The sequence below is a fragment of the Ziziphus jujuba genome, chromosome 7 (genome assembly GCF_031755915.1).
Source record: "Ziziphus jujuba cultivar Dongzao chromosome 7, ASM3175591v1".
In the NCBI taxonomy this organism is placed as follows: domain Eukaryota; kingdom Viridiplantae; phylum Streptophyta; class Magnoliopsida; order Rosales; family Rhamnaceae; genus Ziziphus; species Ziziphus jujuba.
Genome location: NC_083385.1, coordinates 24,398,787 through 24,470,875, shown reverse-complemented (window position 1 = coordinate 24,470,875; position 72,089 = coordinate 24,398,787). Strand labels below are relative to the sequence as shown.

At 31.1% G+C, this 72,089-nt stretch overlaps 4 protein-coding genes and 1 long non-coding RNA gene across 5 annotated transcripts; 3 read left to right on the top strand and 2 right to left on the bottom strand.

The window, feature by feature from the left end:
- The first annotated feature begins 10,223 nt into the window (after positions 1-10,223).
- LOC107425591 (cell wall / vacuolar inhibitor of fructosidase 2) lies at positions 10,224-11,052 on the top strand. Its single transcript, XM_016035600.4, has one exon. It carries the CDS (start codon positions 10,378-10,380, stop codon positions 10,927-10,929), a length of 552 nt encoding a protein of 183 aa, XP_015891086.2. The 5' UTR covers positions 10,224-10,377; the 3' UTR covers positions 10,930-11,052.
- Positions 11,053-30,514: 19,462 nt separating this feature from the next.
- LOC112492498 (uncharacterized) lies at positions 30,515-32,923 on the top strand. Its single transcript, XR_003056866.3, has 2 exons — positions 30,515-32,262; positions 32,413-32,923. It is a non-coding gene; the product is annotated as an uncharacterized LOC112492498 (long non-coding RNA).
- An 801-nt stretch (positions 32,924-33,724) lies between these two features.
- Positions 33,725-37,002, bottom strand: LOC107425581 (disease resistance-like protein DSC1). Its single transcript, XM_060818904.1, has 6 exons — positions 36,574-37,002; positions 36,369-36,419; positions 36,121-36,267; positions 35,754-35,882; positions 34,735-35,478; positions 33,725-34,486 (listed from the first exon to the last, which is right to left on the bottom strand). The coding sequence occupies exons 1-6, from the start codon at positions 37,000-37,002 to the stop codon at positions 33,725-33,727; spliced, it is 2,262 nt and encodes a 753-aa protein (XP_060674887.1).
- A 102-nt stretch (positions 37,003-37,104) lies between these two features.
- LOC132804490 (TMV resistance protein N-like) lies at positions 37,105-39,509 on the bottom strand. The gene is made up of 3 exons (XM_060818903.1): positions 39,395-39,509; positions 37,921-38,140; positions 37,105-37,651 (listed from the first exon to the last, which is right to left on the bottom strand). Exons 1-3 carry the CDS (start codon positions 39,507-39,509, stop codon positions 37,105-37,107), a joined length of 882 nt encoding a protein of 293 aa, XP_060674886.1.
- A 9,216-nt stretch (positions 39,510-48,725) lies between these two features.
- LOC107425602 (probable pectinesterase/pectinesterase inhibitor 51) lies at positions 48,726-51,973 on the top strand. The gene is made up of 2 exons (XM_016035612.4): positions 48,726-50,286; positions 51,143-51,973. The coding sequence occupies exons 1-2, from the start codon at positions 49,242-49,244 to the stop codon at positions 51,826-51,828; spliced, it is 1,731 nt and encodes a 576-aa protein (XP_015891098.3). The 5' UTR covers positions 48,726-49,241; the 3' UTR covers positions 51,829-51,973.
- The last annotated feature ends 20,116 nt before the right edge of the window (positions 51,974-72,089 follow it).

Here is a 72,089-nt window from a genome sequence, read left to right as displayed (position 1 = left end):
ATATCAATATTGGACACATGAGTGGAAGACAAAAAAAATCTTAAATTAAATTTGTCTAAAATCTTAAATTAAATTTGTCTTCGTCCAAATGCTTACCAGTTTTCAATTCCATGAAGATTTGTGTTTAACATCTCAATCTTTTTTGAATTCATTTTCTGCCTTGAGGCAAAAAGAAAGTGGCCACCAAACTGATTGCGCTATTGGCACATCTTTCTGAGTGGGTATTTGCACCCATCGTTTCCAAACATATATCAGCAGGTGTTACTGGGACGTCATGTACACGCCAATATAGAATATTTCAGTATAATTGACCTTTGACTCTTTTTTTTTTTTTTTTTTTAAAAAAAAAATGAGATTCTATAACTAAAAAGTTTAATAGATTACAATCAATTAAAACTAGAGTGCCAATATGAAAACTGGAAAGTTTACCAAATTTTATTTTAATAATGACTAAGTAGGACTTGCTAAACACGGTTAGCCAAATATTCCAGTTGAAGGAAACTGGGACAAGTTGAAAACTGAAGAACTTACACAGTTTTAAACTTGAGGGACATTGAAAAGGTACCCATAGTAAATTTGACATTGGTTTTGGTTAAAAACTATATATATATATATATACATACACATGTATATATAAAATATTATGTGCCAAAAGAGTTGAACATGTCCCTCCTTTTTCTTTAGAATGTGATCTTGACTATGACAACAAAAACAACAACAAAAACAATTTCCGATTGTCAGATCTTTTACTAAAACTGTTGTCTTTGCTGAGAAGTCACACGCCACGGGATTTGAACCTAAGAACCTTTTTTTTTTCGTTTTTTCTGGGAGTGGGCCTTCCATTAACCACATCTAAATGTTTCTATAAAACCACTGTTGTCTTTGCTGAGAAATCACAAGCCACGGGATTTGAACCTTAGAACCTTTTTTTTTTTGGTTTTTTCTGGGAGTGGTCCTTCCATTAACCTCATCTAGATGTTTCTATAAAACCAAGGTCCAACAAAGTGAATGGTTTACCATTAATTAGTGTGTAATATATAACAAAACAAGGAATAAAACAAATGTGCCAATAGAATTGAATATGTGCCTCTTTTTTTTTCTTTAGAAGGTGATCATGACTATGATAAGAAAAACAACTTCAGATTGTCAAATCTTTTATTAAAACTGGAGAGTTTTATGACATATATAATAGGGTGCTAGAATACCTCAGGGAGACCTTGAACTTAAGAAGGAATTAATATTTTTAATTCTGTTTACTGGAATTAGTGTATTTTTTCACAAGGAAAAAAAAAAATCAGTGTATTTATTTCTTTATTTTTCATGTGCAAAAGTAATTATGCTTTTCTATTATAAGAAATTTTATTTACCTTATGTCTTTTCAAGGGATGATCGATGCTGTCATAAGATGTTTTGAAATTTTTAAAATAAGATTGTAAGTAGGCCCAAACGGTTAGAGATAGGCTGCTGACCAATTTTAATTTATCTCGCTCCAACTATATTTGCAAAAATAATGTAAGCAAATTTTAAATCAAAAAATGAAGCTAGAATAAAATGCAAATTGATTTTGAATAGCTTATGAGTAGTTTGTGACTAGAAATTTATATATTTATAAATTATATTATTAATTTAATTATGTAAATTATTTATAATATTAATTTAATAATGTAAAATATTTAAAATAAATAAGTAATATAATAAATATTTAATTTTATCAAATAAATTTAATAAAATAAATGGAATATATTAATAATGACCAAAAAAATTAATAAATTAAATTTTTATATTTTTTTTTATTACAACAAATTAAGTTGAACTAAACTCGAATTTTTTAAAATGAACTGAGTCAATTTTGAGAAAGGACTTTTAAATTTTGACAAATTTAGACCGAACTTGATTATTCCAAAAACTATATGAGTCAAGCTTAAAAATCGTAATATTTGGCTTAGGCTTAGGTCAGCTTATTTATACCCCTAGTTAGAAGGGCTTCTCCTTTACAAGAAGTGTCTATATATAATGCCATGGCAAAGAGAAAATATTCTTTACATTGGTAGTATCAACACAACTATTACCATTTCAAGTAGCTTAATGCCATATGTTAAAAATTTACTTTGTCATTTAAAATTGACTACCCCACTTGTCTAGTTTAAAATTACCAATATCAACTTTGACTTTTATAAAAAATTAAGTGTTTTATGTTAATGTCTTGAGTTTTTGATTATTTATTTATTTATTGCATATAGTTTATTTACTTTAATTATTCGTTAGTGCTTAAGGTAGTAGTTACAGTTTATTTGACATATTAATTAATTACAAATGTGAAGGAAAAAAAAAATTAAAAACCAATCTAACTTTAAATTGTGTTTCATTTTCTATTTATGTTTGTTTTTTCCTCTTATATTTATAGTTAATAAAAATATTTAAGTATCATCAATTAACATTAATAAACCATTAAAGTAAACAAACTACAAACAAATTAGATAAAAAAATAATTCAAAAACTAAACATGTTAACAAATTATATATATATATATATATTCCTTGGATGTTCTAACTTCTGGATGGGGTTCTCCGATAGCCCTTTCTTTCAATTTTTTATTTTTTTTTCCATGACAAAAGCTTGAGACTTAGCTTTTCAAAATAAATAAATAAATAAAAATAGATATATATATATATATATTTATAAAATTAAATAGTGTCTCTGTACATGGCTTGTCATATCTCCATATTTTATTAGCAAATATGATCGTTGTCGCTTCTCTTCACAAAAATATATCCTTCACCGCAAGTAAAGGTCTGTATACGTGGGTTTCTTTGACAACCTTTTCTCTTGTTTAAAGATCAATTAAAAAAAAAAAAAAAAAGGAAAAATTTCATTTACACTCTTTTAATTTTGTCATTATTTTACATATAAACATCAGGATGAGGTTGTCCAATAACCCTTTTTTCGTTCTTATCCATGGCAAACAAAAGCTTGAGGCTTAAAGGTTATATTCCCTTTCGGTAAGCTAAATATATATACTAGAAAACCATAATTTAGCTTTAAGCTAACAATTATATCTCTTCAGGTTTGCAATATCTATGTTTTATCTGCAAATATGGTTGTTGTAGCTTCTCTTCACAAACTTATATCCTTAACCACAAGAAAAGGTTGGCATATATGTAGGAGGATTTCTCCGACAGCCCTTTCTTCCCTTTAAAGATTGATTTAAAGAAAAATGGAAAATTTTCGTTAACACTCTTTCAGTTTTGTCATTATTCCATTTAAACTCTATACTTTTAAAAAAATCATTATTTACATATTTCAATTTTATAAAATTGCCGAAAGAAACTAATCTATTTGTTTTTGTCAATTTTACCAATTAATTTTGATAGTCAAATGTCAAAATCGTATTTTTAAAATGCTATTTAATTATAAAATACAAATGACATGTTAAATTTTTTTTAGTTTTTGAATTAATAAAAACAGATAAAAAACTGATAAATTAATCTGTTTTAATATATATTGAAAACTAAAAAAAAAACTAATGATATTTTTTAAAAAATGTGATATCTAAATTAAATAATAACAAAACCAAAGTAGTATAAATGAATTTTGCCAAGAAAAGGTCTTCTCCATTGATATGACTACAATGGATAATGGACCAACGATTGAGAGAATGTGTGACAAAAAAAAATAATAATAAAATAATAAAAAAAATCATTTTAAAGAAGGGGTTGATATTCAAATATGTTTTGTTTAAAAAAAACTAAAAAAAAAAACGGTGAGATGAATACAAAATGAAAGATCTAGGTAGAAAAAGATAAAACCTTGTTCATTTGCTCTGTTTTGAACTGGATGCAAGTAATTTCTAGTTTTAATATTTATTTAAAAAAAGTCAAAGATTGTCTGGATAATTTCAAATGACTAGAAAGCTGGTGAATTTCAAATAACCAAATTTTTAATTCATGACATCAAGCAACTTGAAGTGCTACTAGCTCACTAATGCATAAAAAAATTTCTCCACCGGATCAAAGTTTCCAGCCACCGGCATTTAACTTTTTGTTAATGATCAATTTTATTCTTCTGATATGAGAAAAAGTGATGGGTTCTTTAATTTCCTGTATTGCCCCTTTTTATAACTTCTTCACCCACCCATTTTTTTTTATTAAAAATAAAATAAAACTTTTTTTATTTATTTAACTGACTTGTGGATTAAACTCATGCCACAAAACAATAGATGGTTTTATATTGGCAAAAAACCATATTTATTCTAAAAAAAACATTTTTTAATTTTTTTTCCTAATTAGTGAACTCTTCATTTTAATGAGTACTAACATAAAATTAATGAGATTAATTGATATATAAAACCAAAATAAGTGATAAAAATCAATCTAACACAATTTAATTACAAATATTAAAGAATAATGTAGCAAAAATATAATCTTTAATTCATAAAAGAAATGCTAACTATGATTATGACTTTATAAAAAGAATTTAGAAATATTTTTCATTCCAAGGAAGAAATATTTTTCATTCCAAGGAAAAAAAAAATAAAAAAAAGGGAAATAACAAATTTACAAGTATCTTGCTATTCCATCAAAATAAAAAGATAAAAGAGTATTTCCAAGATAGTAAAGTATTGCCTAAAAATAGTCACATAAAAAAAAGTAATTATTTAATTAAAATAAAAAAATCGTAGATCCCATACAAATCTAACCATTGTCACTTTTGCATTTAGGCTTTATATAGAATAAAATATTAATAAATGAATTTTCAATAAATGAATAATCTCTTTAAATAAGTAAAATTATTTGATTTCAACTCAATCTAGTTTACTAAATAAATAAATTATTCACGAAATACATAAGATAATAACTTTTTAAAAAAATATCTTTTATGACCTATTAAATATATATATTAATAATTAATCAATCTTATACAAAATAATATATACATATATATATATATAAACATTTACCGTACATATAAAAATAAAATTTTACTAACAGCTTTTGTTTTTTTTTTTTTGTTTTTTTTTTTCAATTTAGGGTAATTTCTCTTTCTACGATACACATAAAAACATCAACAATCCACTTAATCACTATAAATTGCTCTGTCAACTTCTGTATTATTTTTAGCCTTAGTTATTGAATTATCTTGTACACATTAGATCCTGTAATATTCCATATCAACTAAATGATATATGAAATATATATATATATATATATATATAATTAGTAAAATTATTTTTCAAAAATATAAATTCTTTTTATATTTAATAAATATTTTTTTATCAATAAAACAATAAATTATTTATTTATTAATAAACAAACAATCTTTTTAAATTAATAATTTTTTATAATTTCACGGATATTGGTTTTACGGTATATAAGAAAATCAATATATATTTACATGATTTGAAATTATTTAATTTATTAAATTTGCCACATAGACTGTCATAATTATTAGAACATATCCAATAATGCTATCAATTACCAGATTTATTTTACTATACCAGAAAAATAGAAAAGCCACAGAAAAAGAAAATTATCGTCAATTGGTCTGTTTAAACATCTTGTCAAACTAATGTGGAATGAAAAAAAAGAGAAAAAAAAAAAGATAAAAACATTGTCAAGGCGATTCTCTAATCTGTTAAACATTTTAGAATTTTCTCAAAACAAAATTTTTCCTTAAAAAATTAGTTTCAAAAAAGAAAATAAAATAATAAAATATTCAATTAATTAATAGTTATAAATAGTTTTTATGCACATCATCATTAAGAAATAAATTTACAAGTAATTATGCATTTATGCCACATAGATTTAGATAATGTTAATTTTTATACCATATGTATTTTTGCTGTTGAAGATGTTTTTCTTTCTAATAAAAATGTTTATTATAAAAATAAACATGTCAAATAAGTAATATGGACAATATTTTACAAATATTACTTTCCAGTAAATAATTTCTAGAATGAATGTCAAACTAATGTAGCCTAGACATTGTCAATGCAAACGTCAAACTAATGTAGCCTAGACATTGTCAATGCAAACGTTACTTTAAAACATCTCTAACAGTAAATGTGAATTTTTGTTTATATGATATGAAAATTGGTATTATATAAATTTAAGTGGATAAATGTACATTCAACTTTAAAATTGTTCTTGAATTATGATGTATATAAAAACTATATATGACTATTAATTAATTAAATATTTTAATAGTCTTTTTTTTTTTTGGGAAAAGAATTGAAGTCCTAAGAAAAATTTTTATATTTAAAAAATTTTAGAATATCTGACAAACCCTTCAGCATAAAAAGTCATGTTGACAATGACTATTTTTTTTTTAACATATCCACTTGATAAGGTGTTTAAATTGATCATTTGGAGAATTTTTTAAGAGCTGTCAATTTTTTTGATATGACAAAAAAATATAATAATAGCAGAGTCATTAAATATGTTTTTAATTAAAAAATTTTTGAAAACAAAATTTTTCTTAGAGGTTAATTAAATCAGTTAATAGTTATAAATATTTTTTTATACAAATAATAATAAAATAATAATTTTATAATTATACCATCTAAATTTAGATAATATTAATTTTATCGCTATATATAAAACAATTCATATTCATTATCAAAAATATTTTAATATATTTATCATATCTTTGCTATATCAAAATTATATATGTATATTATATACTTAGATTTGACCACATGCATTAGATTTATTAATGTTCTATATATTTTTTAATTTATATTTAATCTAAATATCTAACAAAAATAACTATATAAATTTTTTTTTTGTTACAAATAACAATATAAAATTTTAGTTCTAAGGTGGTTTATCAAACATATATTAGACATATTCATCAAACATGTATAATTATATATAAATGATAGTATAAAAATTTTAAATGAATTTTAAATAAATACGGATAATAAATAATTATTATAAAATTCAATCTTCACAGATTTTTCATCATTAATATTAAATAATATCAATTGATGAAAGTTGTTATATCACAAGTTACATAGTGGTACAGAAAAGCCATACCATGCTATACGAAAATTTTAGATCGGATTTGTGTACGTTAAAATGTAAAATTTCTATTTTATACTTGTTATAATTGCACTGTACAACTGGAAAACTGAAAAAAAAAAAAAAAGTAAAAAAAAAAAAAAAAGGTTCTAATTACATTCATTTGGACACCCACTCATACACTCATCTTTTCCTACATCTACCACGTGTCTTTTACTTTATACAAAACCAAAGCATATTTTAATTAAAACAAAAGCCATGCAATTTAGTTTATATTACGAAACTGTCATTCCTTTCTTTTAAAAAATGCAAATTTAGTTCTAAAATTTTTTAACTAGGTAATGGTGATTTGTTTTATATTTAAAACAAAAAAATTGATAATATTTTATAATTGTTCATTTACTTCTAACTAAAATAAAAAATATAAATTATTAATAGATTTATCAAAGTAATATGATTTAATAACAAAAAATAATGAAGAAAAGTATTGTAGGAATAGAAAAATAAGGAAAACTTAATAAAAAAAATTGAAAGATTCTAATTTAAAAAGAAATAAAATACATAATTGAGATATTTAATTAATTTATGATACATATTTATTATTTTAGTTTTTGAATAGTATTAGTTTTGTAATTATATTATATAAATTTATTATAGTTTTAGTTAGTTAAATAAACAAAACTGACTCGGTTGAACAAAAAAGTGAAATATAAAATTTTCATTGTATTAAAACATTTATTTTGCTTTAGTTAAAGATATATAAATATCAATTTTATAATCAAATTAGATATATTATATAAAACTTAAAAAATATATGTGAAAAAAAAGAAAAAAAAAAAAGAAAAGTGAAAAAAGTTATATAAATGGTATCCTGATTTTGGAAAAAGTTGAAAGCCATGTGTTAGATGAAGAAAGGGAGTTTTACGTTTTCAAACTATAAAACGATGTAGTTTTATGGTTTAATTAAAAAAAAAAAAAAAAAGTTTGAAACCAAAGCCTAAACGCAAAGAAAACAGCCGTTTTTTACCATTTTGAGCAGTAAAAATGGACAAAACACCATACAATGTCTCGCTTATAGTATAGACTAAGGATATAATTTTTACTAAGTGACATTCAGTAATTTATGTTTTTCAATATGAATTATACGCAGTTTGGAATAAAATATTCCATATGTTACATGTAATTAAGGGTTTGGTGGACACATAAGATATCTGATGTTGTTCATTACAATCAAGGAAGAAAATATTGCCGAAATCATCGAAATGTCGTCGAAAGTTTCGGGTATCGCCAAGCATTGACACCGATAGAGGGGAGAAGAAATTTCTGTCAGTGATGTCGTGGAAACATCACCGATTCCGTGTAATATCGTCATTGTTGGAAGAAATCGGTTGAAATTTCGAAAAATTTATGGAAATCCAATGGAAAACTAATGGAAATCGACGAAATCTTGGCTACCTTTGTTTCTCATCTCTTTCGATCTTTCCCAAAACCAAAAAGGTCCAAAAACCGACCTCAGCCAAAATTTCACCGATTCAATTGAGAAAAAGATGAAAAAAATTCTAGAAAAATGACCAAAAAATGGAAAATATGAGATAAAGAAAATAAAAAACAAAACCAAGAGGGGGAAACTATAAAGGGAGAGAAAGATGATACCAATGAATCTAAAGATGGATAGATTTGATGAAAACCCTCGTCAAGGGGCTGCGCAAGATGTTAGGACCCATCCATTCGACTTGGTACTCACCGAAAACGGCGATCGAAAAATATAATCCCCATCAGTTTTCATGATTTTCCGGCGAACCTAAACCATTTTACAGCCGAATAAAGGTGGCTATAAGTTCCTGGGAATGTGGATATCAATTTAGTATAAGTATTTTTTGGTGGGTGTCCAAAAATGAAAAGAAATTGTTTATGGGAGTTGCTGCCGTAAGGTTGCTGGTTTCTTTCTATTTTCTTTTGAGTGATCGGGAAGAAGATTGAAGAGGAGAGTGGAAGAATGAAAAATATCCCCAGTAAAAGGAATAAAAAAATTAAAAATTAAAATAATTAAAAATAATAAAATATTAATAATTTAGAAAAAATATATATACACAAAAATAGTTAACGGATTGACGGATTTTAATTACCCAGAGAAATAATATTTTAATAATAAATTGTACAATACATAAAAATGGTAAATGGTAAATGGCAAATGAATTGTAAATGGTAAGTGCTTTGCTTACATATTTCTACTATTTGCCCATTTGTTGTTGTCTTTGGTTAACAAAATAACCATCATAATATTATATTCTATTTTTTTTGTCAAAAATAAACTGATTTTGAAAAAAAAAAATGGATTCTTTTTTTTTTTTTTTATCTTTTTTAAATTTAGTTTTTCAAAATAGTTTAAAATCAGTTAATTATAGTAAAGATATTAATAAATAATTTTTTGCTACTATAATATGAAATTGCAGATTATATAGAATTAACAAATCAATTTAAAACATCAAGGAGTTTTTTTTAGTATTGATGATGTATTATAAATTATATTTGATAATTTTATATATCTTAATATTATTTATTAAATTTTTTATATTTTGGTGATAACAAATATTGTATTTTCTTTACTCACAATAATTTTTAATATTTATGAACTATATTGTATTTTCTTTACTCACAATAATTTTTAATATTTATGAACTATGTTAATATCTTTGCATTCTAATTATTGTATTTTTTTATATTATTTTATTATATTAATTATTTTATATGTGAAAATATATATTCTAAAATTAATATTTATAATTTTCATAATTTTATCGATATTTCCATCTATATCAATATTTTTATCGATATTTGCATAAAATTTTATCTTCGATATTAAATACCGATATTTTTATCATTGATTACAATATTACAGAATATATACATATATAATCTGGACCCATGTCGAGGTGTCATGGTTTCCTTTCCATGTTAAAACAAAACATCCCAGAAATCGAAAGGCATTGGATTGAGGGTCTAGACTGCTGTTGGTAGTGATCCGTGACCCGAGTTTTGCCAGCTGCCAAACTTGGCCAGATAAATGCCATTGCACCTGCCAAAATAATGCCTTACTATCAATAATAGCAATTAAAAACTATTCAATTTCTAAATAAAAAGTAATGATTTGTGACAACGCAAGTCAAAAAGACCGATATTGCAGCAACAAAAAAAGTCAAAGAGACCGATAGATCTCAAGAAAGTAGAGCCATAAAAGAGACCGTGTCTTGATTCTTGTCTTCACATTTTCACACCTATCCCGATCTTCATCTTTTTACTTTCTTTTTGTTCCTTTAAAAGCACCAAAGTTTTCCAAATTTTTGATCATTTCTCTCAAATGGGTTCCACAATTTTCTTCATCTTTCTTCTCTACCTTTCATTTCCTCACCATCTGTTTGAAAACCAATATGTTCTGGTTTCCGGCGATGCAAATTTGATTCAGAAAACTTGCAAAACCACCAAGTACTACAACTTTTGCTTGCAAGCTCTCAAATCTGATCCAACAAGCTTAAATGCTGATACCAAAGGCTTGGCATTGATAATGGTTGGGATTGGTTTGTCCAATTCCACATCTACTTCTTCCTACTTATCCTCTCAACTGCTTAGCACTAAAAACGATGAAATTACAAAGAAGGTTCTCAAGGATTGTGCTAACAAGTATACTTATGCTGGTGATGCCCTTCAAGCTTCTGTTCAAGATTTGGCTGCTGAGTCCTATGATTATGCTTCAATGCATATTTCGGCAGCTGCAGATTACCCAAATGCCTGCCATAATGCATTCAAAAGGTATCCAGGCTTGGTTTACCCACTAGAACTTGCACATAGAGAGGATAGTCTCAAGCACATCTGTGATGTTGTTTTGGGAATTATTGACAATCTAATTAGTTGATTGGTAATTGCTTCCCCTTCTTCTTATTATATGGATCTTGGGTGTTATTTTTTTTCATTTGGACGTATGTACGTTTAGTCATGCTTCTTTAGAAGTTTTATACGATTGTTATTGTTATCAGCATTGGTGATTTTTCAGCGATGTAATTGTTCATGTAGTTGTTATTGAACGACTTTCATTTGAAATTGTTTTAACTTTTCTATATTAGATTTACCCACCATATAAATGAACACATATGTTACATCACTTATATTCTAATTATCAGCGGTCGTAAATTACATTTTTCGTACATTGTTTGTGTCTAATGACTTTATACCATTCCAGTCTGCCAATGGCAGTTTTCAATGGCTTTTTTTATGTTTCGTTCTAAACCAAAATAGCGTTATTTAATCTCTATGATACCCACGCTCCGCTAGCAATAAGGCCAAAATATATGACTTGCTAGGAGACAAAAAAGTAGGTCAGGATATCATGAGTCAACAAATCCTCCACTAACAAAAATGGTTGTATCTTTGAATTTTATTGACAGTAAAGTGGACCATGTTAGATAAATTAGAAAGAAAAAGACAAAGAAGAGAAATTTATATTTGGATATCTTATTGCGAAATTATATAGACAATATGTACATAATTAAGATTGAATCACGAGAGTCATTAGTATTCGTGCGAGCTATTATTTAGAATGGTACCATATTGCATAGGAAAATGCTAAAGATTTCAAATTAAAATTGGGTTCTCAAATGATAGAGCAAATGCTATAAATTGTCATTTCATTATGTAACTTCTTAATTTTTAATCCCCTATTGAGGTGACAGCCTACAATTTATTCGAAAAATATATGGAAAGCAAAAGTTTGAGATCCCTACATCTTTTAACTTGATAATCTAATGATGGTGTGTTTACCGGTTATGGTCTTTCATTCATAAATCTTTCTTTTATTTATTTATTTATTTTTTAAAAGAAACCTCAATTTCATTAAGAATCAGGTAAATTTCATTTACACTTCTTAGGTTTTCCAATGTCATTTAGATCCACGATTTTGAAAATTCATCTCCGTTTGGTTTTTCTTATTTATCAAAATCCACCAAACTGTTAAATTTCAAGTGGCAAAATTAACAGTCAAAGTCTTTGGCAAATAAAATATCGATTTTGCCCTTTATGAATCTAATGGACTTGCTTTTTAGTACAAAGTTTTAAGCTATTATTTACCTCCCTCCAAGTTTAAAATAATTCTCAACTTCTTTTTGTTTAATTTTTTAAGGGTAACTTTTAATTCCAAATTATATGAATTAAATAAAGAAAATTAATAATTAATATTTTTTTTATAAATAAGTATTTATTTTGAAAAATATTATTACCTATTATTTTATCAAAATATTTTAATTTAAAGCATTGTGCAATTACATATTTATCCTTCGACTGGTAATTTTGCCATTTGAGTTTTAAGAGTTTGGTAGATTTTGATAAAATATTTAAAAAAAAATAAAAAAACTGAAGGATGGTAATCCCCATGTCATAGGCATGCCATTGGTATATAATTTTGGAATTTTAGAAGCCGTTTGATTAATTTTCTATTTTGTATTAGTTAGTTAATTATGTATAAATTGAACTATGTTTGGGAAACCTAGGATAAAATTGAAATTGGATTTGTCTTTTTAGGCATTACTAGAACTCAATAAAAAGGTTTATTTTCATAAAATTGGCCTTAGGTGAGAATTCTTAATTTTGGATATAGGATCATAAAAGTTCGTGGTATAACAAGATTCTTTGGTGTCCAATTTTGGTAATTTTTGAGTTGTACAAATTATTTTAAAACATTTAGTATACATCAATATCTTTGGTGTAATTTATGGAAGTCTAAAAAATGTTTATATTATATTTAAAGCACTAGTACTGATACTGTAGGTGATTTAGTGAAGGATTAAGTTTGAGCTATGATTTGTGAGTAAACCTTTATTCTTAAAAATAGTTTTTGGGTGCTAAATGCATGCATGTATGATTCTATATAATATGATTTATATTATGTTTTAATGGATTTATCTTGTTTATGAATTTTTGTTATTTTTACAAGAATATTTTGGTGGAATTATGTTTTTAGTAATGATAACATGTATGCATATATATATATATATATATATATCTATATATATGCTGTACTTGAGGAAAATTGATTAGTTTTGATAAGTGAGGCAAATGAAAATTTATATAAAGGTTAATGGGTTTGGTTTGGGTTGTCAATATTGGTGTATGTACCATTTCTATATTATGGATTTAGATATGATAGATATATGGTTATGCACGCTTATTCTTATGTACAACAGTTTCTCCCTCCCCTGGTAGTCTACAACGCACTATGAAATTAAATGTGAACGTATAGTGGATGTATAATAGGTTATAGTAATGGATGATACACAAGGATATTATATGGTATACTGAGATGTATGTATGATGATTAATGTTATATAAACTATGAATTATGGAATTGCTATTTTTACTAATGAGTTTATGAAAATTTTTGATATTATTTTCTTCATCCTATGAATTATGAGAACTGTTATGTTTTTGGAACAATTTTGGGCTTCGTGAAGATTGTTTTTTTTTTGAAAAAAGGAACTTTCAAAGAATAATTTTTTTTTGAAAAAAGGAACTTTCAAAGAATAAAAGTTATATATTGAATGAAAGGATTTTAAAGGATGATGATTATTTTCTTCATATACTATTTATCCACTCGCTAAGCTCATCTCATAGTTTTGTTCTAAATTGTTTCCTCAAAGCCTTAGCTGACTGGTTGTGCACTTCATATTTGGGCATTCTCTGCATTAGTTTGCAACTTTTCCACTTCTGCTTCAGTATGTTGTGCTACTTTGATGTACTCTTCCTTGTGAGTACTTTTTGGACTTATATTTATATTATTTTCTAGTCTTTAACCTTTATATGTTTCTGTTAGATAACTCTGATAGATTAATCTCCTTTATATGTTTCTCCTAGATAACTCTGATATATTAATCTACTATGTATAACTTTATATTTTATTTATGTTTCCTTAGGACTAAGACTTTAGAACACTTAATGTGGACTTATGGAGGTCGATAGAGAAACTATCATAGTGTGGTTTTTTGTTGTTATGGTTGTTGTTGATTCTAGGTAGGAAATCCATTAGTAGTATTTTAATTGAATTGTTAGGTTATTTACAAGGAGGTCCCCTTGGATTTTCAGTACTAGTTTGATGGGGTTTCTTTACGCGGGACCACTTTATGTGTCCAAGAAAGATACATGGGTAGTCCTATTAACTTGGTATGAGAGTATTAAATTTTAAGATTCTTGTGGACCAACACTATTACATGCATCGTTTGCTTTTCGACATTGTTTCTACTTTCTAGGCATTGTCTCTTTCCTCTACTTCACCTGGTTGAATATCATATTAAGCTGAATTTATCTTTTATATTTAGATTTGAAGATGCATTGCAAATGTGGTAGACTTAGAGGTTAGTGGAAAGTGGTATGCAAAACAACCTTTTAAGCCCAACAGTTAAGTAGGTTAGAGAGTTGGGTGTGGTGATATTTACGGGAACCATAAATTCCTTAGTAGTATTGGCTTAATTATTACGATTGAGAAGATTCTAAAGGAGGGCATACAGAATTTCGATGAGCGCAAAGTTAGAATCATTGGTTTTCTTTTAGAGGGTAATGCTCACACTTGACATGTTGGTGAGCTAGCAATACAAAACCATAATTGGAAGCAATTCGGGGAAGCTTTTGATGTAGAGTTTTATTCTCCAACCTAGAGGGAGTTCAAGTGATTACTTAGGGAACAAAGTTTGTTGCTGATTATGAGAAGAAGTTTAGGGAGCTATTTTAATTTGGCCTTTTTATGATTCCTAATGATGCCTAAAAAAACCAGAGTTTCTTGAATGGGTTGAGTGAGCACATCGCTGTAAGTGTTTCAAGAGCTCATCATCCTACCTATCAAGCTTTATGGATTGTAGCTTTACAGTTTGAGGCACAAATAGAGATGCGTAGACCCCAACATTGATCTTTTAAGGATTCAAATTTAGGCGCTCATAGCTAGGAGATGCCTAAAAAAGCCATTTTCAACTCTAAGATGCTGGTGGGGGTGGATTTAGAAGAGTTTAACTTGGCCCCAGTGGTAGTGGATCTTTTAGGGGTGCCATAGTCATGGTATCAATCAATAATCAATTCATAGTAGCAATGGTTTTCACCATTCTGAGCAATATAGTGGTTGTCAAGAAGGCCGATCTTTTGGGCAACCTCGTTCTCCATGTAGTACTTGTGGTAGAGTCCTGTCAAAGGTGTTATTAAAGAAGTAAGGAGTATTTTTACTATGAGTATGGTCATTTCAAAAGGGAGGGCCTTCTTCTGTTTAGTGGTGAAATGAGAGCTTCTGGGTCCAACTATCCTTTTAAGACCAGTCCTTACTAGCAAACTAGATCCTATCAGCGGATTGGTTTTAGCTTTTCACAGCAACAGGCAATAGTGTTGGTTGGCAATGTGCTCAAGTAGGATAATTTAATGTACTTCTTTTGGTAATAAAACACTAAAAGCACATAGAATTTTAGGTAGGGTTTAGTAGGAACGAGCATCGACTAGAGGTAGGATCTTTATGATGATGCGACAAGAAGTTTTATCCAAGAATGATGTTGTTACAAGTATGATATCAATTTTTGGGGTTGACACATGTAGTCTTATTAATCTTGTGGCTACACATTCTTTTACATCACATAGTTTAGTAAAACAAATGGAAAAGCCTATTCCTTTAAATTCGACCATAGAGATCTCGACGCCCATAGAAGAGTCCTTATGGTTGATGTAGATGTGGAAGGATTTTGTGATCACCATTGGTGACCAAAAGATGGAGGCATATTTGATTTTGTTCAAGCTACATAGGTTTGATATTTTTTTGGGGATGGATTAGCTTGTAGCCATCATGCTTTTATGGATTATTTCAATAAGAGGTCATCCTTAAGCAGTCAATGTTACCTAAGGTTACATTTTGTAGGGAGCATAGGACTCCTACTTCAAGCTTGATTTCTACATTTGTTGTGCGTTGTTTACTTCGGTGTAAGGGGTACCTGACACATATCAATCAATACTCAAGCTAGTGAGGTTACACTCAAAAGACATTCTAGAGGTACATGACTTTCTAGATGTATTCTTGACGATCTTCTAAGGTTTTCTTTGGAAAGAGAGATTGAGTGTAACAGCCCAGACCACCCGCATGCGATATTGTCCGCTTTGGGCCTAGCCCGTATGGTTTTGTTAAAACGCATCGTAATGAAATCCCACATCGGTTGGAAAGGGGAACGAAACATGGCTTATAAGCGTGTGAATACTTTTCCCTTGCAGACGCATTTTGACAAAACCATGTGGGCTAGGCCCAAAGCGGACAATATCTGCATGAGGGTGGTCTGGGCTGGGCTGTTACAGAATAGAGGCCTTCCTATGAGGAAGCAAAACAGTGAGGGGCAAGATTGGGCTCACCACCTAGCTGCCAAAGCGGACAATATCTCAATTGGGCCTGGGAGATCCGAGCCAGTGGGACTGGCAGGTGAAGGGGTGAGACCTCTAACCACGGAAAGGCCTTTTAAAACCTTGATGGTTGGGTTGTAAGATGATTCCCCAGGCCCAAAGAGGACAATATCTCATGCGGGTGGTCTGGGCTGTTACATTGAGTTTATTGATATGGTTCCTGATGTAGGTCTTATCTCATTAATGCCATATCGATGGTCTCAACTGAGTTGAAAGGGTCAAAAGCTTAATTGCATAAGTTAATGGATAAGGGGTTTGCACGACCAAGAGTTTATCGTTAGGACACACTAGTTCTATTTGAGAAAAAATAAAAATTGATGGTACAATGTAGTTGTGCATTGATTATAAGCAGCTCAATAATGTTACCACATGGAACTATATCCTTTATTGTGTATTGATTGTTTATTTGACTAGTTACAGGATGCTTAGATATTTTTGAGGTATTTTCTAAGATTGACTTGAGACTAGGATATCATTAGTTGAGGATTAAGAAATTTGATAATCTTAAGGTTGCTTTCAGGACTCGCTATGGACACCACGAGTTCTTCATGATGTCATTTGGTTTGAATAACACTCCTATAGCATTTATGGATCTCATGAATATTTTGGCCCATTTTTAAATCATTTTGTTTATTCATTGATGATATTTCGGTTTATGTTCAGAATGATGAGAAACATGAGAATCATTTAAGGTTGGTATTGTAGATCTTGAGGGAGCATTTATCGTACCCTAAGTTCAACAAGTGCGAGTTTTGGTTGGATAGTATGGGATTCCTTGGAATCTAGTTTATGCTAACAACATTTGTATGGATCCTCAAAAGGTGGAAGCGGTGTTTAATTGGGATACAGTGGTTGAGGTGTGAAGTTTCCTTTAGTATGGATTGACAAGTGTGAGTAAAGTTTTGAAGAGCTGAAGAAGAAGTTGACTTTGGCCTATTTTGACTTTACTAAAAGACAGTGAAAGATTTAAAGTTTACAATGATGCTTTTCATAAGGGTTTGGAATGTGTTTTAATGTAGCATAAGAGGATAGTTTTTTATTCGTTAAGGCAATTGAAAAAGTACAAGTTGAACTATCCTACTCATAACTTAGCACTTGTAGTAGTGACTTTTGCATTAAAGATTTTAAGTCATTACTTGTATAGATCTACTTGTTAGATTTACCATAAAAGTGTTAAGTATTTATTCATACAGATGTAGTTGAACTTAAAGCAAAGAAGATTGATAGAGCTACTTAAGGAGTATGATTACTCTGTTGATTACCATCTTAGTAGGGCAAGTGTGGTAATTAATGCTTTCAGTATAAAGGCTCTAGGTTTTTCAGAATATGTGCAAATGGTATAAAGTTGTGGAAGTTAGGAGTTGTGATGAGTATAGATCCATAGGGGGCTTTTTTGGTTTGTTTTTGGGTTCAATCCATACTTACTAATCATATTCGCGATGCTCAACTTTATTATCCTTTGTTAATGAAGTTTAGAGGTAAAGTTGGTGAGGGTTTGACTATAGCTTTCATATTTAGAGATGATGGAGCGTTGGTTATCGATACCAAGCTTTATGTTCCTGCATATAAGGGACTTAAAAAGGCAATTCTTCATGTAGCTTATCGCCTAATTGTGAATTAGGAATAACCAATTATTTGATACGTTAACAAGCAAAGGTAGAAATGCAATAACCATTAGGACTTTAAAACCTTTGCCTATTCCAATGTGTAAATGGGAGTATATTGGTATGAATTTCTTGTTCAAGCCTCCTCGTACACAGGCATATCACAATGGTTTTTAGGTGATTGTTGACCAACTCATGAAGTTTGCATCTATTTTACTAATTTGTAAGGCTTATTCCTTATAGGATTTGGTCAAACTCTATGTGAAGGAGATTTTAAATTTGCATAGAGTTCCTGTCTTTGTTGTTTCAAATAGAGACACATGATATGTGTCCAAGTTTTGGCAAAGCTTATAACAACTTTAGGTACCAAGTTACACATTATTATTGGTTTCCATCCTCAAATATATGGGCAGTCGAAGAGGACTATAAGACTTTGGAGGATACGTTAAGATCTTATGTACTGTAGTTCAAAGGAAATTATGAGTTTTGCTTACCTTTGGTAGAGTTCACTTACAACAACAACTATCATTTAAGTATTGGTAAGACACCTTATAAAGCCTTGTACGGGAGGTAGTATAGAACTAATATATGTTAGGATAAGGTTGGCGATAGGCACAGTATAGGTCTTGATTATGTTTGGTAGACAACCCGTTCAGATCATCCGTGAAAGGTTGAAGGGGCTCATGATAGACAAAAGAGTTATGCAAATATTAGAAGAAAGAATCTTGAGTTTGAGATTGGATATAGAGTTTTCTTGAAGCTGTAACCTTAAAAAAACATGGTGCATTTTGCAAAATGAATTATGGGATCATATGAGATTACTGAGAGAGTTGGGTTAGTTGCTTATAAACTTGCATTACCGATTGAACTCTCTTAGATTCATAATGTTTTTCATGTGTCTCAGACATATAGACCCTCAAATGTGTTGAAGACTCATTAGATTCAATTGTGAGAGGATTTGTCTTAGGGGATGTAGCCTATTTACATTCTTGACCGTAGAGATTTGAAGCTTTGTACGAAGACCATACTCTTATGAAAGTCTTATGGAGAAATCATGCAATTGAGGAAGCTACATAGGAGCCTAAGGATCATATAAAAGCCTAGTATCCACATCTTTTTTCTTAACTAAGATACAAGTCGGGGATGAAATTTCTTTAAGATGGGCAGATTGTGATGATCCACTTTAAGAAATAAATTAAAATTTAACTTTTTAAGTTGTTTGACTTTGATTAACTACTTGGACCTTACGTGAGTCCTAGGGTTGAATTTTTTTATGGTCAAGTTCTTGGATTCAACTGCTCTACCGTAGCATAAAGCTCATCAATATAGGTTCATAGACTAGTGGCACACCTAATTTTGAGTTATGATTGAAAAGTTATAGTTTTGGGAAGTTTTAGACATCAGTATTTTTATCTATGTCAAAATAAGTTCAAGTTTTTATCTAGTTGTGACCTAAAGGTCTATAAATAATATAGAATTAAACAAATTCATTAACTCTCTAAAAACATTTTATGCACACAGCCAGACTCAAAAGACCGAACTGGATCAATGCTTACCCGATTTATGGTAGTTTGGATTTCCCTAGAATTGATCATTTTCTAACCATAATAAAGCCACACATGCCTGACTTCCATGATGCTCATAGAATTGTTAACCAGCAGTTAAAATTTCATGGCCAATGGTGAAGCAATGCATTCGGATCAAAACTTTTCTTGTGACAGCTTGAATTTTCCAATCATCTTGGGTTTCGCAGGATTTCTCCTTTTTCGGGTCAACCCAACTTGACCTATACACCTCTTGAATCCATTTCCAGTCTCCATTTATCAAGTTTCTCACTATTTGAGAGATTCATTAAAATCCAATTTGGCCAAAATTTTGAGGAGATTTTTGGGTCACCAGTTTTGTTTTTGAACCAAGGTGAGTATATCGATGTGACCCCCATCTTATCGAGTTTCCATTGATATATAGTTTGTGAATTTTGGACATTGTATGATTAATTTTCCATTTTGCGATCAATTAGTTAAATACTGCATAAAGTTGAACTTTGACTAGACAACCTAAAACTAAATTGAAGTTCAATTTATGTTTCTGCATATTATTAGGACCTAATGAAATGTTTAGTTTCATAAAATTGAGCTTAAGGTAAAAGCATTAATTTTAGGTACTTAATCCTAAAGGTTCATGGTATAATTGAATCCCTTGGTATCTACTTTTTGTAATCTACGAGCTGTAAAAAATATTTAAGACATTTGTTATGCACTAATGTCTTTAGTTTAATTTTTACAAGCCTTGGAAATGTTCATATTATATTTTAAACCTTAGGACTTGTATTGGAGGTGATCGGATGGAGGATCTGGCTTAAGCATTGATCTTAAAATGTACTTTTACTTTTTAAAATGGTTTTTGGTTACTAAATGTTTGATTACATTATTCTATATTATCTTTAGGAATTATTAAAACCATATGGTTTGTTATGTTATAGCATATTTATCAATTTTTTATATTTTTACTAGAATGTTTTGGTAAAATTATGTTTTCAGTATATGATAGAAAATATGCATATATATACCGGTACTTGTGAAGAGTTATTTAATTTTTTTCTAATTAAGGGAACTAGAAACTTATATAATGGCTAATGAGTTTGCATTAGATTGTCCATATTTATATGTGTACCATTTTTTTATCATGCATTTGGATATATGATGGATAAATGGCTATATGTGCTTATTATCGTTTCCTACTATGATTATATGTCTTACATGGCAAGATGATGAAGTCCCAGTCTATGACATCTTTAGGCACCAAAGGTCGTATGATAGTTTCCCTTTCCCTCGATAGTTTGCAACACAATGAGATGTTAAATGTGGTCGTATGACAGGTAATGGTAATGGATAATGTATACAAGGCTATTATATAATACATTGGGATATAATACATATGATTATTGATATTATATGAAATATAAATTATAAAAATGTTATTTTACTTATGTGTTTATAGAAATTTTTTATATTATTATTACTTTTTATCTTATAAATTGTGAGAATTGTTATGTTTTGGGAACAATTATGGGTTTTATGAAGACTGGTTTTCAAAATAGGAGAACTTTCAAATAATGAATGTGAAGTTTTGAGAGAAAGAATTTTAAAGGATAATGATTATTTTTCTTAACATACTATTTATTTACTTATTGAGCTCATCTCATAGTTTTGTTTTAAATTGTTTTCCTTAAACCATAATTGGCTGGTTGTATACTTCATAGTTGAGAATTTTATTCGTTAGTCTGCAGGTTCTCCACTTCTACTTTAATATCTTATTCAACTACTTTGATGTACTTTACTTTTGAGTATTTTTTGGACTTTTATTTATGTTGTTTTCTAATCTTGAACCTTTATACATTTCTCCTAGATTGCTCTGGTGGATTATTGTAATATTGTAACTCTATATTTTATATTTGTCTTTTCAAGACTTTAGTTTTGGAATCATTGATGTGGCTTTGTGGAGGTTGATAAAGAAACTATTGTAGTGTGGTTTATTGTTATTATGGTTGTTGATTTTGGGTCGAAAATCCATTAGTAGTGTTTAATTATTTTAATTATCCTACTAAGGTTACATCTAGTTTACGTGGAAGTCCCACTTGATTTATGATATCGGTTCGATAGGGTTTATCTTGGCGAGATCAATTTGGGTACTTAGGAAAGACCTTAGGGGCAGTCTTATCAACATACAACACCATGCATTATTTATAACTGAGTTGACATGTTAACTTTTGACACTTAATAAAATGCAATATTTATGGGAATAAAAAAAAAATGAAATTCAAATCTAACTATAACAAAATGAAATTCTAATGAACTTAAATGAACTTAGCTAAATTTCACATAATCCCTAAATCTACTTCATCATTCCATCCCTTTGTATGAAAGCTTAATCACTAGCGAAGAAAAAGTGACAGCAACAGGAGCATCTGGTGGGTGATATTCATATATATCAGCTAATATTGAATGTGTTAAAGAACTTAAAATTTAATGGCATTTCAAATTAAAAAGCGTTATCATTAATTTTCTTTCAGATGTAAAAAGGACAAAGTTTTTTAGCATAAATTCCGACTAAAAATTATTCTTTCCATACGTAAACCATCACCAAATCTCCTTTGTTAAAAACGTTTAACCAACAATGAGTATCAACTATAGTTTTGTAACACTTGTGGAGCTTTATAAATTATTTATGACTATGTTGTGAGTGCTGACATTTTGTTAAGCCAGAGCGTTTGTGATTTTGTTGGCTTTAAAGGGTATGGTTGCTAGTTTTATAGTATGATTAGGAGGTTTAATATATACTATGGAAAAAAAGCTAAAGTTAGTTTATATATTAACCTTACTTTTATAAGCAAACTATGCTTGTGTAAGGGAAGAATCCCATTGCTTTGGTTTATCCCTAGTTAGTATCCAAAGTAGTTGTTAAGGGTTAAGTTAACCATTTAAATTTGGTTATCGGTTTGAGGATGGTAGGCACTACTATAAATAGAAGGACAATGATGAATTTGTGCAATAAAATCTTCTAATAATTATTGAGAAATTTAATGTACCTACCTAATGTGATTAACTTTGGAATTCCATTAAGAGAGACTATTTTCCAAAAGAATAAATTGGCAACGTAGATTGCATCCATGGCTTTTTTTGAAGGGAGAAAGTGCACAATTTTGGAGAAGCAATCAATGACAACCAAAATAGAGTCAGATTTTTGTAAAGTTATGGGGAGGTCGTGAAAGAAATCAATGGAGATGTCTTCTCAAATAGAGGCAAAAAAGATTGGAAGAGGTAAGCAAATGCTAGTATTTCAATCATGCCATTTGAACGTTTGCAAATAGAATAATGTTGAGTAAATTTGGAGATATCATGCTTCAAATATGACTAATAGTAATGATTTATGATGCACTTTTTGAGGTTCAAATAGTGGTTGTTTTTATTTAATATGGTAAGCACTTACTTCACATGAACAAGATGGTTGTAAATCGGAATGTTGTCAAAATGCACCACTATGTAGATGCTAATTAAAGGTTGTAGAACTTGGTTCCTTAATCACATAAAGGTGCTTGGTGCATGCGAAGATCAAATTTCCATTCATACAGACTTGTTGGGATTTTAAATACAGTTTTCGACTTATTCCATGGTCAGATTCGAATTTGATAGTATCCACTTTGAAGGTCAAGTTTAGATAATATTTAAGCTTCACCTAGCTTATCAAGCATATCTTTAAACCAAATGATTGAGAAGTGATACTTGGTTGTAATCTTGTTGATAGTGTGAATACTTACATACATCACCACTCACCTTTTTTCTTGGGGATGGTGAGAGCTAGGACAACGAATAAGTAAAACTTACATGGATCAATTTCTTTTTCAATAGGTCTTCTGCCATTTGTTGAAGAATAATTGCTTCCTTAGGGTGAATTCAATAATTTAGCAAGTTGTAATGTGGCTTCATATGCAAGACCAGTGGATATTAAATGTTTTTTTATAGGTGATAATGAACCGAATAGTTCATTTGGGGAAATGTGTGGAAATTGATCAAATAGTTGTGGCTTTTATGATGGAATGTCAAATGTAGGAATTGCTTGGGCCATAGCCATAATAGGAATGATGCTTTGGGGATGTTTAGTTTCATATTGAAATCATTTCCCAAAGATGTTCAATGGCTTATTTGGTTGTGAAAATGTCTATAGATTGTTTTGGGGTAATGATAAAGGAAATGGAAGGTTCAAATTGGTGTTTTGAGGGAATTAGAATGGTTATATTTCCTTTCTAATGAAAAGAATAAGTATTTCGCTTTTTATCACGTATCACAACATTATCAATCTACCCAACAATACATGGTATGCATCCATGTCTAATATATCATAAACTAACTCGTTGCCATAGTGCTTTTCGATGTTAAGAGGAACCTTATAAAGTTTATGACTTAGCTTCAGCTCCTTTCTTAATTCATCCTATCTTTTAAGGAGTAAGATATTTCATGGTAGGGAGTTTCATTACTCTGACTAAGGATTTAAATACAATGTTCTTACTACTCCTGCTATTAACAGTCGCTTCATATATATATTTTTTTTCTTAATTATGCAATTGGGGGAAAATGGAAGATTTAAATTGGTGTTTCAAAAGAAGAAGAATGATTTTATTTTTTTTTTTCCAACGGAAAGAATAATTAATTTGTTTGCCATCATGTATCATAGCATTATTAAACTACCAAAGTATACCCAACAATACATGATATGCATCCATGTTTAATACATCATAAACTAACTCATCAACATAGTGTTTTCGATGTTGAAAGTAACCTTATAGAGCTCATGACCCTAACCTTAGCTTCTTATTCCATCCTACTTTATTCATGGTAGGGAGTTTCATTACTTTGACTATGGACTTAAATACAATGTTCTCACTACTCTAGCTATCAATAATCAATTCACAAATCTTTTTGTTAATTATGAGTTTGGTTTCGAAGATAGTATATCGTTTGACTCTTTATGATGCTTGGGTGTAAATAGTAGTTTTTTAGCAATACAAACTGAGGGTTTACCTTAATATCCATCAACAAGCTTTGTTTCTTCTTCTTCATCCTAACCATTTATCAGAAACTCCTCATCAAAATTCTCATATTTCCACCATGTTTAATTGTTTCTAGAGTGGAAAACCATTGGATTTTTGTCCTGGTTATCTACATTTGAAGCATTTAAGGGGATAGTTACTACCATAAGGATAACATTGATTTGTAGGTGGTTAAGGTCTTGCCACAAGCTTGGTAACATTTTATCATTGATTTGGTTTGTGTTGTATGATTTATGTAGAGATTGGTTTGTGTTTAGTTGAGTAGAAATTATTTAAGGGTTTCCATTTAACTATGGTCACTACCCTCTGGATTTTGCTTCTCTACTTTATATGCTAGGTTAACAGCACCATTCAAGTTATAGACTTAACTCAGTCCTATTTGTTCCTAAATTGGAGCTGAAAACCTAGCAACTTCACAAGCTACAAGTTGACCCTCATTCTGATTCATATTATTGTATGCCTCCAATTTATAGAATTATTCTATGTATTCAATAATGCTCCTATTCTCCTATTGGCCATCAAGACATCATTGATATAAAATATGTTTAAATTTAGTAGATAAAAATCTAGCCCTATTTATCTCACTCTAGGTTAGGATTGCACAAGACATTTCCTTGCCTTCTTTTATTGTTTTACACCTATTCCCATAAGCTAAGACACCACTCTAAAGTTTATAAGCCACTAATTATGTAGTTAAAGAAAAACTAATCAAGAAAATCATTTATATTTAAATGCCTATCAAAATTTGATATATTCACCTTAATCTGGTAATTAAAATAATTGTGGTCACAGTTGTAACTATACAGTTTATCCAAAGTTAGTCAACTAAGGGCAGGTGTCTCAATTTCATCTTTTGAATTGGAGTTGGCCAATAAATTGGGTTGATTTCATTAATTTGGGTGTGTATTATGGCAGATTGGAGGATCACTGAATTCTAGATTTGGAGGTGATGTATGATAAATTATAAGTCTTGTATTCAGAGTAATTGGTGGATAATTACTAGGAAGCTCAGGTGGTTATATTCCATTCGTATACGAGTTCAAAGCAAAATCATCATTGATGATAGTACAAGGCTCACAAATTCCTTTAGAAGACTGTCATCCACCATAATGATGGCTGCTAGTATGGCTTTCACATTTTGGTCATTGCCAAGAACAATTGAAACTCTAACACCAATTTAACTTAGGAAGTTGCTGTTGGGTTTAATCACCAAGGAGAAATTTAGGCGAGCAGTATGAAAACATCCAATCTGATTCATTGATAATAAGATTAGGAAAAACTTCACAGATCTACCATGATATATATCAAAATTGCTCCCAAAATGAAGAAAATGAGGCCATTTGTAAGGCATCTAAAACACATAATACCTCATAGAGTGTAATTGACTTAACACATCGGCTACTAACAAATAAACTAAACAAAATGTATCATTTAGGGGAAGCAATAAAAAAAAAAATCAAATATAACAGTAACAAAATGAAATTCAAATGAACTTAAATGAACTTGGCTAAATTTCACATAATCCCCAAAACCAGCTCATCATCTTTCCTCCAAGACTCAAAAGATCCTAAAGAAATGGAATTTTAGGCTAACATATGAGTCACCATATTAACATAAGTATATTTGAAATCAACATAACAAACTAGCTATTGCTTAATGTCTTAAAATATTAAAAAATTATTATTCACATATATATATATATATATAATAAAGTAAAAAAGACGGGACAAATTTTATGAGGAAACACAAATAGATTTTGAGGAAAACAATTTTGGTATTTGTGTTTCCTCAATAGATTTTACATAATGTATCTAGAATTTTGGATATACCACTAGGGAAAGGAAAAAAAGTAAAATAAAATCTTAGATGTAAAATAACAATGCAAGTTCTTATTTTTCTACTTTATTCAATTTTTTTCTTCATAATTTTATTTAATTAGAGAAAAAAATACATATCTATATATATATATATATATTTTATATATATATATATTCGTATTCCTTCATAAATGACAAATTCCAAAGGTAGCCTCAATAGTATCCAAAAAAATAAAGCCTCAATAATGAAAAAAATGATGAATTTATATTCTTTTGCTTTCCTTTTTTTTCCCTTTACCTCTTGCTGAAAATCAATAATAGCCTTAGTTTTTAATAACAAGATTATTAAATTATTTCAAAAGTAAGTGAAAACATTATAAACAATTCCTACAATATAATTAACTTAAATAAGATGGATATGTATAAGATTCCTAATTATGAGATAAGCTAGAACTAGTAAGATATGATATAATGGTCCTTAATTAGAGCACACCTAATTAGTGAGTTGTAATCCATGGGGAACATAGAAAAATGCTCTTGAGAAATTTTTTTCAAAGATCAAGTTCATCAAATGCCCATCCTTTGTAAGATAATTTTTGCTTTAGATGATGAAGTCACTTAAAAGATGATAATGCAAGTGCAACATTCCAAGATATCGAATCATGTCTCGAATCCATAAGAAAAACCAAAAGTTAGAGTTCCTTTTTTTTTTTTTTTTCCTCTTTTATTTGGAGTAGTTTTGATTCTTCTTGTTAAAATTGATAAAGATATTAGTTTTTCAAAGTTGATAACTCTATATTAAGATCTTTCTATCATACTATAAAAAGATAAATTTTAGTGGTTAATGTAAGCATCACAAGATGTTTTTGATTATTTTTTCTATTTGAAGTATATAATTCTCAACACTTACACATTTAGATTTACCTAGATCTTTGATTTTTTTTAAAAAAAAAAAGAGCTCTATTAAGATTTTAGAGGAAAAACAAAAGGGGAAGGAAAAAAAAGGGACAAAATCTTATTGCATATCCAATATACTGACAAAATATCTATTACCATGGGAGTTTTACCTTTATCTTGAGTTAAAACTTTGATAGTAGAATATGCTAGAACACAAAGAGAGGAATCATTAGTTGCCCTTTCATAAATACTATCTTTAGTCTTGCCTTCTAGAAGTTATTCCCTCGTACAAAGATCTTTTAGAACAATAGAAAAATGTAAGAATTGAATGAGATGATGTTAGAAGAACATAATTGAGAAACAAACAGTAAGTTCTTTTTCATAGTAAAAACATAAAGGACATTGGAAAGTAAATTTTTTTTACAAAAAGAAGAAATATGGAAGGTGGCCCATAAGTGGTATCTTATGAGTTGTACCATCTTCGACCATTATATCATCAGACTCATTATAGTCAATGTGAAGAAATAAATTGGATAGACTAAAAGGTTAGAGCAAGGTTAAACTAAAGAGAACAAGGTTTACAAAATGTTGGAAATTGATTTTTGGAAGTGACGTATTCGGCTTTGGTCGAATAAGCTGTTGGAAAATTTTCCAGCAATACTGGTTTGGTGTTTCTCTTGTTTTCAAAGGGAAAACTAAGGTGTTTTTTTTCTGAAAACCAAGTCTTTTTTTATTCATTGAAATATTGTACATATTTATAGCATACAAAAGTGGTGTGAAAGCACACCATGGCCAGTCCTATACTCCAATGTTTTACAAGTCCTTCATAGTGAAGCAAAATACTATAAAGTAACTTTATCACATGCTTCTGAGGTTACTGACATGTGTTGCTACCTCATTGATTGCTTCATGTTGAAGTAGTCCTCATGCATGATGACACATGTCCTTATATGCATTGGATGAGAAAGAGGTTGAATGGTTAAGCTCCATGTCTGCAAGTAGGTCTCCATGTCATCATCCTTATCACCAAGGCGCTTCCATGTCATTAAGGTGCTTAGGTTTTCTAAAACTCTAATTTAGTTAACACACATTAATTAAAGTATTTTGGTGTCTTTGTGCACCAACTTAACCAGCCTAGTTTACACAAAAATTGGCTTTAAATAAAAATTACAAAACAAAGTACAAAACAAGCTAAGGAAGTAACCTCTCGGCCAAGCATTTACTTTCCCGGGTTTGCCTTGTTTTGGTCTCGGGTTTATTTTTTCATGACTAACAACTACCATGATTTTCTAACACTTCTCCTTGGCAATGTTAGGTATGATAAGTAGAAGACTCATAAGCATTTGAAGTCTTTCTTTTGGCAATGGTTTTGTAAGAATGTCGGCTAGGTGATCTTGAGTAGAACAATGCACAAAATTGGTTTCTTTGTTTCTTTCAACCTCTCGGATGCTATGGTACTTCAAAGGGATGTGCTTGGTTCTTCTGTGCTGTACTAAATTTTTAGTGATTGCAATGGCTGAAGTGTTGTCACAATAGATGGCGATTGCATTTGTTTGCTTGCAACCTAAGTCATCAAGAACTTTCCTTAGCCAACTTGCTTGGTTTGATGTTACTGCCGTCAAGATGCATTCAGCTTCTGCTGTTGATCGTGCCGTGGTTCCTTGCTTGTGCGAACTCCATGAAAATGGACCTGAATCAAACATGAACAAGTAGCCAGAGGTACTCTTCATGTCTTTCAAGCTACCTGCCTAATCACTATCACAATAGCCAACTAACTCACATATTTGGTCATGCTTGTGTAGAATTCCATAATTGGCCATGCCTTTCACATACCTAAAGACTCTCTTTGCAGCTTGCTCATGCTAGACGGATTGAATACATTAAAAAATTTTGTTGTGTCTTCAAGCATAAATTTGGGGTGACAAATAAAGTAGAATATGCATTAAGTAGATAAGTGACTTTGCTCACTACTTTGCAAGCAAAAGTCACTAGTTTTGACTCCATAAAGGATCTCTATCCTGAAGATGTAGATTTTGGAAAGTTTTGGTGCAAATTGGGCATCCATGAGCCAATTGGTGATTTCCACATCTACCATGGTTATCTATTCAAAGGAGTTCAACTTCGTATGCCTAAAGGATCACTGAGGACTTATTTATACAAGAATTACCTTTGCGGGGTTAGTTGCTCATACAAGTAGAGACAAAACCATTTCACTATTTAAGACTCGATTTTATTGGCCACACCTCAAAAGAGATGTCACTCATTTTGTCCAAGGACATGGTGTCTACCAAACTGCTAAGAAAACCTCTTAGAATACCGGATTATACACTTCCCTACCAATCCTAACAACCATCTGCGAGGACTTGTCAATGACTCAAAATAGGTCTGATTCCATTTTGGGTAGTTGTCGATAGATTCTTAGATGGCATATTTATTACTTTGCAAAAAAACAATTGATGCTTTCTATGTTACTAATTTTATCTTTTGAGAAATTATGAAGCTACATTGGGTTCCTAAATCTAAAATCAATGATAGGGATGTGAAGTTTATTAGTCACTTTTGAAGAACTCTATAGAAAAGATTGACACTGTTCTAAACTTTAGCAGTGCCTACCATCCATAGACTAGAAGCCAACTAGAGGTGATCAACAGGACATTGAGGAATATGCTAAGAAGCTTGGCTAGTGACAAGCTTAAGCAAGGGATTCAACTCTGGCACAAGATGAATTTGCCTACAACTCTATGACCTACCATCCATAGACTAGAGGCCAACTAAAGATGATCAATAGAACATTGAGGAATATGGTTAGAAGCTTGGCTAGTGACAAGCTTAAGCAAGGGATTCAACTCTGGCACAAGATGAATTTGCCTACAACTCTATGACCAATCTTTCCACTCGCTTCTGTCCCTTTTTTATTATTTATACTAAAATTCCTAACTTAATCCTAGACATTGCAGCCAATCTTAAGAGGGTTGACAAGCCAACAATTGATTCGGCTAACATTAGCTTTATTCACAGCCAAGCCATTTACGCTTTAGAGACAACCAATCAGAGATACAAAGCTCAAGCTGATGTCCATTGAAAGTTTAAGACTTTTAGTGCTGGAGACTTGGTCACGGTGCATCACTGAAAGGAAAGAATTTTAGTTGGTACTCGCAACAAACTGAAGAGCAAGAAGATAGGTCCTTTTCGAATTCTTAAGCGCTGTGGTGATAACGCTACCAGCTTGATCTACCAGCAGATTTGCAAAATTCCTCTACCTCCAACATCGCTGATCTCCACAAATATAATACTTTAGATGCTTTTCTAACTTCTTCCTCTTTCCTCATGGTCAAGTTTTCTCAAGGTGAGAGAGAATAATGTGGAACTTGAGACCAGAAGCTTTGTGGTCTGTGATTTAATTGCTACAACTTGAGCTTCATAATTTGGAACTAGGGATTGTAATGTTACCATTGGTTTACTTTCAAATTCAGTGGCACGGGTGTAGTTTTGTTTGTTAGTTCGTAGTTTTGTTTTTAATCAAAATGATTTGTTTTGTATTAGCTTGGTTATCAAGCAGAGAAGGCCACGAGGCTATGTTAGTTATGGTGTTCTTGAGCTCAATCAAGCACCCGTGTCATTTAAAAGATTTACCGTTGGTTGTAGGCAGCCACATCAATAATTGAGGTAGTAACCATGATTGTACTGAACCATTACAGAATTCAACCAGGTCAGTAATCAAAATCTCCAATAAAAATACATTCTTGAGTTGAGAGTAGACCTGGCCTTTGAATGGAATGGAAGCAAGAATTCTGTCAAAAGCACGTTGTCAATCAGTCATGACCAAAACCAAATAATCCCTGTCATAAGCATCTCTAACCCGGAAGAGAGGTGGGCAAATGTAAATTTAATTTTTCCGTCTATAACAAAATCTAGTGGTTGGTTACTTAGAAATTTTAGTTAAACAAAACGTCAAAATTATCAAACTTTTTTTTCTTTACATTTTATCTTAGTAATAATTCCAGTTAAACAAAACGTCAAAGTTATCAAACTTTCTTTTCTTTACATTTTATACCATTATTGCTTTGTTGAGACAGGAAACAGAAGCAACCCACTCCAATTGAGGCCAAAATAGTTGAACTAATAGGGAAAATACATCCATAACTTGGAAAAGAAAAATAAAAAGATCCAAAACAGACTCTAATTAGCCGAACACTGAAGTTGAACAGAGTGATCCACAAACAAACAGAGAAAAAAATTATTAATTTATGAAAATTATGGTTTTGATTAGTTTTTACCTTGCCTCTGCTTTGGGATTTGAGACCAGGAACCGCAAGGTGCAAATTGGTTTCCGAAATATCAAAATAAACAAAATAAATAAAAATGGGAAATAAGCGATTTGTTTGGTTCTCAAAATTTGAGCCAAAAAAAGAGGAAAAAAAAAAAAAAAGTGTGTGAAAAAGTAGAAAGCAGCCAACTTTTAGTCCGTGATAGCTTATTATAAACCATCTATTGCCGAGCCCCCATGGTGCGAACAGAGAGGGCTAATGGTTGACCATTAAACGGTGGTTCAGTCGCCGCCGATGTGCCATTTGAAAGAGAAAGCAAAAAAGCGTAGAGGGAGAGAAGAAACGTAGAGAGCGATAGAGTGAGAGACGATGAGTTCGCTTATAAATTAGGAAAAAATAAATTAGAATCCCTGCTCCTTGATAATTTTCCCGCGGAAGTGTGAGAAAAAAATTGGACAGTATTTTTGTAATATATTTTCTTTCTAAGGGTTCTACGCTGTTGTTCTTGTTTCACAGCTTCTCCAAACCCAGAACTGATGAAAAAGGACAAGCTGTCCATCTCATCCGCTTTCCAATTTGTATGCACTCCAAGAGGTTAGTCTATCATTTTTTTTTTTTAATTTTCTTTTTTTCTTTTTTGAGTTTTGATATTTCTATTAATTGAATTTTTATTTTTATTTTTATTTTTATTTTTTTTTTATGTGGGTTTGTGCTGAATGAGTGAATCTTTTGCAATTTGATAAGTGTGGAATTGGGGATGGCTTAGAAGGACATTGCAAGATTGAAGATTGCAGATTTGAAAAGCAGACATGGCTTTATTAAATATTTAATTTAGGAATAAAAATTGTTCTTACCAAATAAAGAGGATTGATTATAAATACTGGGTGGTTACAAAATGTTTGTGGTTCTGATTTGTAAAGTTTAAATATTCATATGGTGGCCCTTTGGAGTTTGGAGGTTGTGTTAAGGATTGGATTCCAGAAGAAGGACCTTTAATCCAAATATTACATAGATATGTTTAAATTTTGATGGATGGAGTGCTATTACTACTTGCTAGTACTATGATTAGCATGGTTTATGAAATTTTTCTTTAGAATATTTTTAGTGGTAAAGGTATTGAAGGGCTAATATAGGGGCCAACTGTGTCTGCACTCCTACAGGGTTGCATATTATTTTGTACTCTTTTCTCTTGCAGCAAACTCAAACTTTAGGTTTGTATTTGTGATGAATGAGTGTATCTTTGCATTTTTCACGATATTTTTTTTTTATTTTTGTTTATAAATGTGGAGTTTGGGAAGGTTAGAACTGGCTTAATTCGGCGAGTATAACTGTTTAGATGTACTTTAGCTTCTAGCTGAAATAAGTTGAATCAAGAAAGGACCAAATTGATAACTTTCTGCTTAATTTTTTAAAAATGAAATGGAATTAATGCATGCACACATTTTCTTCATTTAATTTGTATTCTTTAGTTTAAGTTTACAATCAATCCTAATATGAAGCTTTTGGTATTGATGGTAACTTATCAAATATTTAATCAAAATGTCACTTATTCATGTCTTCTAAGGGAAGAGTAGGAATTTGAAAATGTTTATCACACTGCATTAGTAAACATAGTTTTGGTTTACAGCAAAGATATTTTAGTTTGACTTATCATGTACGTATCCTCCAAATTCTTTGTTCTACGTCCACCAAAGTTGGTGGCATGTATGTCACCCACCACATGGTGATGTACTTTGCCCACTGTTGCAGGACTAATATATACATATATATATATATATATATGTATTTTCGAATTTTTATATGATAAAATAAAAGCATGTTCTCAGGGCAAGAACTGTTGAAATTGCCTTTTTAAAATGGTGTCACTTCAATTAGTGATCTAAGACTGAAAGGGTTTGTCTTGTTAATATGTAACCATCACAATTTAGGAAGTTACTGCATATTAAGATTATCTATATATATATATATATATATGTGATCTTAGTCCTAGTTTTTATTTATGCCAAGTACTATACATAAAGTTGTGCTATTGCAATGTATTAGCCTATATCTGTTGTCAAGAATTTAATTGCTTCATTCTCTTAGGACATGGTTCATCCATATAGTCGTCTTTTTCTTCTTCTTTCTCAATTATGCTTCCATTGAATTCAATCTCCTCATCCTCTTTGTCATCTGCAAAGCTAACACTTGAACTTCCACTGCGTTCAGACTCGTCTCCTTTTTCTGCCTCAAACGAGCTACCAATCATGCTCCCACTGAATTCAGACTTATCCCCATCATCTGGTTCTTTGTCCTCCCTATCTTGATTATTAAAAATGGTGTTCTCTGTGTCTTTGACATATAGCAGGTACATCCCGCAGTTTTTAACGGTGCCATGGTACGGACAGTTATGTTTAAAATATTCACGAGGATAGAAGTAAAGCTCAACTCCCGTGCCACTGGACCAACTAGATATATCATGGCGACACAGTGAATAGTCATACCACTGGAACACATGATCTGAATAGAAAACTTGGGCTTTGTGCCAAACCAAGAGAGGGCAATTAAATTTGTAATGGCTTTCTGATGTATCATAGCTAGTTTTGAAATGAGTTTCACACTCTAAATAGCAATCGCTATTAGAATCGTAGTAGTCCTCATTATTATCATCAAAAGTAACCACAATGCTGAGAGCAAAGCCCAAGAAATTGTTGGTATCAAACCAATGTGGAGGAAGCTTGATATCTAATAAAGGTCCTGCCGTTTGGTACATGAACCACTTGGGAATTTCATGCCCCAGATAACAAACACCAAACCAAGGTCTTTCATATGATGTTTCCTGCATCAACATCTGAATTTATTAAGATAAAAATGATATTGATCACCGGTGGTGAGTCATACCAGTGGACCTGACAGCTGACATGATGATTATTAATTGCTACAATGCTATGTGTTTAGTTAAAATGTAAGCGATCTAAGAGATTTCAAATAAAGTCGATTAATTATTTTCATGTCAGCTTTGCAGGAAGACATTTTTTTTTAAGAGGGCATGATTTGTTCAAAAGAGAGGGAGAGAAATGAACGTACATCAGTTCCAAAGAACTCTTTTGCTAGGGTTGTCATATGCCAAATTTTAAGTTGTGCATCAACCATTATGCTGCTGCTTGCTGTCTGGTATAACTTTAGGCAATCTGAAAATATAAGACCCTCATCTTTTACTCCAAAGTTTCGATAGTACTTCCAATCAGGTGTGAGTTCTGTTCTTGAAATTGTCTCTGTGTTTGGTAATGTGCAGTCATGTTCATATAAAACTTTTAGCAGATAGGGAAGCTTTGATAAGGACTTAAGGCGCTTGCTCTTATTCAAGTCAAGGGTAGGCAAAAATGGTAGTTCTTCAATGCTTACGTGTGGTAGGGATACTCTCTTAATAGTGATTTCACTAATATGTGCAAATATCCAACTTCCACGGATATCTAATGTATCACCATGTTGTTTTACCAGCCAGGAGCACCATAAACCGGCAATGGGAGGCAACTTTTGAAGCTTTGAGCAGCAAGAAAAGGAAAGATATTCAAGATTGTGTAAATTACAAATGCTGGACGGAATGAAGTCAAGGAATTTGCAAGAAGAAAGAATCAAGTGCTCAAGTCCATGTAGATTGGCAATTGATGTGTGTAACCTTTTAATGGCTGTTCCATTTAAACTGAGAGTCCTTAAACTCTCCATAGGTTCCAAGATCTTGGGGAAGTTTTCCAATTGTGAACACCTGTGAGCCAAATACTCATAAGAGATTTGAACTTGCAAATGATGGTTGGGAGACTCTTGAGCCTTCTGCAATTCTCAAGACACAATTCCAAGAATAGACACTGAATTGGTGAAGGGATTGCTTTTGTTGCTGTACTCCTCAAGTTTAAAATCCTTATATTCCTTGGAAGCTCATGAAACTTGGAAAAAGATGTGCAATTAGAGAGAGAAAGAGAATGCAGGGAGTTCATTATCATAGAAGCCTTGCTTGGAATATGCTTAATGTACATGAATCCATCAAGGTTCAAGGTACGAAGTTTGTCCAGATGCCAAAGTGATGAAGGCAGTTTTTCTATTCCAACCTCGCTTAAATCTAAGAACTCGATACTCCATGGTAACTCTGGAAGACTTTTAACATTACTGCAAGTTCTCAGACTCAGGAAAGTAAGCTTGTCAAGAGATTGAAAATGTGAAGGAACTTCATGTGTAAGCTTGGCAAGAGATTGAAAATGTGAAGGAACTTCATGTAGACCTATACATCCGTTTAAGTATTATTCTTTTGATGTTTGTAGCCAGAGAAAGATTTGGGATTTGAGTTAGTTGAGCAGACCAACCAAGGTCAATCTGTTTTAAGTTCTGAAGATTCTGCAGCTTCAAAGAAAAAGAAAATGATGACGAATAACAACTTTTTAGTCACTTCAATGTGTTAAGATCCAATAAAAGGCATACCTGAACTCCATTCCAAAGTAGCTCAACCTGACTATAGGGCATATTGAGTTCAACAAGATTTTCTGGGGTGAATGTTGCTGGCAAAGATTTCAAAGGGTATCCATCCCAGTGGAAATATCTTAGTGCATCAGGAAGAGATAGAAGACCCTTTGGAAGGGAAATTTTGCACCTCTCAGGATAAGATGAATCATAGTTGTTGTGAACTTTTAGCAATCTTAGATTTCAAAGGATGAACCTATCAACTCTACCTCTCTGATCTTAGACATGTCCAGGAATATGCCTTCAATTGCTTTAGTTCCCTGAAAAATGAAGATAAAAATTCATAAATTGCTCAACGTATACATAAAGTGGACATCTCATATGTTTCTGAACAATTATGCAATGGAAACAATTTTTAAAAAAAAAAAAAAAAATTAAATGCATTTAGGCTCTTACTGTTCCATTTCTTAGTACTTGATAGCTTTCTTCAGGAATGAATAATCTACTAGGCTTTCCAGCATCTTTAACCGACTCTTGGCGGACAATTTCACGACCCATCTCTTGTAGCAGATTGTGCATTTGTATTTTTTTGTCTCTGATAGTTATCAGAGACTCGTCGACAAGAACTGGTATTCCTATTTCAGCACAGTAACGGCAGCCATCCAGTTTCCTTTCTACATGATCTTTTTCCTCGCCTATAAAAAAACATGAAATGTCAAGAAATATCTCTTTCTGATTTTCATTGAGTCCATCATAACTTGTTTTCAACACATTATGAATTTCTTTGTTGAAAACTTTTTTCAATTCAGATGATGCACATTTCCATTCTTCTTCTCTTCTGCAATAAATGTAAGAGCCCAAAGCTTTGAGAGCCACTGGATTACCATTAGCATAGTTTACCATCTCTTTTGAAAGCTCTATATAATTTGTACTTGTGGCAGAGTTTTTCTAAAAGCACATTGGCAAAAGAGCTTAAAACCTTCATCCCGGTTTAATTCCTTAACCTCATATATCTATCTGATCAGCTCTGATGTTTCTAAGCACATGCACATTTCTAGTTGTCACAATGATTCTACTTCCATGGCCAAATAAATCACGTGCTCGTGACAAAATTTCTATTTGGTTGTCCTTCATGTTATCAAAAACAATGAGAACATTTTTACGACGAAGCCTTTCTTGAAAAAAAATTGATCTTATAGATGGTAAGCCCTCGTTGAAATTTTCTTCCTCTAACAGTGCAGAAAGAAGTTTCTCTTGGAAATAATCAGGGACAGATGTCTTCATTTTTTCTTCGACATCTCCAAGAAAGTAACAACTCTCGAATTGAGAAGACAACCGGTTAAATACAACATCAGCTAGGGTAGTCTTTCCAATTCCTCCCATACCCCAAATACCTATAATGCGAACATTTTCTGGGCCAATGCATGGTAATGACTCAATTTCCTTGACACATTCTTCGACTCCAACTAAACCCTTTAAATCACCTAATGATACATAATTCAGTTTCTTCAAAATGCCTTTAGTAATTGCCTCTACTAATTCAGACTCAGGCCTAGCATATTGGACAGAAAAATAGAGGTTATAATATAATATACAAAAAAACACTATGAAATGTACAAGTTATTATAGAACTAATGTCATTCGTATTATGTATTATTATTATTTTTTTCTCTCTTTGCTAGAAATTCATGTTTCACCTTGACAGTCCAAGAAGCAGAGTCCATTATTTCTTAGGCAGAATGGCCAAAAAATGAATGAATAAATAAATATACATCGTTTTTTTAATGGAAATTAGAAAGTAATACAAGTTGGATTTATTACCTAATTTTCTGTGAATCAAAGCCAGATAGATTGGCTGCTTCTTTCAAAGAAACCCTCCATAAGCTGATTTTATCTTCATCAAAACGTTCTCCAAGTTTACCTAATCCAGATGCATAGCTTCCCTTCTGTTTCCTTACATGTGATGGTTTTATGTGGTAAAATACAGGTATAACAATCTGTCCATTTCTTTTCTTGCAGTCCAGTATCTGCACCAGTTCATCTAAGCACCCAGAAGAAGAAGCATAGTTTGTTAGAGTTGGGCCTAGGCCCACTAGTGTGAATGATTTGAGTTTTTAGGTTGTTGAGTTTTGTTATAATAATTTTAAATCAAATCAAATAATTTTTTGATAATAGTGGGAGAGAGTTTTACGGGAGAATAACTCCTTATGAGAGTTTGAAGGTTGCACGAACTGTAACGTTCTTTTCAATTTTAATTTTTGGAAGGAAATATAGAGAAAAAAAAAATAGTGGTAAAGTGAAGGTACACAGAGAGTTCGAAGAGAAAAGCTTCAGAGGTATTGAATCTGAAAGCTTTTGTAGCTGTTGTATCCTGGGAGACGTTCGCTACAAAACTCCTACATCGGTGGGCGTAAAACGTCTTAAAGACACTGTGGTATCACACAGGCCTCGGTCAACCTTTCTAGAGAGTAGATCAATTTCAAAGACCTACAGGTTCTAAAATGCTTTATTTATTTTGTATTTATTTTTATTTATTTTGTATTAAATTGTCCACATGTATTTACATATATTCATCTATGATATTTTCCCAACAATCTTAAGACGTTTTATTAATTTTTATATATGTAAATATAATGTGAAAATTTAAGTTGTTTATTATGTTATTGTTTACTGTGTATATATTGCATTTTTATGCTTATATATATATATTGATTAAATATTTCCATGTGTGTTTCACCGTTGAAACAAGAGAAGAAAAAAAAAATTTATTAAACCCGTGGGTATAAAAATTTATGGGTAATTATTAATTTTTTGTTTTTGATCAAAAATCTTCCAAAATTGAATTGCCCATAAATTTTTAAACATTTTGGTGTATTTTTGGTAATTTTTGGCCACTGGGAGAGTGGAAAAGAGATGGAAAATTGTTGCTGGGTCGTATGACTCGTTTACCAGAGAAACCGGGTCAAAATGACCCTGTTGAAGGTTGAAGAAGAAAAGAAATAGGGTTTGGGCTGTATCTAAAAGGCTGGGCCGGTTTTTCTAATGTTATTGGGTCAGGCCCAGTTCTAAAGCCCAGACCAGGTTAGAACAGCTTACTGTTCAACCCAGGACCCAGGTCCGATTGAGATCAAGGCCCAAGAGAACCGGTCCAATGGCAAATGGGCTTACCACGTGTCGCCAAAACAATGAGCCACATGTCGCCCAACGGATGGAACACGTGTCGACCTGATAAAGATGACACGTGTCTCATTCTCGGACGGCCACGTTTTATGCTCTGGACAGTCCACGTGTCGACCTGCTACAGGTGACTTGTGTCTGTCTCTAGTAGCGACACGTGTCGTAAATAGTGCCAACAGGATCGCCACGTGGCATATCCACGTCATCAATGTGATGACATGGCCTGGTTCCATGTCAGCATGGTTATGACGTGGAGGTGACACGTCACCAGGATGATCACGTGGCGGGGCACCACGTCAGCGATATGATGATGTGGCATAGTGCCCAGTGTGCCGAGCGATGACGTGGCGTGGTGCCATGTCAGCACTGTGATTATGTGGCGGGGGCCACATCAGCGGTATGATGACATGGCAGGGGTGCCACATCAGCCCTATGGCCAGGCCACATCAGCATGATGACACGTGGCATGAACAGCACTGATGAATAGTGACTATGAATAGTGTTTTGGGGTGTATACAGTAATTTTTTGTGGTGTATTCAGAAACCCTAAAAATAACTTTTTGTGTGTTTTCCTTATGGAAATTGCATATAATTAGTTTGTTAATATAGAAAATAACAACTAATTGATTTCTGTTTTGTGATGTTACAGAAATGGCAAGTGGAGACAACAGGACTGTGCCCACTCAGACTTCTGGAATTCAGATGCCTCCTTCTGCTAGTCATGCAGAGAAACCTGAGAAGTTTAATGGAGCAAACTTCAAAAGATGGCAGCAGAAGATGCTATTTTATTTGACCACCCTGGGACTTGCGCAGTACTTGACTGAAGATGTGCCACCCAGTAATGAAGAGAGTGATAAGGAGACTCTCATGGTCGTGGATGCATGGAATAATTTCGATTACTTATGTCAGAATTATATCCTGAATGGCCTGTCTGATGCCCTGTATGGTGTATACTGTGGCACGAAATCAGCAAAGGAGCTGTGGGAAACACTGGACCGAAAGTACAAGACCGAAAATGCAGGTTCAGGAAAGTTTATTACAGGCTGATTCTTGGATTACATGATGGTGGATGCAAAGCCAATAATGAATCAAGTACATGAGTTGCAAGTGTTGATTCAGGAAATGCTTGCTGAAGGGATGATAATGAATGAAGCATTGCAAGTGGCCTGCATGATTGAGAAACTACCTCCGAGTTGGAGTGACTTCAGGAATTATCTGAATCATAAGAGAAAGGAGATGGATATGGAGGCTCTTATTAGCAAGCTTTGCATAGAAGATGACAACAGAAAGTCTGATAAGAGAACTTCGAACACTGTGTTGAAGGCTAATGTTGTGGAGCATGGTCAGGGCTCTAAGAATAAGAAGCAAATTGGAAAAGCTTCTAAGCTAGGGCTAAAAGGAGGAATCTCCAAGAAGGCCAAATTTCAAGGCAGGTGCTTCAACTGTGACAAGATGGGTCACAGAGCTACTAAATGTAGGCTACCAAAAAGAAAGAGGAACCAGGCACAAGTGATGGAGGACATCACTAAAGAGGTTGACGATATTAACCTAAGTGCTGTGATATCTGAGGTGAACTTGGTGGGATCTAATCCTAGAGAGTGGTGGATAGATACTGGTGCGACCCGCCACGTGTGTTCGGATAGGAGTATGTTCACTTCCTTCGAACCAAAGAAGAATGGGGAGAAGCTATTTATGGGTAACTCCGCTACCTTAGAAATCCAAGGTGAGGGCAAAGTAATCCTGAAGATGACCTCAGGGAAAGAGCTGACTCTGAATAATGTATTGTATGTTCCAGACATTCGCAAGAATCTGGTATCTAGATCGCTGCTGAGCAAACATGGTTTTCGCTTAGTGTTTGAATCAGACAAGGTTATTTTGTCTAAATTTGGGATGTTTGTGGGAAAGGGCTATGTAGTCAATGGTTTATTTAAGTTGAATGTAATGACTGTAAAGCCTAAAGAAATGAATAAAGCTAGTAGTTCTTCTGTTTACTTGCTTGAGTCTTCCATTTTATGGCATGGTAGACTAGGACATGTTAATTTTAATTCTCTGCGGAGATTAATTAACTTAAATCATATTCCCACATTTGAAATTGATTCCAATCATAAGTGTGAAACTTGTGTGGAAGCAAAATTAACGAGGTCATCATATCAAACAATTGATAGAAATAAGGAACCTTTGGATTTAATACATAGTGATATATGTGATTTAAAATTCATACCGACTAAAGGTGGTAATAAGTATTTTATTACCTTTACTGATGATAGCACAAAATACTGCTATGTATACTTGCTTAAAAGGAAGGATGAGGCTATAGAGAAATTTATTCTCTATAAAATGGAAGTTAAGAATCAACTCAACAGGAAAGTTAAAGTGATCAGAAGTGATCGTGGTGGAGAGTATGTAACTCCTTTCGGAGAGTATTGTGCTCAACATGGCATAATACATGAAGTTACTCCACCATATTCGCCACAATCAAATGGTGTGGCTGAACGGAAAAATAGAACCTTGAAAGAAATGATGAATGCAATGTTGATAAGTTCTGGAGTACCTCAGAACTTGTGGGAGGAAGCCATTTTGTCAGCAAATGACCTTTTAAATAAGGTGCCCCGAAAAGATAAGGTAAAGACACCTTATGAGGTATGGAAGAGAAGATAACCCTCCTACAAATATTTACGAATGTGGGGGTGTCTAGCTAAAGTAGTAGTACCTACACCTAAGAAGGTGAAGATAGGTCCAAAAACTGTTGATTGCATCTTCATAGGATATGCACAGAATAGTAATGCATATCAGTTTCTCGTGTATAGGTCAGAAATTTCTGATATACACAAGAACACAATAATGGAATCGAGAAATGCATCATTTTTCAAACACATTTTTCCATATAAAGTGGAAGAAGGACCGAGTACGTCTAAACGAACTTATGATACTATTTATGATGATAATTATGATAGTGATCAAGAACAAGAAACTAAAGTTGAGCTTAGACGAAGCAAGAGAGTAAAAACTGAAAATTCCTACGGTCCGGATTTTCTTACTTATATGCTAGAAAGTGAACATCAAAGCTTCCAAGAGGCCATAAATTCTCCTGAAGGGAATTTATGGAAAGAAGCGGTTAAAAGTGAAATTGATTCCATCATACAGAATCACACTTGGGAGTTAGTAGATCTTCCTCCAGGTTGTAAACCTTTGGGTTACAAATGGATTTTTAAAAGAAAGATGAAAGCAGATGGAACAATATATAAATACAAGGCAAGGCTTGTAACTAAGGGATACAAGCAAAAGGAAGGCCTTGATTATTTTGACAGTTATTCTCCAGTAACGAGGATAAATTCCATAAGGATGGTACTGGCAATCGCAGTATTGCGGGATCTTGCAGTACATCAAATGGATGTGAAAACAGCCTTTCTGAATGGAGATCTAGAGGAAGAGATCTACATGGAGCAACCTGAGGGTTTTACTGCTCCAGGACAAGAAAGGAAAGTTTGTAGATTGGTAAAGTCCTTATATGGACTTAAACAAACTCCAAAGCAATGGCATCAAAAATTTGATAATGTCATGCTAAAAGATGGGTTCAAAATAAATGAATGTGACAAGTGTATCTATATAAAAGATACAGAGAATGGATATGTTATTCTATGTTTGTATGTAGATGACATACTCATAGTAGGTAGTGATGACAATATGGTCCGAACTACAAAAGCCATGTTAAATTCTAAATTTGACATGAAAGATATGGGGCTTGCAGATGTGATTTTAGGTATGAAAATCACGAAAACTTCGAATGGAATCATTCTTAGTCAAACTCATTATGTAGATAAAATACTGGCTAAGTTTAGTAATGATGATACTAGTATAGAAAAAACACATAGATATAAGTTTACGCTTATCCAAAAATAAAGGAGAAGGTGTATCTCAAGTAGAATATGCTAGGGTGATTGGAAGTCTGATGTACTTGATGAGTTGTACCAGACCAGACTTAGCCTACGTAATAAGTAGACTAAGTAGATACACGAGTAATCCAAATGAAGATCATTGGAAAGGGATCGTTAGAGTATTAAGATATCTACGATATACTCGTGAATACGGACTGCACTATACAAGATATCCTGCTGTATTATAAGGATACAGTGATGCAAATTGGATATCAGATATAAAGGATTCAAAATCCACTAGTGGCTATGTATTCACGTTAGCAGGTGCAGTTGTGACATGGAAGTCCTCGAAACAAACTGTGATAGCTCGATCCACTATGGAATCCGAGTTTATTGCTCTAGATAAATGTGGTGAAGAGGCAGAATGGCTACGCCAATTTTTAGAGGACATTCCGAGGTGGCCTAAACCTGTGCCAGCAATAAGTTTACATTGTGATAGTCAATCTGTGATTGGCAGGGCACAGAATATTATGTATAATGGAAAGTCTAGACACATTCGTCGTAGACACAATTCCATTAGACAATTAATCTCAACTGGAGTTATCTCAATAGACTATGTAAAGTCAAAAGATAACATTGCGGATCCGCTAACCAAAGGGTTAAATAGAGAACTAGTTGAGAAGTCATCGAGGGGAATGGGATTGAAGCCCGTGAATAAAGTCAATACGATGGAAACTCAACCTAGTTGATTGGAGATCCCAAGATCTAGGTTCAATGGGACAACTCAATTGTAAAGACTAGTATGGATTACTGTGGGGGGTTAATCCTCTGCCCATTCCTATGATGAAACAGTGATAAAGAGAGGTTAAGCATAAAAGTATGCTTTTAATGATTCCTATAAGCGTGTGTTTAGTAATCTATGCATAGGTATGCTGATTATAAAAGAAATAGGAATCACCTATGTGAGAGAGAAGAGTGGCTGCTTCAAAGGAGAATTGTTTAGGGCACAATTCTTTAGAAACTCTCGCAGAACCAGGGAGGTGTTCAGGGCCAAAAATGAACACAACAGTGAGAACTGAAGTGTATCAGGAAGGAATCATGTGTGGGCTATGTTGTCATTTACACAAAAGACAAAATGGTTCGAAGATATCGCTTCTACTATAAGTCAGTAAAGAAAATGTAGTCTCTCAAGGGAAGGTTTAAAGAGTAACATCTACCTATCCTATGCAGGTTCCGACTGTAGAGCTTTACCACTAGAGTCATGTTTGTATTTTTAAATCAAATCATTCATGTGGGGGATTGTTAGAGTTGGGCCTAGACCCACTAGTGTGAATGATTTGGGTTTTTTGGTTGTTGAGTTTTGTTATAATAATTTTAAATCAAATCAAATAATTTTTTGATAATAGTGGAAGAGAGTTTTACGGGAGAATAACTCCTTATGAGAGTTTGAAGGTTGCACGAATTGTAACGTTCTTTTCAATTTTAATTTTGGAAGGAAATACAGAGAAAACAAAATAGTGGTAAAGTGAAGGTACACAGAGAGTTCGAAGAGAAAAGCTTCAGAGGTGCTGAATCTTAAAGCTTTTGCAGCCGTTGTATACTGGGAGACGTTTGCTACAAAACTCCTGCACCGGTGGGCGTAAAACGTCTTAAAGACACTGTGGTATCACACAGGCCTCGGTCAACCTTTCTAGAGAGTAAATCAATTTTAAAGACCTACAGGTTCTAAAATGCTTTATTTATTTTGTATTTATTTTTATTTATTTTGTATTAAATTGTCCACATGTATTTACATATATTCATCTATGATATTTTCCCAACATAGTTTTCCGAGAAAACAATTACGGAAAGCTTTGATTCCCCGATTGCTTTGAGAAGAGCTGGTGAAATTCCATGTCCTCTCTCAAGTTTGTAATCTATGTAGGTGTCAATCTTTTTCCTACTTAAAGCAGCATGAAGATGGCTGATAAAAGTGGCACCTGTGTCTTCACCTCTAAAACTTGGAAATACATGGTACTTAATTTCACGAGGTAGAATAGAAGAAGAAGAAAATGCTCAGAACATTCAAAGAAACTTTGTCCCTTACGAGCAATACATAATACAGGCGATAATACTATCTACCGGTAGCTTGAAAGCATAAACTTCAAATATATATGTAGGACACTGCCATTTAGTTATTAAAGAATATAAGGACTGAAAAGAAAATATATATATTAAAGTTAATGATATAAGCTAGGTACCTAATTAATCTTAGTGCATTGATGAACTCGACAAATATGAATATGCTTTACACACTTGAACATAGTAATTATTAAATTACTAGTTGCTTCTCATAGAGGACGAGCCTTACCGCTGTAAGTTGCTCCTTGCTTCTTATAAAAGACGAGCCGACCCATCACCCTTCTGTAAAAAGCAAATTAGAAAATTTAATTATTTATTTAATTGCCTATTGATATCTATATATATATATATATATATATTGATTTTTTATTTTGGGGAAATCGGATTTAAAAAATATATTTTTTTAACCTTATTAAAACTTGGGGGCTTAGCGGTTTTTACGACTGGTTAAGCCTACAAATTTGAGATCATTGTTAAAGGAAAAATGACAATGCCATTGGTTGGACCCAATTATGATCATTGTTGGAATTTGAAGATTTGTTAAGATATTAAAAGGCAGTGGTGGATCGTGCTGGGGGGAACGTGAAGACGACTTTCTTTTGACACTAATGGAAGTAGGTGGAAAGAAACAGTGTTTGGCGGTCAAAAATATATTTCGTACCCTCCAAAACAAGGGTTAGCTACATGTTTGGATGGTTTAATTTGTCTTGAAACCTTAAGGGATATTTTCATTCTTTTTTTAAATTTACAATTTTAATATCTAATTTTGAAAAATAGTAAGTTAAGCTTTTTATATTTCAATTTGTTGCAGATTTGTCAAAGTTTTAGGTTTACCAAACAAATTACTAACAATTTTATCTATGCATCTCCTTTTTTCTCTTTTGATCAATATTCTTAGTCTCTTTTCTCACCTACTATACTGTTAGTTTCCAATTTATTATAGAAGCAAGGACCTAAAGCGAGCCATCCAGGATTTGACCAATACGCAACAATCAGACCTCTAGGGATGTGGATACAAATTCGATATTATAAAAATAAAATGCAAAATATTGAGGGATATTAGTATAAAAAAAAAGAAAAAAAAAAAGGATCTTGGCTATCAGCTTTTTCTTGATACCAATTAATATGGCAATATTTTGTTAAACTTTTATCATATTGACTTATTTATACATACATATACTACATATTTGTCAATTATTAACTTATGACCACATTAATAAAATAGTTAAAAATTAAAAAAATATTATATGCCATTGTTGATGAACGATCATTAATAATAATTACATAACAAATTCCAATTTAAACAGTAAAAATTGAAGATTTAATTTTATAATTTTATAATAAACTAATAAAATTAAATATTCCAATTAAAATATATTAAATAAGCTCATAAATAGTAAGATTCTTAAGAAATTTATGAACAACTAATAAAAATAAAATCTTTTACTTTTTTTTTTACAGCAATAAAATCATTACTTTATTTGTCAACATTAATTTTAAATCATTTAGAAAAAGAAAATGAAAAAAAAAAAAAAACTAGAACTCTTGTAAAATGATAAAATTGTTGTTTGCCATTCAACTATAATAAATAAATAAAAACTAAGTAAACAAACAGTTGCGCTAGACGGATATTCCAAACCACTAACCCTATAAATAAGTGAGGGACCATGGAATTTTATTATTTAAAAGGGTTATTTATTATCAATAAATGAATAATTTAATAATTTAAAAAGTTTTATAATTTTTTTAAAAAAATAATTCACTAATTGTAAAATGTACTTTTTTTTATTTTACCAAGATATATATTTATAACTTATACCATATGTTGACTTCTTTTAAATTATCTTAGTGAAAAAGATATTATGATTGAATTGTCAGATTATTCAAGGCACAATAAATATGCCTACTATATTAACCAATTTTTTCTTCAAAAGAGAATTCATAAATATGCCAATTATATTAAACAATTTTTTCTCCAAAAAAAACTTTTGAAGTCATAATAACTTTGAATAATTATTCTATATAAAATGAAAATAAAATAATATATATATATATATATCAAATATGGTATAAACTGCAAAAAATTAAAAATGAGATAGATTTCAATAAAAGAAAAGGCAAAACAATTTACAAGAATAGTTTGAGAAAAAAGCCAAATTGAATAAATTATTTTAGTACATTAGTCCAAATTGAAATTGAACAGTTTCATTACTTTTGTGAAAATCATTCATTATCAAATATTAATTATTTATCAAGTTTTTACTATATCTCTAATAATTTTATTTAATTAATAATGCCATTTGTTTTCTATTATTTATTATTATTATATATTTATTGCATGTTCTTGGATGCGTATAAGACAAACATTCAACTATTCTATATTTTTAAAGGGTTATCCAACTGCATTCTAGTTCTTCTTCAATTAAATATAATGCAAAATGGCTAACCAGGCAGTTTCTTTCTTTCCCCCTTTTTTTAATATTTTTTAAAACCTATAGAATTTAGCTTGACATAATGCCAAACCCCTTTTTTTTTTTTTTTTTTTTCTCCTCCTTTTGGAATACCTAATGCCAAACCTTATAGGGTTTAGCCGATATTAACTCTAACAATTACCATATTTTTTATTTGGTATGTTGAACTGGATTTCTCTTAATAATATGAAAAATTTCTGTCCCAAAAAAAAAAAAAAGGTAAAATTAAGGATGCAACCAATAGTAGTAACATAAACAGCTATCCAGTTAAGTTGCCAATTTTTATTGATAAAAGAAATTGCAAGCAAAGTTAGTTTTGAAATATTTCATTTATGCCCATTTTTATTGGCAATATTTCATTTATGCCCATTTTTATTGGCAAAAGAAATTACAAGCAAAGTTCGTTTTGAAATATCTTATATATAATTAATAAGTGAAAAAAAAAATTCTAAAATTATTATTTTTTTCATTTTTCACCATTAATTTTAATTTTAATTTTGTAAGAATTGCTAAAGCTAATATATTTGTCGTTGTTGTGCTAAAGCTGATATAATAATTGAATAGTTGTAATTTGATAACAATACAAAATTTAAGCATAAATGAGGTTAGAATACATAATTATTAATTCATTTTTTAAAATGTGCGGAAAGAATAATTTATTTTAATGTAAATTATATAAGGCAATTGACTATAGTGATAAGCATTCAAATTGTTTCTAAATAAATAATGATAACAAATTAACATCATACAATTTGGCTAATTTATTGAGATTCTCTATTTCTAAACAAATGGAAAAAAAAAAATTTTGTCCTGAATTCACATTATTATATTTTAGATGGTTCAAATGAAATACAGACCTTTTTATGAAAAAAATTAATAATAATAAAAAAAGTCCAAGGACATGGGCGTAATTTCAAAAGGATAAAGAAGATTAGTGTAAACCACCCGTTACATTAGCATCATAGATGTTTTCGTCTGCGACATCAACGTACAAAACATTCCTACCGAAAACAACTTTACTCTGCCAGCTATAATCCAAAAAAAAAAAAAAAACTTTACTCTTCCAGCTAAAAAATTCACTCTTTCATTTACCAAAGAAGAAAAAGCAAAACCAATATGCATTCTCTCTTTCTTTCTTCTAATTTCTATGGTCTCCTCCTCTGTGAATCCGTGACTAAGAAAGCACTTTCGTCACTCCCTTTTTCTTGCCCGTGACACACTCTCTTTCTCTCTCGTGAACTGCTTCATAAATTTCTCTCTCTTACACGCACAAACAAAATCACACGCACAGAACAACCAAAATCACTTCCATCCAATCCAAACAATCAGGAAACAGAAAAAAAAGGAAAAAAAAGAAAAAAAAGGAAAAAAAAAAAGAGAAAAAAAAAATCCAAAAATCCGCACTACAAATACCCAAAATTGAAAAAAAAGGAAAAAAAAAAAAGAGAAAAAAAAAAATCCAAAAATCCGCACTACAAATACCCAAAATTTACTCACCATGACATCCCACCACAGAAAACCAACAAAACCCTTCCCACTCTCACTCTCCAAACCAACTTTCCTCCTCATTTCCATGGCTTCCCTCCTCATTCTCTCCCTCATCTCTCTTCTTCTCTTCTTCTCTCTCTCCTCCGCGTCTAACCATCACAGCCACCACAATCCCAAAATCATTCCCACCGTACCCACCTCCTCCTCTTTACCGGCAGCGATCCAGCAGGCTTGCAAGGCAACCAGGTTCCCGGAACAATGCCAGACCTCGCTATCCCAATCTCCCCATCTCCCGCCCAACCCTTCCTCCGTCGAAATCGTTCAATCAGCCATCTCTGTCTCGTCGGAAAACCTCAAAACCGCCCTTTCCATGGTTAAATCGATCCTCGACTCCTCCTCCGGCAGCCAGAACCGGACCACCGCCGCGAATAACTGCCTCGAGGTCCTTCACAATTCCGAGTACCGGACCTCCCTCGCCGGCAAAGCCTTTCCGGCCGGGAAAATGAAGGACGCCCGCGCGTGGATGAGCGCCGCTCTGCTCTTCCAGTACGACTGCTGGTCGGCGCTCAAGTACGCGAACGACACCAAAATGGTGAACGAGACGATGTCGTTTCTTGATTCGCTGATCGGGCTGTCCAGCAATGCGCTGAGCATGATGGCGTCGTACGACAACTTCGGGGCGAAGACCGAGTCGTGGGTCCCACCGAAAACGGAGAGAGACGGGTTCTGGGGGAACGGGTCTGGCAGTGGGTCGGATCTGGGTTCGGGTGGGGGGTTTCCGTCCAAGTTAACGGCGGATGCGACGGTCTGTAAGGACGGAAGGGGAGGGTGTTATAAGACGGTGCAAGACGCCGTTAACGCGGCTCCGGATAACGCGGTGGTAGGGAAGAAGTTCGTGATTCATATAAAGGAAGGAGTTTACGAGGAGACCGTGAGGGTCCCTTTGGAGAAGAAGAACGTAGTGTTTTTGGGTGATGGGATGGGCAAAACTGTAATTACAGGATCTTTGAATGTGGGCCAGCCTGGGATCTCCACCTATAATACGGCAACAGTTGGTAAGTTTGTAAATACAATTTTACATTTTTGGATTGTAGTTTAATTGGTTGGTTCAACAATTTAATTTAGTTCAGTTTTAAATGTTTTTCGTTTGGGATTTATTTTATTTTTTTCTTTTTTGTTTTTGCTTTCCATGTTTTATTTTCCTTGTTTTTTAAAGCACCACTCAAGTGACAGCTATTTTAGAAGCAGCTGTTACGGCACATCACACCACTTCCATTGTGTTTAAAGTCTTCGGCGTAGGTTTCGTGAATTTCTGATAAGAGATGGACAGATTTTTTACTTTTTATTTTTATTTTTTTATAAATCTTTTTTTGTATTGGAGACGGAAATTTGGAACTTTGGACCTTAGAACAGTTACTATTGTTTAAGGTGAAATGAATCTAGAATTGCATATGGTTGTAAGACATGTTATGGAAAAAGATAAAAACTAACGTCATGTGGTGGGTCTCACTCTTTTGGAGTGACCGAACTTGACTTAGGGACTTTTTAGAGGCACGTTGTGGTAGGAAATTTATCACATACCGTCCCAAAGGGAGACAAAAGCTTGGGAGTTGTTACCTTGGTATTCGTATGACATTTAGCAAAAAGTTTCTTTGAAAAAAAAAAAAATTTGCTTTACTTGGCAGTAGGAAAGCTTTGTGATATTTCTATGGCAACTCAACGCCATTTGAAGTCGTTTTCAATGGTAGGAAAAAAAAAAAAAAATAAATAAATAAACTAAAATCTTTCAAACAAGCAAAAGGTATTTCTTACCGCCAAGTAAAGCAATTTTTTTTTTTTTTTTTCTGTTTCATTATATAAATTTTGATAATATGTACGGTATGCTAATTGTTGAGTGTTATAATGGAGCAGGAGTTCTTGGAGATGGATTCATGGCAAGTGGTCTTACAATCAAGAACACAGCCGGTCCTGATGCACACCAAGCGGTAGCATTCAGATCAGACAGTGATCTTTCTGTCATTCAGAATTGTGAGTTCTTAGGCAATCAGGACACTCTCTATGCTCATGCCCTTCGACAATTCTACAAATCGTGCCGTATCCAAGGCAACGTAGATTTCATATTCGGAAACTCAGCTTCAGTTTTCCAGGACTGCCAGATCTTCGTCGCTCCGCGACAACTCAAGCCTGAGAAGGGCGAAAACAATGCTGTCACAGCTAATGGCCGGACAGACCCGGCACAATCCACTGGATTCGTTTTCCAAAACTGTTTGATAAATGGTACTGAGGAGTACATGAAACTGTATTATAGCAAGCCTAAAGTGCACAAAAACTTCTTGGGAAGGCCATGGAAAGAATACTCGAGGACGGTTTTCATAAACTGTAACATTGAATCTCTTCTAGCCCCTCAGGGTTGGATGCCATGGAGTGGAGATTTTGCTTTGAAAACTCTTTTTTATGGTGAATTTGGGAATTCTGGACCTGGGTCTAATTTGTCACAGAGAGTGGCTTGGAGTAGCCGAATTCCTGCTGAGCATGTCAATGCATATTCAGTGCAGAACTTTATTCAAGGAGATGAGTGGATTCCAACATCTCAATAATTTTCTTGAAAAAATTAGTGTAATAATTTGAGGCATTAGTTTGATAGTTCCAAAATTACTTGGTAACTAAAATAATTGTTAGGTAGTAATAGCATTACTGAAAATAAGATAATACAATAATTTTTTAGTAGTGGATTTTGTTTTACATTATGACAGTCCAAAAGCTTGATCTTTGTGGCCTTCTTAATATGACGTATAAAAACCATCCTCTACAAGCTCTAAATAAGGTTTATATTTATTTAGCAAAAAAAATGACGTTTATATTTTTATTTTTTATTTTTGTTTATATACCTAATGATAAAAACAAAAGCATACATTTATCAAAAATGAGTTTTATTTTATGAACAGTTTAAAATAGTTTTCAATTAGTATTTTTTTTGTTTTTGTTTTTTCCTTTAATCGTTGGAGCATTTTCCAATATGCTTTTTTAAAAACAAAAAAAAAATTTATTTTTATTTTTAAAGGGTTATAACTAATTTGGATAATTTAAAAAAATTATACTATAGAGTAAGACTTGGTTCCCTAACTCACTCTGTATATAAAGTTTTTAATGCATATATTTATTACACCAATAATATTCTATTGATAATTAATATAAATCCATGAAATAATAAAACATATATTTTTGATAAAATATATTGGGAGCCTATATGGTGTCCTAACATTTCTATATATATATATATATATATGTATATATATATATATATTTATAAAAGAGAGAAGCCATTGATTAAAAAAAAAAATGAGAAAAATAAATATTGATTATTTATTGAAAAACGAAAAAAAATAAAAAGTATGATAAAAAACACTTTTAGAGTTGGATAAAAAGTTCATTTTTATTTTATATGATTCTTCAAAGCTTTTTATTTTAAAAATCATACCATTTAAAATAACATAACACTCTTATTTTATTTTAAACTTATAGCTAAATAAAAAGCCTAACAATCATTTAAAACATAAACCAACGAGTATATCATATTAATATGACATGTATAATTTTGTTATTGTGGATATTACCAAAAAAAATAAATTGTTATTTTGGATAAGGTTATCTAATGTTTAGTGGGGGATTGGATAATTCTGTTACCAAGGGCTAGATTGTCTACTTTTTAGAATTGGCAAATTCTCAACATGAGAATTTAGTCAATTGCATATATCATCATGACAATATGTCGGTCAACATTAGCTATTGTCTTGGTGGGTTACCTTGCCTACCATTTCCTTTACATAGGCATGAAACCATATCATTAAAGTAATACCTTTACGCAAAAATTGTCCCAAAAAATATACTTTAAAGATAAAGTTATAACTTTTTTCTTATGAAAGAAAAAAAATATAAACATTACTAAACAGTAAAAAGTTTTATGGTAATGTTTTATTTATGAAATATGCTATTTGTTACCCTTAAAGACTTTTACCAACCAATAGAACTTATATATCGTTTTACAATTTAAATGCTGCCTAAAAAGGTTTTCTTTTTTAATATTAAATAATAGATAATTAAATGCCGCAAATAAATTAGTTTTGGTAATGTCAACAATGGTTTCACTCCCAACAAATAGACATACACTTCATTTATTAGGTTTTGTATTTATTTATTTATTTTTGCATCCAAGCCTCATTAATTGTAAACAATATCATGCTAGAGAATTATTTAGAACGTAAAATTTGATAAACTTCATCATTGATTATTAACAATAACATGCCTACTAATTTAACAAAATCATAATAATAATAATAATAATAATAGTAATAATAATAATAATAACTATAACGTGCCAAATATATTATTTAGAATCTAAAGTTCATCATTATTTAGAATCTGAAATTTGATGAAATAATTTAATGCATGAAATATCACTTTTAATTAGTATTTTCCTTGATAGACATTCGACGTTGCCTTATTGGTGTCCAACGTCAACATATTATCGGATTTTCCCTATAATTTTGTAATGAATTTAATGCATTGCTTTTATTACCATTAAAAGATTGATGCATTGTTTTGCTGACCTTCAATATGGGATTGGAAAGTTTATGACCAAAATTCCAATTTATGAGTTTGAGTGTCTATGATCCCCGTAAAATTATCTGCTATGTTTGATAAGGTCGTGGGCCAGAGTAATGAGAAAATATGTCGTATAATCCCTCAGATCTCAATCACTCATGTAATTTTCATTTTTGGTATGGTCACACAAGGCATTGGAGTAGGAGCTTGAGCCAAAAATTGCATTCGTCGAACATGCAAAGGAAAATAGAATAGAAAATCCAATAAATAATTGATACGGTTTACTTTTCTATGCCAATGGGATAAAGAAAAACTAGCGTGACTTTAATGCAGCAAAAAACAATGTAGTGGGACCTATATTCTAGCTATTTTCCATTTAGGATAGCTGATAAAAGTAAAATTTTTTTTATCTATATCGATTCTTATAATAAATAGTTTTTTTTATTAAAATGTTAAATGTTTGATTATAAATAAAGAATAATAAAAAAATTGTATTAAGTGGTTCTTGAGTGTAAGACCTGTGAGTGAACGACTCGAAGCAAGAAACAGCCAGATCAGTGAAAATACATTGAAGCAGATTATGATAGCTAGAGGTGAACCAGTATGATGTTGCCTAAGTAAATGTGAGTACATGCGAGACAATGATAGACTACTTTTCTAGCGAAGGTCATTTGGTGTCCAATTTCATATCATTCGGATGTAAAATGGTGATAGCTCAAATATAAAAGTAACAATAGTTTAACAACTGATCTCGAATCCTGAAGCCAACTGTGCTTTAGTAAGAGCAATTTTAGGATGAGTGGTCTTTTGAGAAGTCTGAATAAATCTTATACCGTCTAGAATGGAGTAGGTAAATGGGAGGCAATATCGATTCAGAGAGAGTGAGACGTTATATTGAGTTTCCCATATAAGCTGAAAATAAAAATTTTCTAAATAAGCTCAAAATTTAGATTATTCTAAAATAGCTTATTAATTTTTTTATTTGTTTTTAATTTGTTTTATTCATTTATTTATTTATTTGTTTGGTAAATATATACTCGTTGAATCTTACCAAACACCCTTATCATTTGATAAAAAAGCTTTTGACCATTAAGTAAAGCTTTTAGACCCAAAAAAAAAAAAAAAAAGAATGCTTTACTAAAGCTTTGTTGAATCTTAATGTTTTTGTAAAATATTATTGCTGAATTTGTTGATAGTAGTGATCTATGATCAATGGTTGCCATGTAAGATATAACAGTTTAATAGACTAGCATTAAAAGTTTACTTTTATATATCGATTTTTAATTTAAAAAATTTAAACTAATCAGACCCAATCAATTGCTATTATGTTAGCATGAATTTCACTCATGACTATCTCTAGTAGTACAGTAGCTTTACATATTTTTTATTTGGTATTCTCTACTTAATAAGAAAGTATTTTATGTCACAGCTAAAGGTTGTGTCGCTTATAATTATTATCGAACATGTAAGCTTTTTTATTATTTTTGTTAGTTATAGATGGTTCTGTCAATTGCCGATAACTAACACCAACTCAATATATATATATATATAAAATAAGACTACTCTGAGTTTTTTTTTTATATTTTATATTTTATATTTTTTTTTCAGATACCTGAGGTGGTCTTACTTAAAGAAACCACATCGAACCTATATAGAAAGTTTAGTAGAACCTTCTTATAAATTGGATATAACTCAATAATAAAAATAGAGAAATATAAATTCTTTCAGTGGAATTTTTGTAAATCATAATCATAACCATTAAGTGTTCCAACTCAAGTCTCAAGAGGAAGAAAACTAGAAACAAAAACATACATATTAGGTTATACTAAAGAAAGTAAATTATTCTAAAAATAAATAAAACAACATAAACAATAGTCTCAAAAGATTACAGAAAAGGGAAATACATCAGTAGCAGAAATGAAGCGAAGATAGAGATGCAAAAACGATGAAATATATAAAGGTGATGATGAATAGTGCCCAGACATATTATGACCAATTGTCAGCTGAGACCTAAGGGAACAATTTAAAAATATAAAACTATGAGATAAATTCAGTGAGTGAACATATAAAATATTATGAAAATAAATATTATTCTTAAAAATCTTTTCCCTCAAGACCTCACTTTCACTCTTCGAAAGTTCCATTGTTTTATCAAACGATTTTTACAAAATTTGGAATTATCCCTAAAATATAACAATTCCCATAATTCAAATGATAAGAAATTAATATCCATCAACTACATAATTTTCACAAATAAAATAATACTTTAATAATTCATAATTTTTATAATATCAATAACAATAGATATCATATCCCAATGTACCATACCTTTACAAAATTTATCATACGCCGACATCTAACCTCCTAGGGTATCTTAGACCATAGGCGAGGGGAAAATTCTTAACAACTCTCGGTGTCTCAAAGGTGTCGAAACTGATCATAGTAGGTATTGACAAAATATATAAAGTGTACATAACCATATCCATTATAACCAATAATCCAAGTCAGGTAATGGTACATAACCAAAAATCCGTAACTCCATAAATCCAAAACGATTTCTATCATACCAAAATATTATTTTTCCATTATTCCATCATATTAATAAAACCATAAATGCCAAAATACTTGTACCTCCATATATAACATATGAAACCATATTACTACCAAAATGTTTCCATAGTCATTTTAGTAACTAATAAACCATAAAAATAATTTATCATATAATATAAATTTATACTTCTAAAAATGCAATTAATAATATAAATCATATTTAAAACCTCAAATCATTTTGAAAATAAATTTCATTCACAAAAATAAAGGACTTTTGCTCTGCAGGTAGGTTGCTTCCAATCTTTGTCCTTGTATCTAAATTATTTTCAAAATTACCCAATTAGGCATCATAGTTTGATAAAATAAGTTATATATAACTGTTCAAGGCCTAATCCATCCTAACAACCTCGAAATCCCGATTCTTGGTGCCAAGAATCTAATTTCCCAGTATTTCTGAAAACCCTAACCTTAGGAATTGGTGTTTTTCAATGTAGGATCCATTTACTAAAACTGAAGCTTCCAAAAGGTCATAATAAACTCCAATTACACTTTTATGATTCGAGTTTATTTTAGGTCATCTAATTACGGTGCAAATTTTATTCGATAATGATTATGATGGTGTGCTCAACTTGTTGGAAAGTAATGGAGGAATTAACTCTCAAAACAGGTGGGAAAGTTCTTGTATATACTGTACATGATAATTTTATAACAACATCCGTTTATGCTACGTTTATCCCCCAGATTTATACAAATCTATATATTGAATTGGGACTTTTTAATGGCCAGAAAATTGCTAAAAATCAATTATGAAGCTTGTATATTTTGAACTGGGGAGAACATGAATGAATGGACACTGAATATGGATTGTGGTGGGTCAAAATTAGTGGGGTAGGGTTGTCACTTGGCCAAGATTGGTTGAAAACTAGGCAAATTAGAGTTTGGTCAGAGCTTTGCTGCTGGCGATGATGATTGACAGTGCATCATTGGTCCAAACAGCCTGAATTTTTGGTGATCAGTAGATCTTGAGTGGGCAAGGTGGCTAGTGGGCACATAGGTGCACAATGGTCCCAAAAAAAACTAGATCTTAACCGGAAGTGGAACTACCAATGTGAGCTTCGACCAACCATTGTCGGAACGTGAGGCAATGGTTCGTCAAAAAAATTAACGGTTTGGGTTGTCGAGAGGTGGGTCATCAGATTGTTAAGCATGTGTGGCGTAAATATGGCTAGAGATGGGTCAAATAGAGTGAAACCTTGGTGGTGGATGATGGTCTAAGATGGTTTTCAATAGGGGTTAAGGTCCTTTTAACGGTATTTTTTTAGGGGTATTTTGTTAATTTTATTCTCTTGGTGGAGTTTCCAAATATGAGAAACCCTAGGCACCAATTTCTAAGCCTTATATAGACCTTGAGTTCACTATAGGACAAAATGCATAGGTTTGGACACGGTAAAAAATTTCAAAGTATGAGAAACCCTAGGCACTAATTTCTAAGCCTTATATAGACCTTGGGTTCGTTATAGGATAAAATGCATAGGTTTCGACAATGTAAAAATTATACCATGGGTAAAACTTTGTAGAACTGTAATGTTTTATCCATAACTTAGAATCAGGCGTACTAACAATCTACGAAATTGTATCAATGAGCTCAACATAAATATATAAAAATCAAAGGCAAATTTCATCTCCAAAAAAAGGTCAAACTTAATCCCATTTAAAAGTCTAATTAAGTCAAACTTAGTAAACTCTTATTGAACTGCTCAAAAATTTAAATTCAGGACAGCTTATTAGGATAGGTCATCACAAAGTAGCATCTCCATGGAATATATGGATTGTAAAAATAAACATACTATGTAAGCAATATATATGCATAGTAGTTTTAACAAATTGCTTTCAAATGATAATGTCTAAAATTAATGTTAAGCTGATATAACCTATACATTGTCAAGGTGAATATATTTACTCTTGATGTTTTCTTAGACATTATGAAATTTAATAAAATGTCAATTTTTAATTTTTTTTTTCAAAAATGAAAAGAATAAAATATATAATTAGTTAATATTCATAAATAACTTTTTGTGTACATTACTATTGTAGAACTATTTTATGTTTGATTGTGCATTTATGCTACATAGATTTAAACAATATTAATTTTCATAACATATAGAAAGCAATTTATATTTACCATTGCCAATCCAAATCTAAGATATCTTTTCGTTTAATTTGAGAAATTAATTTGATGTGATAATATTTAATATTAAATTAGATCCATCGGTTGTAATCTCTTGAATGCAAAACTTATCCAATAAGTGATTATGACTATTTTACTACCCAAAAAACAAAAAAAAAGAAGAAGAAGTGATTATGACTATTTTCTTTGTTGGTGAATTAAGTGATTATTACTATTATATTGTTTTGTAATGAAGAAAGCTATTGGTTTTGCCTTTTATCATACATAATATAAGTTTTTTTTTTCTTTTAAAAAAATTAGATTTTCTTTTTTGCTGGGTAGAAATAATTATTGTTATTATTATTATTTTTCCATATGTTTTGCATACATATATAAGAGGCTTGCTAGAGTGGCTCACCATGGCACAATCCTCGGGTCATTTGCTAGGTTTTTTAATTTTTTTTTCAAATTTTTATTTTTTATGGCATGTGATACGAGAAACAACCAAAAAAAATTATTAATTTTTTTTTAAGAAGTTCTAGTTGCACTACCAAATTAACTTTTATATAATTCCATTATAAATTTATATATTTATCCTATTTAAAATTACCATTAAGGATATTTACAAATTAAATATATCTGTATTCATAAATATAAGATTGAATATTTTAAATGTGTTTAGAAATATATGATTGAATATATTAATATATTTAGAAGTATGCAATCGAACATTTTTAGATATGTATATCTTAAGTGTATTTAGAAGCGTGCAAATGAACATCTCAAATGCATTCAAAAGTATGTGACTGAACGTCTTCAGATATGAGCATCTCAAATGTATTTAGTAATATATATCTGAACATCTCAAACATATTAAAAAAGTATATGACTGAACATCTCAAATATATTTAGAAGTATACAATCAAACATCTTTAGAGATATTTATAATTTTGAGATCAAACACTCCACTGAATACATCTTAAATATATTTAGAAGTATAAGATTAAACATCTCTAGATACATTTATAATTTTGAAACCAAATACTCTTATGAATATATATTTTCATTGCCCAAAAAAAAACTTTTAAACTTTTCATGATTATAAGTTTCGTCTAAAAAAGTTCCACAGAGTTTTTGTGAAGTAGTATTTAATTTGTAAATAATTTGTGAAAAAAATATATTTTTAAACTTAGTTAAGAGTTTATAAATTATAGGTATTAGATATTAGAAATATTATATAAAATTATTTTATATTTTTAATATATTTATATAGTAGTGCGTAAAAGATGATCCTGCCTAAAATTTTTTTAGAATTATAAAAAGAACTTTTTTTTAAAATCATAACAAAATATTTCAATTTGAAATGAAACTTTTGTCTTTTGTAATAAATTTATTGAAATTTATTAAAATCCAAGTAAGAATAAGTAATCATAATCTTGGGGTAAAAAAATGAGAAAAGATATTTTACCTTTTGGAATCCAAATTGTTGTTTTCAAAATGGGTTTTTAAGGTTTTTTTTCTTTTTTTTAATGGTGATTTATTTTTTGATCTTAATTGGAGTAGCTCTCTCTCTCTCTCTCTCTCTCTCTCTCTCTCTCTCTCTCTCTCTCTCTCTCTCTCTCTCTCTCTCTCTCTCTCTCTCTCTCATATTAAAACCAAATTGATGGTGATCATAGTTATAGACTTAAAAATGCAGTCTCTAGGTTTTTGAAAGGTATCTTATCTGGCATGGCATGAATAAAATATTGTAACTATTTATTAAGTACATTGGTTAATGACTAATCTGTTTGGTAGTGCTAGTGGAAGTTAGAATTTAAGCAAATGATTTTTTTTTTCTTTGAAGTTCTGAATTGTTATTTTATCCTTTTTTCTAATTTGGATTAAGGAGATGACAATAAAAACATTTCACCGTTTAATGTTTCTTTTTCCTTTTTTTTTTTTGGTTTTTTTTTTTTTTTTTTAGATTTTTGTTTTTGTTTTTCTATCTTCTAACCAAGAAGTGATTTATTTAGATATTTCTAATCTCTTTCTCTCTCAATCCATTTTTTCTCTTTAATCCATCTCTCCTACAAAATACCATTTTTTTCAGTAAAAAAAAAGTTTCAACAGGGAAATAAGAAAATAAAGAAAAATTTTAATATTAAAACAATGGGATTTAAAGAAAATCCAACAATTTAAAAGATCTTAACTTTTTTGTATGAGGCGTGGCAATATCATTATGATTGTTGTAGACAACAAGAATTAAAACTTTGCAATGAACTTTGCTCGTTATCTCCTATGACAAATAATTTGAGCAACAATTTGTTCACTACAAATTTCTTTTTACTAGCCCCCCCCCCCCCCCCCCCCCCCCCCCAAAAAAAAAAAAAAAAAAAAAAAAAGAAAAGAACAAAAAGAACAAAAACTTTTTTCTTTCCTTTTTTAATGTTTGTCTTTTAAATAAAAAAGATGCTTCATAGACATAAGGCCAATGAACTCGCTGATATAATAATTGAGTCCATTTTCTTCCGTTATCCTATGCATACACAATATATTTATATAATGTTTGTTGGTATCACATGCTTTGCTTCTATTTTATAATAATTAATTGTAATTCTGTTTCATCTTCTCATGGGGCACCGACACTATAAACAAGGGGTCCAAACAAAAAGAATGGAACAATGTGTCAGTTCCAATCACATGATGAAGAAAGGTAATGAGCTATCTAATCCTCTCCAACACACTACTACGCAAAAAGTTAAAAATAAAAGCTTGTTAGGTAACGATTATATTTTTGGCTTCTTTTTTCAAATATTAAGCATATAAATTGAAATGAAATTTTTTTTTTTTTGGTTTTTTTTTGTTTTTTGGGTTAGCAAAATATGAACACCTTTATTGTTTACAAGAATAGCCGAAACTTGTTTACAAGTCTAATTAAATTTCTACAAATTAAATAATGAACAAGCTAGATTTGTTGCATGACAAAATAATGCTAACTTATCATAGAATTAATATTATCAATAACTCTTCTCTTCTTGAATATTACCAAAAAAAAGAAAAAGTCTTATCTTCTTGAACAGGTTATCTTTGAACTAAAGATTCTAGTAAGGAAGAAAAAAAAAAAAAAAAAAAGGAAGAGAAAGAAATGAATCTTGCACATATATACTTGTTTAATGAAAATACAAACTGCTACATTGTATACACATTTTTTTTTTTTTTTCAGTCATTCGATAAAGTTTTCTTCATAATTTTTTTTTATTAAAGGTCCGTGCCTCGTAATCTTCCACAAAATGAACTAACATAATCAATCAGTCCACCACTAAAAACCTATAGTGGCAATTCCATTATGGTGTAGCATATGAGATATTGGGCATCCACTTCCATCCTAATGCTCTTATCTTCCCAAAACCATATAACTATTATATTACATTATCTCTTTGTTTAATTTGTTTGTTTCTAAGTGCCAGTTGATTTGTTTCCAAAATAAAAAATAAAACAAAAAGTGCCCAATTGATCAATAAATTGTGGCTTCTAACAATAAAGAATCCAAATAAATATCATTTGCTAATAAGTACTTGAAGTAAATCTTCTTAAAACAGGAACAGAGTTTTGAAACCCAAATACCGTATTGAATTCTAAGGTTGTGGTGGGTGATTGATAGTTAGGGGTCCATTTGGGAGTGATTCTTATGAACTCACTTTAAGTGATTGTTCAAGAATCACCTAATTGGTTCTTCTTCTAAAATCATCAAATAGATGATTTTCCAATGACAAGATTATTAGAAAGTAATTTCACATTTTGTTGCCAAAAACTATATTTCAACAACAAAAACAGGTTAGATACAACGGCTGCATTTTAGATTGATACGGCGGATATTAAAGAAATTGTTGTATCTATAGTTTATATGACCGAAGGTTGATTTTGGAAATACCTTACACGGCAAGCCAGGAGGAGTCCGTCGTGTAAGTAAAATTAGATACAATGGAATGTATGAGAACATCGTATCATAATGAACATGAATATGAAGACATGTCATTTATCACCATCATATTCGGTTTGACGAATAGATACAATGGGCTATACGCGGCACCATCATATCTATTTTATACTTATATACGACAGGTCTCTTTTAGCCTGTTGTATATAAATGGTTGGATTTGATATGACATGGTTAGTTTGGCTCATTGTATCTGGTGTTATTGTATACGGGAAGCATATAAATTCTTGTCCTATCCAGCCATACCTATGCACGTGCAGCCACGTGTAAGAACAAGGTTTGATACAACAGGCTTGGCTTGGCCCGTTGTATATGATGTTATTTTATACTATAGGCTTATCATGTCCCGACGTATTTGGCCATTTTATACACAGACCAAGCTTATCTCCATCTTATTTTGTGAAAATTGGTTTTTTTTTTTTTTTTTTTTTTTTTTTTTTTTTTTTCCCTTTTCTCTAACTTTCTTCTTTGGCAGCGACACCATTGTTTCTCAATTCTTGCTCTTTTTGCATCATTTTAGCTTCAATCATCACAACAATATCGGGATTTTGTCTATTTCGAGTATTTCTTTGTTATTCGGTTTCATTTTTTGGTTTTTTTAAGGAATGACTAGTTTTGATTCACCACCTTTAATGGTGGTTTTGTTATCAAAATGTTTCATTTTGTTCACTTAGTTTAGTAATTTAGTTGGTTTTAACTTGTTTAATTCAAGCATTTGATGTGAGTGAATGTGTGGGTCGGTGAGCCTTTGATTCGTGGCAATCGATGTTGGAATCTGATGTGGGTTGCAATCCAGTGTGGTCATAGTATAGTTCAAACTTCAACTTGTCGATGGCAGTTTGATTCAAAATTTAGGCGATGGGTGGTGGTTTGATTCAAAATTTGGATGGTGGGTGACAATTTTTGTTTGTTTTTGAAAAATTTGAGCTTAATTAATTTTAAGTATTAAATTCTTTTAGTTTTTGAATTTTTAATTTGTTTGGTTATTTAGTTTTTTTAATTTGAATATGAATATGTAATGTGTAAAATCAAGTCGCAAGTGCATGAAATAAAGTGGAAAAATAGGATTGTCGTACCTAAGGGATTAAGAATTAAATACTAAAAATAATTAGGTTTTGATAATATTTGAACTATAAATTAAGATGACAATTGAAAATAAATAAACTAAACTAAACAAAAGCAAACAATTAAAATTATATCAATTTCAAGTAAATACTAAGGCATTTGATTTCACCACTAACTATTCCAATTTAATTATTTAATTATGTGAATTTAATTAACTAGTAATTTTGTTATCCACACTTAATCACAAAATTAATCAAAAGTAATTTCCATTCACAATTGATAATATTCACATGATCAACTTGTTCCTTCTGGCTTATAAATTAAATCATGCAAGTTCATTCGGCATAGATTAAGCAAATAATATGGCATGAGACATAATTATTTTCCAATCAATTATGCATTTATGTAAATCATTATAGATCCATAATATTATCATTTTTAAAGCTCAAATATTATTAAACCATTCCTTTTGGCCTATGAAGGATTAAGCATACAAATGATTTATTAACAAAACATATTACTAATTAAATAAAACTCAATATATATTAAAATAATTAAACCTTCATAGTTAGGGCTACATCATAGCCCTACTATGAAAATTAGTTCATAGAAAAAATAAATTCAACATCCATAATTATTAAAAATAATAAGGTTCACAATTAAAGAAAAAAGAGAAGAGAATAAAAACTATTGAAGAAATCCTCCTCCAAAAGCTCTCCAAATCACAACCTTCTTCTTCAAGCAAGCCTATGTTTCTATGCCTCTTCTAAGCTTTCCAATTGATCTCCCAAAACCTTAAAATTTAAAATCCTAGAACCCTTAAGAGAACTTAAAAAACTTCCAAAATTTGGTTTGTTTCTATTCAAGCCTCGCAAAAGCTCCTAAATAACTCTCTAAACTTGTATATTTTCCTTCAATGTGGTGGGGGCTATATATATAGGATTCTGGAAACCTTTTTCTCTCTTTATTTTCAATGTAAGAGTTTTGCAAGATACATTTTTTAAGTGATCAAGAGGATTGGACAAATTTTATGTGTAAAAAAGAAACTTTATATTACTTGCTCTACATTACTTTCTTTTTCTCTAATTCCTTATAAAAAATAGTTAATTAGTCTAATTTACCCTTGATGAAGCATGTGACATGACATGTGCCTCATTAATGATAAATTAATTAGTTATTGCCATTTATCCCAAATTTAGCCCTTGACCTTGATCCTCTTTTTTAATCAATGGTGAAGATTTAACTAAAATATTCCTTTTATAAATTCCAAACTTCAAATGATAATATCTTTTTAATCAATAATGTGATATTTGTAATTGTCAGATACTTCCACAATGAAATTCCCGACAGAATCTTTATGGAATCTTTAAGAAATCTTCTTGGAATTTTTTCAATGCTTGGTCCATTCGAACTCAAATCTTGCTTCCCATCATAATTAAACCCAAAGAATCCATTTTTATAGTTGTTTTTCTGAAATTCTTCCTCCTTCACCTAGATTAAGAAAAATATATAATTAAGTATCCTTTCGTAACAAATTAACGCAAACTAACAAATATTAAGTTATAAATATGGTATAAAATCTTCAATACTTTAGACCTAACAATATGTGATGCATGTGTTGATGTACATGATATAGTTTTATAATATATATGATAATTATCTTTAATAATATTTTTAATTTTTCCAATGGATATTTTCTGCAGAAATTTTTTTAAAATATTTTGAATATATATATACAATGGGTTTTTTTTTTTTATTTTTTTTATTTATTTTTTTTTATATAGTTAAGAATACACACACACACACACACACACACACACACACACACACACACACACACACACATATATATATATATATATATATATATATATTAGGCATTGAACGGATACAATGGGTTTGTGAATCGTTGTAAATGTATAATATATACGTGACTATAGCTGTGAAAATAATCAATTATAATATATAATATAATATAATATAATATAATGAATAATCCTAACATAGTAAGTCCAAGTTTTTTTTCTTTGTTTTAACATTTTGTGATTATTAAATGTTTTTAATATTTTGTTTTACTTTTATTTATTGCTTTGTTTATTATATTTCTGTCAAATTAAAATTGAGTAGTAATTTGGAATTGATAGGTTTGGGAGGAATGTGAAATAAATAGGGGAAATTTTTTTTGCTGGAATTTTTGTTTAGATTAAATAATTCTTGAATATTTATATAATATAGAATTGTGTAATTATACATTTCCTTGCATATATATATATATATATAGATAAAGATGGATAAATCATATATTACAACAGATAAAAGAACGGATGGTTTAAAAACTTTTTAACATTTAGTGTGAAGGGTGCAAATAGTAATGGTAAAATTCCCTGTCCTTGCATGGAATGTGGGGATTTGAACATTCACACATTTGAGGATCTAAGAGGATATGTTTTGTGTAGTGGGTTGGATACAAATTCTCATAGATGGATTTTACATAGAGAATGGTTGCAAAGAAATATGAAATACTCTAAAGTTAGAAATGTGAATATAGAGACTCAAAGGACAATGTACATGTGGAAGTAGAAGAAAATGATGAAGATGCTACCGGTAATAATATTGACATGGTGCATGCTATTTGTGACAAACTTTGTGGATGATCCTGATAGATTTAAGAGTTTGTTGAAAGAGGCAGAACAACCTTTGTATTTAGATTGCACAAAATTTACCAAATTACCAAGTTTGGTAAAACTTTACAATTTGAAATCAAAATATGGATTTTCTGACACAAGTTTTTTTGAATTGTTGAAGTTGTTGCATCAAATGCTACCAAGTGATAATGTTCTACCAATTTTTAAGTATAGTGTGAAAGAAAAAATTATTTGCATTGGGTATGGATTATGAGAATTTACATTGTTGTCCAAATAATTGTGTGTGGTATCGAAACGAATATAAAGAGCTTGACAAATATCTTATTTGTAGAGTTTCAAGATGGAAGATTAGTGATGATGGAAGTGAACACATTTTGCTCCCTAAAAAAGTTTATGGTACTTTCCAATCATTGCACATTTCAAAAAGGATGTTCAAAAGCGTTCAAACAATAAAGAATTTAACTTGGCATATAGATGAACGAAAGGTTGAAATTGACAAGTTAAGACATCCAATAGATTCTCCATCTTGGAAGCTAGTTGATCAATTATGGCCAGATTTTATGAAGGAGTCTAGGAGCTTAAGGGTTTCAATAGCAGCTGTTGGAATTAACCTAAACAATGATTTAAGTAGTCACTACAATTGTTGGCTTATACTTATGGTTACATATAATCTTCCACCATAGATGTGTATGAAGCGGAAGTTTATGATGTTAACTCTTTTAAATTTAGGGCCAAAATAGCATGGCAATGCCATTGTTGTCTACATGGAACCACTGGTTAATGATTTGAAATTGTTGTGAAATGAAGGCTTTGAAACTTGGGATGGTTATAGGCAATATTTTTTCACACTAAAGTGGTATTATTATGGACAATAAATGATTTTTTCACATATAGCAATTTGTTTGGTCACACAACAAGGGGTTATTATGCTTGTCCAATCTGTAATGAAAATATTTGTTCGCCAACATTAGAACATAGAATAAAATGGTTTATTGTTGACATAGGAGGCTTTTTCCTAGTAATCATGCTTTGCAAAAGCAAAAAAAAAAAAAAAAAAAAGATTTTTAATAGTTTTCAAGAGTTTCAACTAGCTCTTTTACCTATGACGGGAGTATAAAACCTTAGGAAGCTTGACTGCATAACATCTAAAGGTGGAAATAAGCTTAAAAAAAACCATTGATGACAATAATTGTTGGAAAAAAAAAATCCATGATCTTTAAGCATTCATATTGGAAATCATTATATGTAAGATATAATTTAGATGTCATGTATATTTGAGAAAAATGTATGTGAGAGTATTATTGGTACTTTGCTTAACATTCCTGGCAAAACAAAGGATAAAGTTAAGACTTGGATGGATTTTGAATTGCTGGATTTGAGAAAAGATTTGCACCCTAAAGTTGAACCAAGTAGGACTTATCTACAACTGGCTTGCTACACAATGAGTAAAGAAGAGAAGAAAGTGTTTTGCAAGTATTTGTTTGAGTTATAGGTTTTAGATGGTAACTTTTCAAATTTTAGATATATTGTTTTGATTAAAGATTTAAAATTGCATGGTATGAAATTTCATTATTGTCATACATTGATGCAACAATTGTTGGCCATTGGAATCAAATTAATTTTGTCTAAGAATGTTAGATATGCAATTACCATATATTGTTTTTTTCTTCAATGCTAGTTGCAAAAAAGAGATAGATGTTTTAAAGTTGAAAATTATTGAAAAGGATCTGATCTTATAACGACATTGTGCTTTTAGAAAAATATTTTCCTCCATTGTTTTTTAATATAATGGTGCATCCTACTATGCATCTATTCCGAGAAGTAAGATTATATGGGCTAATTTACTTTTGATGGATGTATCTGTTTGAGAAATACATGATAGTGTTGAAGGGGTCCATTCATAATTGCAGTCATTTAGAAGGTTACATTGTTAAGAACTAAGTTGTGGAAGAAGTCATAGAGTCTTATGTTGAGTATCAAAGAGCGCTTGCAATTGAAAACCCACCTGGTAGGTATGAACAACAATGTGTGGATGATGATATCGATGCTTAATTAAAAGGTGGAAGTCTATGAGAATTGATCGATTACTCTAAAAGCAAGTACACATCTATATACTTTCGAACATGGCTGAAGTACAACCTTATTTTAGGTAAGTGTGTTAATGTTATTGTTAATCAATTGCATTTGTGTTATATGTCTAATAAAATTTTGGTTTCTAATTTCTATTTGTACTCATATGAATTATTTGGAATTGGTCATCGTAATAAATCCCAAAAACCAAAATGGTTTCAAGAGAAAAAAAATCATACATTTAGTAAATGGTTTTGAGATAAAGTAAGTAAGCTTCCTTAATATATATGATATATTTATATATTAATAATTAATTCATTCAATTTTGATTGTTTAATTAACTTTAATAGATCGAGAAGGAGGTAAATGAATCGAATAACAATGTGTTGGAAACATTGAGGTGGATAACATTGGAGATGTGATTTGAAGCACTAAAATATTTAGGATATGATACTAATAGGATCCGATTTCATACTATTGAAAGAGACAATAAGTGGATACACAGATTAGTGGAGTAAGTTTGGTTGTTAAAACAATGGAATATGCAACTGAAAAGGATGATAACCTAGTATTACAAGATTTCACTTACTATGGCCAAATAGTTGAAATTTGGGATGGTAATTATATCGAGTTTTGAGTTTTAGCATTCAAATGTGATTGGATACAAAACAAACATGGTTTAAGAACTGATGCTTTGGGCTTCAAATATGTCAATTTAAAAAAACTTGGCCACAAATTTGATCCATTTTTTTTTTTGCTTCACAAGCAAAACAAATTTTTAATGATGTTGAAGATCCTTGTGATGCATAGTGGTCCATGGTTTTAAGTTCACTTCATTATAAGGACAATGATGACATTGAATAAGATTCAGTTAGAAATATTGCTATAGTTTATAGCCCATTTGCCACCATCATATCCCATGAAAATGCTACTGAACATGATGAAGATTATTAGGAAAACTATGTTCACAATGATGGTCTAATATTGTAGCTAGATTTATTAGACCAACATACTAAAGGAAAATTGAAGATCAATATTAATTCCCCTAATGATACATTGACAATGGTATTGGGGACATCTGAGCATAAGGGTCGAGTTAGGGTAGATGGTCATAGGGTGATACCAACTGAATATTGGTGTCTCCAAAGATAGATATCACACCAAAAAAAAAAAAAAAAACCAATGATAATGCCAAACATGAAGAAATAAGAAGGCTGAGGAAAGAGATAGCTGATAAGCAAATGAAGATGGCTATTTTGACTCAAAATGTTAATATGTTAAAGGAAAGTATTAAATATCTTAATTCATAAATAGATGGCTCAAAAGAACAGTTTGTGGCAATCTAACTATAGAACTGATGATTGATAAGTTTGTGAACTATATATGGGTATCCTTCCTTGCAGTCCATCCATTACCTTCAGCACAAATAAAAACACATATTGTAGTACCTATTGATCCATCATCTCCAGCACATCCATAGGTAATGTATGAATTTATAACTTAGTTTACACAATTTTATTATTTTTTACATTTAATAATTTTAATAATATTGATTTTTATTATTAATATTTTTTTGTGTTTTGTAATTTAGCGTGTACAATGTAAGCTCGCCCAAGTTGCAATTGAAAATGTACTGGTAAGAGGAATGTTGTTTCCTTCAAGCAGTGATGATGCATGCCATGGAATCATATTGGGGCAAGATAATACTTGAGTCACTGTGCAAAAGGTATTTCATCCTTTAGCCTCATTATCATTTCCCTTGGTGGCGGTGGGAGAAGCATTAGGATTATTTTATGCTTGGCCAAGGCATCTAGTTATTTTGCTCGAGGATTAGGTAATAATTAATTTAACGATATTTTATTCATATTTCAATAATTTTCATTATTTAAATTTATAACATGTTAACTATAAATAATTTATTTTTTCTTTTGCAAGTATATATACCCAAGAGAGATGCCAAAGTCAAGTCACATGCTTATTCAGACTTTAATAGTATATATATATATCCAAGAGAGATGCCAAAGATAAGTCACATGCTTATTTAGGCTCATTTAGACTTCAATAGCATATAAGTATATATATCCAAGAGAGATGCCAAAGGTAAGTCATATGCTTATTCAGACTCCAATAGTATACTAGGATCCAATAAGCTATAGTCATCTACAATACCTACCGAACAAAGCATGGATAATATAAATGCTAATTTGCCACCAACAGTGCAGCTTTTGAAGCTGATAATGGGTGGTGAGCCACAGGACTTTTCCCTCCATTTAAATTTGGGGAAAAGAATATTGGCAATCAACAATTTACAATGTTGATTAAGGACGATATCAAGGCATTCTACTCTATGAACCAAATTACTATTGATTGCATTTTATTGTACATGAGGTAAGAAAAATAATGCTTAATTATAATTATAATTTTATTTTAATCGATATATTTATGTATATTTCAAATTTTAAACATATTCGTTAATTTTTAATTTATTTATTTTAGGATCCTGTATGAAAATATGATTTAAGAATACAAAGATTTTAAGTATGCTTTTGTAGATCCAAGATGTGTGGCATTGGATGTGATGAGAATCTGCCCTGCTAGGGTGCTGATCCAATACAGATGAAGACTGGACCAATCACTGGAGTATAAGCCAAGAGATTTAAAGAAAACCTAAAGAGTTTATCCATATCTGAAGATATGAGACCTATTTTATGCATCCAGGTGGTGAAGGCCGATACAGACCTGGGTAGTTGTGTTAGTGCAAGTATGGACTCTGAGCAGTAAGGAATGGATCTAACACTTCATGACTTCAATGAATATCACTAAGAGGTCATGAAATCAAGACAAGGTAGAAGCTAAAGCAACTAAAATGGTGATCTGTGCTTCGAAGGACTTTTGGGCCGAAAATGCTGTTTTGGCCGCTGACTTTACTGTATTTTGTTGATTTGGCATCTTCTCTTTGTTCCAATCAAGGGCAATGGTGGGAATCATTATTAATCCTATTTGGCATCCTACATAGCACATTGGATCAGATTTGGAGCCTTTACAAGCTGGAAATTAGTCAAAGTTACCTTAGTAGTTAAACTAGTCAGCTAGTTTTTAATTTGAATTTGACTTTTTGTTTTAAGATACTAGCTTCTGTTTTGGTTTTATTTAATTATTTTGCCGGAAAAATGACTTTAGGAAAGTTAGAATTTTATTATTTTGATTGTAAATTAAATTATTCCTCTTCCAAAATTAAGGAATTAGTTAATACAAATTAGATTATGAAAGGGTGTGAAATTAGGCAATTTCCTAATCGTTTTAGGGTTTTATTTTGTTCATTCAAAGCCTATTGAAAGGCTTATTTTCAATGAGAAGTCACCTTCAATATTATTCAAAAAATTAATGGTGAGATAGAATTCTTTTTGTTCTCTTTGACCACCTAAAACACCATTAGAGAGTGAGTGTTTTAGTTTTTACTTATTAATAGGACTTTCATAACCTATTGTGGCATCTTCATTTTATCAAGATTTCTAATAACAGGTTGGTTAGGGATTAAGGTTTTTCCATAAGAACTTGAACTTAATTGAGATCCAAGCTAATATAATATGAGTTTGGGCATGAGTCGACCTAGGTTCGTATCGGGATGCCAAAGATGTCATGGAGGAGAGTTGAGCTTCACAAGTTTTCAAAAGATAGAAAGAGGCTCTAGATAACAAATTGTATGGTTCATTCCATAATTAGACTTTTTTAATTAGTCGGATATTATAATTAGTTACAATATATTGTATTTCTATTAATTTA

Excerpts from the sequence above, each read along its gene's own strand:
- LOC107425591 (XM_016035600.4), top strand. The coding sequence starts at position 10,378 with ATGGGTTCCACAATTTTCTTCATCTTTCTTCTCTACCTTTCATTTCCT.
- LOC107425581 (XM_060818904.1), bottom strand. The coding sequence starts at position 37,002 with ATGGTAAACTATGCTAATGGTAATCCAGTGGCTCTCAAAGCTTTGGGC. Across the intron at positions 36,420-36,573 it reads TTCCTGAAGAAAGCTATCAA|GGAACTAAAGCAATTGAAGG; the intron begins GTACTAAGAAAT and ends TTCATTTTTCAG. Across the intron at positions 36,268-36,368 it reads ACATGTCTAAGATCAGAGAG|GGTCTTCTATCTCTTCCTGA; the intron begins GTAGAGTTGATA and ends TCCCTTCCAAAG.
- LOC132804490 (XM_060818903.1), bottom strand. The coding sequence starts at position 39,509 with ATGGAACCAGGCCATGTCATCACATTGATGACGTGGATATGCCACGTG. Across the intron at positions 38,141-39,394 it reads ACACAAGTCACCTGTAGCAG|ATGAACTGGTGCAGATACTG; the intron begins GTCGACACGTGG and ends CTGGGTGCTTAG. Across the intron at positions 37,652-37,920 it reads TTTGATTCACAGAAAATTAG|GCCTGAGTCTGAATTAGTAG; the intron begins GTAATAAATCCA and ends CCAATATGCTAG.
- LOC107425602 (XM_016035612.4), top strand. The coding sequence starts at position 49,242 with ATGACATCCCACCACAGAAAACCAACAAAACCCTTCCCACTCTCACTC. Across the intron at positions 50,287-51,142 it reads CTATAATACGGCAACAGTTG|GAGTTCTTGGAGATGGATTC; the intron begins GTAAGTTTGTAA and ends ATAATGGAGCAG.